This window comes from Melanaphis sacchari, unplaced genomic scaffold (genome assembly GCF_002803265.2).
Source record: "Melanaphis sacchari strain LSU unplaced genomic scaffold, SCAv2.0 Contig27_pilon_pilon, whole genome shotgun sequence".
Lineage (NCBI taxonomy): Eukaryota > Metazoa > Arthropoda > Insecta > Hemiptera > Aphididae > Melanaphis > Melanaphis sacchari.
The window spans coordinates 2,400,767-2,472,855 of NW_020271152.1; the positions used below are offsets into that span (position 1 = coordinate 2,400,767).

Here is a 72,089-nt window from a genome sequence, read left to right on the forward strand (position 1 = left end):
ATTAAAATATCATAATTATTATTAATTTAAACAGTTATATATTATTATTCACTGAAACGTAACAAAAAGAGGACTGTTTCAAACGTATTTTTCTCTTTTTGTTTCGTTTCGGACCATATTATATTATATTCATATAGCACATAATATTATCATTTATATGTATTTAAAATGTATACAAATACAAAAAAAAAAATGTATAGTTGTTGTCTTAGAATGTAATAGCAATAACATCAGTAGTCGTAATAGCATAGTTGTTATGTATAGTTGTACCTACCTAGTAATTTAGTGTTTGAGTAGACGCGTATTAACATTGATACGCGTAGGTAGGTCTCGTATACATCATATTATAGTACATTATATTATTATGTTGTATTCTCAAATGTAGCTTATAGGTTGTGCCATCATCTATTTAGTTTAATTCCATAATCAACCTACTATAATTATTATTAATATTTATTTATTTATTTATTTATTTATTTTTCAAACGTGTTGTATTTTATCATTATACTATACCTACCAATATATTTTATTATATATATTAACCCAAACGTTGTAGATAATTAGACTATTTATTATTATGATGTACCTCCGCAAATAATATATTATTATTATTATTATTGTCATAAAATCGTACTGTTGTTTAAAATATTATGCCAATGTGATGAGTTAATATCGTATGATGATTATGGTTAATAATAATATATTAATAAATGCAGTATTTGTCTGAAATTTTGACGTAAATTTATAATATATACCTTTTACCTATATATTGTACAAAATTATTTATCATTTTAGTTGTGTGTCACACATTGATATCATAACATAACGGCATTTGTTATTCATGTTTCTCCACTGCTCTCTTTTTAAATCAATTTCTGTATTTAAACACAAAGTTTTATACATATTTCTCGTTGAAAGCAAAATCATTTCCGGTTGTAACTAAACAAGGACATTAGAATTGCAACTGGCCCATCATACGTAAAAATCATGCTATGATGATAAACTAGCTAGTAGACTAGTAGGCCGAAAAGTAAATTAATTTAATCGTAAACAAGTTTTGAGAGTTAATTTGCATATTGGTTGCGTATTATACACAAAAGACATTTGTATAAACTTATTAGGTATATGATTTATAATGTCTATATATGTGTGTGTCGGAGGCTTTTTGCCGGAATTTCTCATTATAATTGTATAAAAAGTACGAATAAAATAACGGGAACATGTTAAATTAATATTTAAAAATACAAATACAACACGATAAATCAATATTCAACTCATACTCATTAATTAGTGAAGTATTTGTATTTCAACAGGTTTAAATTTTCATTTTACCGTTTTTCATTCAATATTATATTACCTGCGTACTCATTGCTGGCATATACACAAAAATACGAATGTTGATACATAATATTTGTCATGTACTCATGTGATTTTTTTCGTTTGGCAACAAACGATTTTCTTCTTCACCAAGTCAACGAAGCTCATTAGAATCACTATATACTCACAAAACTCAATCCTAGTATAATATTTCCATAATATAATGTCCATAATTTTTGTAAAGTATTGTCTAACTAAATAATTACAATATAATAGTATATGTTATAATTTATAACAAACCAAAAAACGCTGTAACTACTTAGTTCTTCAGTGAAATATTGTCATTTTTAATTTTAATATATTCCTAATAATACCACAATTTAAATTTTACACTATAAAATTTGGCTATGTTACCCATTAAATAGATGAGGACTGAATTTACAGGTTTACATAATCTTAATCTGAATCTAATAAACGAAACTTATTATTAACCACAGTAATAAATAATAAATACAGCTGTTTTAAATTTTAGAAATCTAATAATAATTAAAAAATAAAACATATTAATTCAATTTATTTTTAGAACTTATAAGAATGTCTTGAATTTAAATTCTTATAATAGAATCATGGTAGTAAAATTAAAATGTAGATATTGAATGTTTTGGAAAAATTTAAAATAATATAATTATTTTGAAAAATGTCGAAACAATTTTACTTTGGAATTTTTAAATTTAAATTCCCTACTATTGTAAGGATCTATTACTCCAAAACTTTCATACATAAATTTTAGTTTCAACATTATTTAGTAGTATATATATTATGCATTTTTTTACAACCAAAACAAAAAATATACAAACTGGTGTAAATTTTTCAATGCTCGATATGTGGTGGTAGCATTTGTTGTTATACAACACTGTGGCACTTTAATATTAGCAATAAATAACACATAATTAATAACCAATAAAATTCAAATCAATTTATTCTTTAATACCATTTTTACAATATAATGTTATACAAAATTTTACTTGTTTACTTCCATTTTTTTTAAATATATCTTAATAATGAAAATTTGATCATTACTTTTAAAAATTGTACTTATAAAGTTATATGTATGTTTAAAATTATAGGTTTGACTGTATTATTTTTATTTTTAAGCCTTTATACACTTTCCAGTAATAATTTAACTTATATAAACAGGTATAGAAATGCCTTTTATAGAACTTTTTGTCACTCTTGACCAATTTTTTTTTTACATGTCGTGAGAGTGTACAATATTATTTCATATTTTTACAAAATTGCACAATATGATAAGGTACAAAATATATTGCATGTACTATTCAAATTATTTTATCACGAACACAGGAAAATCGCTTTTATACGTGCTTATGAATTGTGAGTGTAGATACAAAATAGTATAAAACAAAGTTAAACTGTAATACTGGAATTAGTTAATAGTATAAGTAATGCTGAATAATTTTGGTATTCAAATTTGTGTATTTCTATACCTAACAAACTTCTCTTATAATATTATCAAAATAATTTGATTATGTCTAATATATATGTATATACATATATAGATATAGATACAACATCTATAAGTATACGACACTACGGCAGTATATTGAACAATTTTGATAATATAAGAATTAATAAACAATAACTGTTATTTAGTACACCAAAATATATATGCACCCGCCGAACTAGATATCTTGTTACAGTATAAATTATTCTAATTAGTAACACATTTACTTAATCCCCCGCAACCCACGATTCCCGGGGTCTCGGATTACTGCAGCAGAATGGTGTATATCGTAATGTACATAGTATTACTGTTTCATACAATAATATTGTCATAATAATGAACAACTGAGTGAATTAAAAAAAAAATTATGCAATAATTGTCTACGCGGATTAAGAAGATAATTCGTATTACACACATAAAGTAAATTTTTATCAAATATATTGCAAAATAAAAATATTCAAGTATATACTTAATAAATAAAATCGTACACATCAAAATATATATCGTTTATGACACGGTTTTGTTATAAATAAAGACAAGAAGTTACGATAACAGACAAGACAGTATATATTTTAGTCCAGACAGTGTACAAGATGAATGTGTGGGTATGGCCCCACTAACGTCTCAACATTATTACGATGTGTTATTTGTGTTAGATACTCAAACCGTGGCGTGAACTTCCGTAAAAAGGTCATCGTCGTAAGAAAATAAAAACACTCATAAAACAAAATAATCATTGAGGAAAACTTATTAAATATTAAACACGCGTTCTTAAAAGGTCACATAATATGAACTATATATACAACATCAGTGACGGGAGCCAACGACCTGTGACTCTTAACGCTTTTTCTCAAAAAATATGTATTTTTAATAACGAAAATATGGTCGATAGTTGTATTTTTACAAACCGTATTAACAATAACGATATTATAGCTACGACATTTGAGGTTTTTGTTATACATATAATTCCATAATCAAATCAATTTCAAAGAACCATTATAATTTTGCCACTTTAACTACTAAAGCCATAAATTGATAAATTAGTATATTAAGACTAAAAAAAAAAAAATAATGCTCTCGTATAAAAAAATACTAAAGAGCAGCAACTTATTTTAGAAAATAATTATAAATATTTTAGTACATTTTACTCCAACACGAGTTATACGTTTTTCATTTGAAACGATGGCGTTACGCGTTTATAGTTTACGCAAACAAATCCCCGAACCGAGATTTATGTGTAGTCATTTTAAACTAATGATTATTTTCCAATATGCGCAGCATTTTCATTGAAACCGAATTAATTAAAAACTACACGGCCAGTACTGCTACAGAATTTAAAACGCACATTTTAGATTAATTTAGTTGTTTTTTTTCCTTGCCTTAAATAAATTAGGACGTACCTATATAATATCATGTTCAATAATGATCTCAAACGTTCAGTGTAATCAAGGCATCATATATATGGTGTTTAACCGGCAGTATCAGCTAAACGTAAATAGAAAGCACCGTATTTTTATATTTTACCGCGATTTATATAATAATGTTTAAAATATTTGCGAATTTTTTTTTTTTTCTACAAAATATTAATTCCACAATATGTATAAGATTAGAGATGGTATAATACATGAATAGCATTCGAATAGGTATTTTTTGAACTGATATTTATTAGAATTATACAAATTAGGATCACACAAAACAACAAAATTAATTTCAGGTTTCAGATCTAATAGAAACAGTGTTAATTAAAGCATTATTACTCAGGTCTTTAAACTTTAAACTAATATAAAATAGGAGTATTAATTCACGGGATTGGTATTGATCAGGACAACTAATTGTGTTCTGAAAATTTATTTTACTGATTTATGTCATATCAGTTTTTACCACTCCTGTAATTATTAATATTATTAATACTATTCTTGCATGGTACCACCATTCCAAATAATTATAACATTCTTTAGAAATATTGTTCCTCTTTCGGATATCATCCCAAACAAATCTAATTATTTCCGTAATTTATATAACGTAGCCTATACGAATTAGGTCTTGAAAATAATACGATTTGTGTGAACTGCGCAAACACGAATATACTGCGTGAGGTCTAGCACCGCGCGATCAATTTAACGTAGAAAATTGAACCCATTGGATCCCTATTAGAATTAATGGTATTCCACGCGTTCGAATATAATTCTACAGAGCAAATCAAAATCCCGATATTGTTTCCTCATACACACACACACACACACATTCACACACGCGCGCGTACATGTACACGCATACATACATATACATACATAATATTATTATGAATTTATGATATTCTACGCACAAACGACCTTCGTCTGATTTTCGCCAAGAGATTATTCGACTGCAGATTGCATTTCGCACGATGGCCAGAGCGTATAATTTATCGAGCGTATATTTCTGGACGATGATCCAAACTTGTGAAAACCTTAACAAAACCCAATTAAACATTTCTATCGTAAAATTAAATTAATTTAAATATAGACTAAAAAAAATATTACATGCCGATTTTTCACCTTTTGTTTATTGTTTATTAACTATTAATTAGAAGTCATTAATATATTTTACGTTTTTAGATTCTAAGTTAAGCGATGAATATATATTTTTTTACGTTTTGTATACACGCATAAACGAATTATCGCAAAATAGGTACTATTATTTAATACTTTGAAAAATTTTCAATAATTTTGGAGGCTTTCGATTTTTTGGAGGGCTAAGCCCCCCAAACACTCTCCAATCTCCGCCTATGTATACACGATAATTAGTAAAAAAAATGTTAGTTCTCAACTTTGAGGATAGTTTCTAAAATATTTATAATCAAGTATGAGTGCTATGAGGTTTAAAAGAGGTTTTTAGTTTTAATCGGGTAAATAAACATACATGCGTAAATTTAATTATTTCAAAACCATCATAGTAATACTTAAAAAATTATTCTTAGCAAAAGTAGCGTAAAAGCGTATGTCTAAGAAAAATTTATTTATATTAATACTTAAAAAATTTGTTTTTCTATTATCATTCAGTAAGTTAACTAATTTTTGGTAAAATCATTAATATTCGCCAGTAAAATAACTATTTCTCTTCAAACAACTTTTGATATTTTATTGTAATTCTAAATCGAATAATCGTAGATACTTTCATAAAAAATTTAAATATGATTGTAATCTTAATCGTTTGTGGAGAAATAGATATTTTATGGCTGAATTTAATAAAAAAAAATTAAAACTGGTTAAATCAGTATATTCATCATTGCTCTCAGTATCAGTGGTGTAATGAGGAATTTGTCTTGAGGGGAAGGGATTACAATTTTTTTTAGTTAAAAACTAAATTTAAAATCACTTTCAAAAAAAAAAAAAACTCCTTTAACTTTATTTAGAACACAATTATTTATAATAGAAGGTGAGTACACTAAATATAAAATAAATATTTCACAAAACAACACAGTACACAATCACAGTATCACGGACTGTTCCAGTAAATTATGTTATACATCAAAATAACATTATTTTCTAGTAAATAACAATAGTCACCTAACAAACTAGAAATTATCGTTATATGTAATTTTAATGGTATTAGATAGTATTATAGCCTCAGTAAATACAACCACACAGTGGTGGATTTAAGGGGGGCAAGGGCTTCAGCCTCCCACCCCATAGGTATGAGTTAGGTTTTATTAATTCAATTGTGTTATTTTTTATTTTGTTATTTTTTCAATTGTTTTTACAATTTTATCTTTTATATTGTTTCGCTAAAACACATTATCTAAGAAATTCTCCCAAACACATTAAAGAGTATAAAGACAATTCGCCTTAACACACACCACCTATTTTTGCCGTGTAACTTTTTCACCAGCCATCGCTATTTTATCTTAATTTATTAGTTACACAATTATAATATATATATATATTTAATCCATATCTTATATTGGTATTATCATTTTAAAATGTTAGTAATTTCACGGTCGTCATTGTTATTCGTAGTGTTATCCATAGTTTTCATTTGTAGTTTCGTGTTCAATTGTTCTATTTTAAATGTTATAAAAGCGACAAAGTGAAATAAACTTTTTTTTTAAAGTTGAAAACAAGTGACGAAAAATATCCATCTCCAAGTGAAGGTATAGAAAATTTAAGCATGTTTTCACCAGAATCAAAGCCAGCTGCATTTTCTAATTCGTATGTAGTCAATTTTAATAGTAAATATGATATTGCATTATTTTTTATTGAAGAAAATACAAATCTAAAAATTCGAAACGAACCAAATATGCTTTACAAATTATTTAAAAGAAATGTAGTCACCTAGTAAAAATTATATTTTCTCTGTAAGTATGAATAAAAAAAGGTCATAAAAGAAACTTTCAAATTGAATGGCCAAATAAGCACAGCTGGTTAGCTTTTAGTCTAAATATAGAAGAAGCGTTTTGTAAAGTATGTATACTTTTTGGAATTGGAGGACATATACTTGGGATTTTAAAAGAAATTCTTATGATAAAATACAAAGATGCTTTACAAGATACATAGGGAAAGAGAATATCATATAACAGCAATTGTGCGGTCTTTAGAATTTATAATATTTTTTGAAGGCAAAAAAAAAACAATAGAAATTCAAATTGATGACCAACTAAATGAAACTGTCAAAGAAAATAAAAATAAGTTAATTCCTATCATTAAAACAATTATTTTCTCTGGCCATCATAATATTCTTTTAAAGAGGCATAGAGACGATATTAATTTATTAAATCTGATTTCAAATAACGAGTTGTTCGAAAATGAATTAAATGACCAAACAAAAAATAATTTTAATATTGAAATATTCAAAGAATTTTTGATGTTATGAATAGACACAAGTGATGTTGATCTTCGCGACCACTTAGAATCGGCTCCAAAAAAATTCAACACTTGTTAGTAAAACTATTCACATTTAATAATACACACATTTAAATTATTGTCTATTTGTATGTATTTGTTAGTTACGTACTAAAAAAATTTGAGATTTGCGTTTTTTACTATGGGCCTCCCTCCCGAAATTAAATCTTGGATCTGCCACTGCAACCACGGACTAAGTTATCTAATATTTTACCATAAGTTAGTTCTGTGTCTAATTACAACCTCTATAATTATGTTCATATGTATAAGCTTAGTGAGACTTACTACTTCATTGTAATCATTGTAGATAATATTGTTGTCAGTCTTTCATGGTGCGCATCAAATCAACATCATTATATTATAGTTTATGCAATTGAAAAACAAGTATAAAATGTAAAATATTGTAAATTAATATCAATAATGTAAGGCTTTGAGAAAAATCTACCCCTTCGTCACTCCTTTAATTACGCCCTTATTTAGTACCAAACACACAAAACAATATTGACTATTAATAAACGTAAAAACTGCTGCATGACCTCTTCATTAATATTTAAAACTGTCGACGGATATTTTTTACGTTTTTAAATTTTTACATTAAAAATTTTAATTATTCACAGCGTTGACCCAATATTCTAATCCAGAACATTATTTCAATAAAAGAATATTTTTTATTAACATTTTTACAGTTGTCTACTTATAGACTTATACATTTTAAATTAGTAGTTTATTAACTGAATTATATTTACTAAAAATATTTTTTTAAGAAATACAATGTTACTTACTTTCTCACAATATTAAAAAATTAAAAAATTTCAAAGTAGAATGGACAAAATTGTAGTTTTTAAAATCAAATATAGTAGTTTTATATACAGACAACAATTTGAATTTCCACTATTTCATCAGTATACCTAATGTTTTTGTTGTTTCAGTGTGCCAGTGTGTATAAAATTTGTTGTTTGCATAATATTGGTAAAGATTTTGAGTCATTACGCCAAAATAAGAAAGCCAAATTACACTTATCAATATTAAACGTAGATGTAACGTGTGCGAGCGATAAAATAATATATTATAGAGTAAGAATTATAACAGTAATAAATCGAGAAAGGACAAATATATAATGTTATTATAGTCCTATTAAATATGGAATGCAAGAATAGTCATACTACCTCTGTGGATATGTGTGTTGAAAGCTTAGAAAAAAATAAATAAATAAATTATAAAAATGTACTGACCATTACAAACCGCGTTTTTCGAAAATATTAAATAATATTTGATATTCCCTGGTATGTGTTAAATGAATTATACTATAATCGTGTTATCCTGAATATCATTTTGTGATAAAACATAAGATATCTGAAGATTCTGATACGGTATTACGGCAAGCACCTCTAATACATTATGGTACCAAAATTGTATATAATGATAATATTGTACACTTTAATAAGAATCATATCACTATAACAGCTTAAGGATGTCAAATTCGACGCATTTTTAATATGAAAACTTGTCTCGAAGGAAATTTTCTCGTTATTACTTTATAAAATAGTCAGATTTATTTGAAGATAAAAACTTTATACAAATCGTATTTGGATTCCGATAGTAAAAAAAAAAATGTACAGAAATTAAAATAAATGCCTGAGTAAAAATCATACATTTTTTTGAATATCTATTTTGAAATGTTTTTGTTATTTTCATCTTAAAAAAAAAAATGTGTTTATTTATATTACCAAAATTCAATTATACAACGTTTACCTATAGTCGGTTTTTCTATTAAGTTGTTTCAAACGGTTTAGTTTTATTGTTTCCATACACGAAATAATTTTATTGCCGTCACACAACGTAACCGTAGAAATCTCACCAATTTTTTGACTCCCAACAAATCAAAAAACTCCGAAACTCTTAACCTAAAACTTGATAATTTTATAAGGGAGACTACAAAGTACTTGACGAGTACCAATAAAAATTATGCACAGCTACTATAAAGTGGACAATATTTTTAGAAAATTGATACAATTTTATGTACAACCATTTAAAATATTATATTATTTAATTTTTATTAAATATTATCCTTTAGATGTAGTTTTTTGAGGTCAAACTGTTTTTATAAGAATTTATGAATTGTATGATGTTCAAAAAGTCACCAAATTTATTTAAAAACTTATTATAACCTAATCGCTTTATTTTACCTGGTATAGTTTTGAATAAGTCGCGAAATATTATCTTATTTATTAAATGTATATAATAATAATAATACATTCAATATCTAAAAAATGAAATTTGAATTAAAATCAAAAATTAAATAATAGTGTAAGTACTACATAATAGGTATATACAGTATAATAATTTATACTTAATTTTTGATTTTAAAACATATATTTCATTTTTTGAATATCAAAAGCCCTATCCCTCCACCCAAGATTAAGATGAATAAATAAATAAATTAAAAATAAAATAAATAATAAATAATAAATTAATTAATGAAATAGCGAATTACTTATTGTCTGCATAAATTATATTTCTTGAATTGATTGTCTACTGAACTTCAAAATATATTTTAATACAAGAAAATGTTTACTCCAAAAGTTGTTCACATCATTAGCAGTAGTTGTATGACCATCACACGTTCCAAAAACTAAAAATCAAAAATTAAACGTTTTATTTTTCATGTTTTACATTATATTTTAAATTAAGGTTTGATTGCTTCAAATCCTGTAAGCCACTAATAGCTCATTTAGACTACTCTAATCATACTTTGAGAATACTGTTAAAATTATATCATTAAAAATCACATAGGTAAACTATTTTCTAAGTATTCGAATATCTCTATTATTTTTAAATTGTATTTTACTCGAGTATATTTTATTTAATACTATGATATATGTAACGGATAAAAAAAGTACAAACAAAATTTCTTCAATATTTTTTTTAATTTTTAAAAATTACTCAAATTACCAACTGATATTAAGTCTATTATTCACTCGAAGTATCTCCCACACTAGAGTGGTAATTAACCTTTTAGAACTTAGTACTACAATTATCTTCGATGAATGGTCGTTGTAAATTGCGTGATTGCGTCACATTTTAAATGTTATAAGTAAATTGCGGCTCAAATACTCGTATATTTTATATATAATATTTTATCAATTGCGGTTCGAGTATATTTTGAATATATTATATAAATTGCGGTCCAGATATTTTATATTCATACGTAAATTACGTTTAAGAATATTTTTGAAAAATCGATATTTTACTTTCCACATTTCATACTTAAGACTTGTAATATAATTGTGTTAATATTTAAATAGTTAAAATATTAGATCTGTTGCTTATTATAAAAAAAAATGTAACACTACTCGTTAATAATATTAAATCAGTAAATATATTATTTATATCGTAGATTACAATTTATATTCAAATTATTTGGCCAATTGGAAATAAACAGGATATCCCAAAATACAATTTATAAACGTTTCAAAATTACAATGAACACCAATATTTTCGTAGTATATAACTTTACCTATATAGAGAACGTCACTTAAAAAATCGGCAATCAATATAATAAATCAATAATTTGAATACAATTTTGCCGAAAATATTGATTTCATAATCTATTAAAACTCATGAGTCATGACCTACATATTTTAAATTTAATTATTATATTTAGAAACTTAGGTTGTACAATTATATTATGATTTAAATTTTAACTCAAAAGCAAATTTATTAAACAGTACATCAACTGAAAATGTTTTTTTTGTACTCATTCATCATTTAATGTCATTTACATTTTGCTAGATTTTTATAAAAACCAAATTAAATTTGTTGATACCAATTATATTAATCTAATCTTCAGCAATGTTAATTGGTGATCAATTTACTTTACGATGTAGGTATAGAAATAAAAATAATATTTTTTAAACATATTACAAAGTTAGTATAATGAGACTCTTAATAATGATATGTACAACATAAAAAGCAATTTAAGTAAAATATCACCTACCTAGAATTAATGGTAATTAAAGGGGGCACCATACATTAAATAGCTATTTAAGAGTTTTAGACCTTCAATTTCTTCATCGCGTTTCAAGTGATTGGTTAATTTTGCTAGATAACCAGCATGCATGCTGCAGATTTTTTAAGTACATCCCAGTAACAAATTTAAAGAAAAACAATAAAACAGCAAAAATCAGAAATACTAAAGCCAAATCTTTCAGTTTATTAAATTTAGATTTTAACGTTACAAGTTGGGTACTTATAATGAAATCGACTGGACTAGAGAAAGTGTATGGGTATAGCCGGGCAGCGGGGTCCCATATCATTATACACTGTAATAAATGTTTATGGTGATGTCCCATTTTTAATATCTTTTATATTTTTATTCCATTATCATGAAACAGTACCCTTTTTGTATAAAACATATCCTAACTTATAGTTATGATTAATCCCTTTATTTAATGAAAAAAAGTTAATTCAATTAATGAAATAATTATGTTCTAAAGTTAATTGTTTTCCGTTTTGTCATAAAACATAAATTTATTCAATTCATAAGTAAGTAACAAACTTACATGTAAAAAATAAAACATTTACAATTAAGTATAACACTATAATGCTTATAATACGAAAAATTAATTATAATTTTTTTTAGTCAATTGGCAAGTAGAAAATAAATATTTATGATATGTATATAGGGTTGTAAAATTACAAAATCTTTTCTTAGAATATTTAAGAAAAAATTAAAATACAAAATCAATTCCTCGTTAAAACATCGATGTAAATTGCATTTTTTCACATTATTTCTACAGTTTTCTTTATTACTAGCACCTAAATATTATATTTCATAAACATAGATTTAAAATTAATATATATATATTATATATATACGGTAGATTTAAATACTTAATTTAAATATCATGCTTAATATTTACGATACGACTTTGCCTATTAAAAACTGTTACTTACAATAATCATAAATCATGATACTCGATTTATACTCAAAATAGTATTATTTATCAATAGCGATGCCAGACATTTTTTTTACCAAAGATGTAATATTTTATTTATTTGTTTATTGGCGAAGAGGGTGTAGTTACGATATAAAATAATTTTGCTGTTCTTCCACTTAATTTTGATAAACCTATTTTGTCATACAAAAAAAAAAAACGTAAAAAATATCAATTACAGTATATTAATAAAAATTAATTACCTTCTAAATACCTTAATTATATACCTCAATTTAAGGAAATAAAAAACATTATATTTAGTCATACTTTGTTTAATCCACGATATTATATTAGCCTAAGTTTGGTTTATTAACGTAACAGTAAATATAGGTAAGTAATTGAGTGTTTGAAAAATTTATATTTCTATCTGGTAACCGTAGGTAATTTCTCAAAACCAGATTTTATAGTTTATCAGAAAAGAGCAACAATATTCTTATTGTGTAAATAATTTTGTTTCAATAAAGATTTATTTTGTCATGGATTAAACTCAGATTTATTTTCAAATTTCTGAGAATAAGTATTAATTTGACTAAAGTTCTGATGACCACAAATGTCTTTTGTTTTTATGTAAGTATTAAACTGCCACCGAAATATGTCAAGACAATATTTATTGATACGAGTATTTTCCATACATTTATACATAATATAAATGTATTTGTTATTTTTCTAGTTTATGTAAGAATTGAAAATGAACTAGTAATTTTCCGAGTTTTCATTAATATTATCACAGGTGTAACATAAACCTTTAGTATTTTCAATTTACATTATAATTTTCAATCGATTAAATTAATCTAATAAAATTGAAAAAATTATAAAAACAAATTTATATTTTTCGTCAACTTCAGATTGATTTTCACGTTATTATATATTTGATATTTCCAAAATTGTATTCAAAAAATTGTTGTATATTTATATTATTATTATTATTATTTTTTTTTTTTTGTTATCCAAAATATATAACTTAGTAACATAATACACAAGATTATATTCATAGTAGTTACCTACTATGAATATAATCTCCACGAATTACCACGTAAACACAACGAATTAATCAATTAAATTAAATAAACATTTAGTTAGCTATAGAACTTTATAGAGAAGACACTAGTTATTATTTTCTTGTTCACTGTTAATAGTTTATATTACCTATAGATAATATGACGTCTCTAATTAATAAGTCGAAGAGGTTTCCGAGGATTCGGGATCGCTGCGAGAACGCAGAAAACAATTTACGAATAGAATCACCGTTGCTTGTTAATTCCAAGTAATTACCTAGTATAAAATATATTATTTTGTATGGTAATAAAGAGTAATATAGTTGAAAAATAATTTAAATATTCACCACATAATATGATATTCATAACCTGGCCAGAATTTTTGAATGAAAAGGAAGTTTAAGGTGGTTTCGGTATATACCAGGGATTATTCAAAATATACATTTTAATTAGAATTATTTTGTTTATAATGTAAAAATATTTGAACTTCATGACATTAACTATAGTCTTCTAGTTTTGATCACTAATTTACTGAATAATTAAATAAAAATCAATGGAGGAGGTTACAACACCCAAAACCCCTCTTGACTACGCTACTGCTTGCAATCCATTCACATTGACACTGTCGTTGAAAATGACATATTTTGCTCGAATAACCATGCAATAACACTTTACAAGATCGAGTTTTGGAAAATAACTGCTTGTAATATTCCATTTTATAGATGTAGTCACAAGCTACTAAAATGTCCATCTATTTTTGATATGTTTAAAAATGCTCTGAAATGTCAAGTGTGTCATCGTTTTCGATTTAAGATCACGAGAAAATGTTTGGGTATACACCAGTTAAATGTATATATATATTAGAGGATTAAATAACAATATTGGTTTCGTCTTTAACAGATTGCAACATCATGGTGCATAAAACATGTCGGCCAGCCATTACAGCTGAAAAGCCGTTCTTGTCATCAGTGTCCAAGGAGAATAGCCTTTCTCCGAGGTGTTCCTCTGAAAATGAGACCATCGCCATAGCAAACGATGTTGCAATACCGGACGTAAGTGTATTTTTTAACTTTTTTAACGTAATATATTATTGTCAACACACATACCTTACATGTTCTAATACCGAATTTCAGAGTAACGAAGTTGTACAACCGGATAAAACAGCAAACTCCAAATCAATCTCATCAAACTCCGTTACACTCCTAACTTTTTTTAGTTATTATTGAGCATAATTCATTTTTCTATTATCTTATTATCTAACTAGTGATAACACGTACAAACATTGGGAAACAAGAATGAATCTATTTTATTAGGTTTAACGACGGAATCCTTTTGGACAAGGGTAAAATAAAATTAATATATAATTACAATCACGTATTTTTGCTATATATATATGTTCATAATAATTGTAATAATTGTATATTTGTATGTAATATTTTTTGTAGAACGTTTTTCCTCGATTTGCCCAGAAATTATAAATAAACCAATGTGTAGGAATGAAGGTGATTATAGACCCATTTTGTGGAGCTGGTGAAATTATAATTCAGCTTGCCAGAATTTGCGATTCGGGTACCTACTATAAAAATATATTATTTTCTTAGTGTTAATTTCATTATATTCTTTCTTTTCGAAATACAATATTACACTTTTTTCTGAAAAAGTAATAATTTTATTATAATTATTAAAATCTTTTTAAAATTTAGTTATAGCAATCGATATCGACCCAACGAAAATTCAGTTAGCGAAGAACAACGCCGAAAGTGTATAATGTGTATAATAAAATAACGTTCATTGTTGGTGATTTTTTCGAAATTGCCCATTTGTTACTACCCGTAGATTGCATTGTTACATCACTGCCTTGGTGTGATCACACCTATAATCAACAATAATTACTTAGTCCTAAAAATATTTTAGTCGATACAATTTTAGAATTGGGAATAAAGGTGGCACCGAAGATTTTATTACACACACACCGAAAAACCTAAACACAAACGAAGTATATAGTTAGGCTTCGATATAAAATATGGTTTATAAAATAATGATCTTATATAAATTGCTTGGCATTAATTTATTTGTATAGTGCATTTTGATTGGAAAATAAATCAAAATAAGGACTTATAAAGAAGAAACGATAATAATTGACTGTAATCAGAATTCTAAATTGTTGTATTTCAATTCATTCAAATTAAGTCATACCTAGGTGTATTATATTTTGGTATTTGATGACAAAAAAATAATCTATAATATTAATTAATTTAATATTAAATAAAAACTACATACCTGTATATAATATATATTTGATATATTATAAATATAAATTATGTATAAAAACTATATTTATATTACATAATATTATTAGAACATATTATTCATCATACCTGTTTAAATTTGTTAGGATAATAGAAAAAAGCTTACAAATTATTCCACCATAAATTTTGATCAATGTAAGTTGAAATAGATACATACCAAAAAATTATTATACAACTATGTGTAAATTTATCTTGTAAATTATTTGTCTTTAAGGCTCTACTTTGATATAAATAACTCTGAAGAAGAGTACCGAAATTGCCTTAAAAAAGTTCGGCACTTTTTGAATCGTTTCCACAAAAACCAACGTGAATCAATGTGGAATGGCAGCTATTTTGCATAAGGAGAATGAAATAGCCAATTCAAAAACCTGCATCTGATCCTGCCTACTCTTTGCTCCTACCACCACCACTACCATCTCTACCCACTACCCTTCTCTTCCTTGTCACCACCCACTACCCTCCTCAATCCTCTCCCATGCCGTCGTCGCCGCTCATAGACCTTATACTCTGAATATAATCATGATGACGAAACTGGTCAATTATCACATTTGAAAGTACTTCACTTTTTACTTTGTCTGGATAAATAATATAATTAATATGTTAAATTTATTATTTAATATACAAATAAAAGACAATATTTACCAGCAATTGTTTCTTGGACTTTCTTAAGAATTGGAAGATTTTTACTTCGTTGAAATGCCCTCTATGTGTCTTACAATATTTGATTTCTACATTCCCACATTCTACTATAATATTATATGTATGTACAAAGAACAGAATTTATCTAAAATTATTATTAAAGGACCATAACATTCAAGAAAATGAGTTATTCATAAAAATATTGTATCAAATAAAATAAAAACAAAGATACAGTTAAAAAATATTTATAACAATTAATTCATAATTTTGCCGCCGTCGACTACTCTGTATACGCTTTTACGTAAGTATTACACCCCTCGCTATTTAAACGATTATAACTTGGCTAATACTCAATAAATTTATATAGACCTTTTAAACAATTTAAAATTTAAAAGTATATCTTTTATTGCGTGCATTTTACAATATGTTCATAAAATAATTCCATTAAAAATTAATCATGAACATTTATTTGTACGTCTGTAGGCTATTTTAAAACTGTTGTCCACTGTGTTATTAATCGTGTAATTTTATTTATAGACGTGTGTGTATAATATTTACACTATAGTGCTTAACTATTGTATACCATAGTGTTATTACACTATTTTTTCAATTTATGCCTGAAACAGCAGTAAAAATACAAATTTAAATTTAAAATGTTATAAATAATTATTTTATAAGTATACGCGGCGGATTGGTACAAGCTAATATTATGTGTTATGCTGAAGCCAATAACCATAAGACGCCAGTGGCGCCGATCACATACTTTTATGGGCACGCTTCGCCACTAGCTGTATTTAAAATCGTGGTGGTTGGTTGGTGTCGTATGGTTCGATAAGTTGACACTCCTCTAGTTTGTAAATATTTGGAGTTAGGAATGTACAAATTCTGCAACAGCCGATCAGTAGCATTCATTTTATAATATATTCAGTATAGCAGTATATTCTAAAATCAATGTAAATAGACAGTAGGATACTGTTAGATATAATAAGTATAGTTAAATATCATAAAGCAATAAAGCTTCTTTTAAGAATAATATATATATGATAATAATTATTTCTGTTTTTATTCTTTGTTAGTGTCTAAAAAAAAAAACACTAGTAATACTACTAATGACAGGTTGTATTTCTGAATACCTACCTACTCTGGCTCTTAATGAAAAACACTTATTGACAAAAATAGAGAAAAAAGAAACAAAAATGAAGTGTTAGAAATACTAAAAATGTAGGTTTAATAATAATACTTGTGGCCTATAGCATTGATATTTTATATACATCAGTGTGTTAAGAGTTGAGGTATGAATGTATTATAAAGTGATAAATTAAAAATATATAATCTGATAATCATAAGAGAGTAAGAGACAGTTACTTGTGAATGGATAAAAATATACTGATGGGGAATGGGGATATGTAAGAAATAATAACTAATTACTAATTAGTATTCAATGGTTAATATTGATAAGAGTGATAAATTACGAGCGAAGCGAGCGGCTTTGTGATGGTTATATTTTCAATATAATAATGTGGTTGGTAATTATTTTACTCTAAGTTAGTGGGTCGTGGATGTAATAAATTTTTATACTTTGCCCCACTAAATTAAATACAAGTCGGCGCCACTGTAAGGCGCCTGAGTATGATGAAACTTATCGAAATCGAGGCTTATCTATCAAGATTTGTAATAATCTTTATAGCTGGGTTATGGCGGGATATATGCCCACTGGAAGTTTTAAGTTGGTTGAATCCAAGTTCGATGGGCGTAACGACTTAAATGATAACTCACCCATCGGACGGATATGTAAGGTAGACGTGACATACCTGGCAGAACTGCACGATCAACATAACGATCAACCAATTTTGTCTCAAAATAGAATACCAAAAGGTTCGAAAGTAAAAAAAACTGATGGCGACTTTCGAGCCAAAAGAAAATATCATACATTACCGCAATCTCCAACAAACTATTAAATACGGGTTGATAGTTGAAAAAGAATACTTTTTTTCCTTTTCTTTTCTTTTTAATATACGTTTAACATTTAAACTTGAATAATATTATTCTAAATGCATAAAGTCCTGCAATTTATTTTGGCTTGCCGAATTTATTAATTTAAACACAGATATGAGGAAAAAACTTTTAACGACTTAGAAAAAGATTTCTATTTAAACTTATGAACTCTGCGATTTTTGGTTTTTATATTTATTATTTTTGGGTTAAATTGATTGTATACCAGCTTGCTTAAAATTATTTAGGCAAGACTATGGAACAAGTTAGACGGCGAATACAGAATATAGAGCTTGTTTCGAACGATGGACGATGGTATATAGTGAAAAAATTTATCAAATTTTCAAAATTTAAATACGCTACCTATATCATAAAGTGAAAACCTAAGTGCAATAATATTGTCGAATAAAATTACGAAATTCAATAAACCTATTATTTATTTTATTTAGCTGCTAGTACTAACTATGATAGCTCAACAATAATTACAATTTTAACAAAGAATTTTAATTAAATTATATTATAATATAATAAAGCCAGCATTCGATATAAAATAAATTACAATTTTAATAGCATTTGTAAATTTTGTATTGAGTATGGAGTAGATATTAAAAGGAATATTGAAAGTTTTAAGTACGTTAATTAAAATTAGGTGTTTGGCCCGTAGGGCAGGGCACTCAAATAAAATATGGGAAGATCACAGACACATTCATCTATTGGCTATTCTGTGATCATACTTGGGTCATCAGTTACCATATACCACGACTATGGCCCGTACGCATACAGATAACAATCGATGTTATCAAGATACCGTTATCAATATCAATACGTAATACAAACACTTTTGAATTCACTATAATATTTTTCATGTTAAAATATGAAATAAGCAATATATAATATATGTGTCATCCGTACGTTAAATCTACATTGCCCTGTTTTACATAAATCATTTCGACTGTAATTAATTTTGTCGTTGGTTTGATTTGTTATTCAAACAACGAGCTTATTAGTTTTACCGCGTAATGTTTTAACGTGTAATATCGCGCGCCCCACACACATGACGACGACACGTCGATATTGTTTTTACTGCATTCGTTGTTTTTGCTGTTGACGTTATCTGTACAATTGAATAAGAGAGCCGGCTGGTCGTCGTTGACATCATGTCATCACCTGACGCAATCAATGAGACAAAATCTGATGTCCAAGTCCCGGATCATGATGTAAGTTTGCCTGTAACCTAAACTGGCAGCCAGCAACAGAGTTTTTCTTGGTCTATATAAATTCGCCTCTATCGTTCTGCCATTTTTCATCGCAGGCATATTATACGTATACATTACCAATATCTAAACAGCGACTATTAAATAATAATTATGCGTCAGACGTTAATCTTTTGGGGATATGCCATTTGTCTTCAGAGGCCACCAAATTTATTTTACAAAACTGTAAACTTATAATTACTTTTTACATTTTAGTTAAATCAAGGTTCAGGTCAAATTTTAAAAATAATTATACTGTAACTTCTCCTCGCTGATCTATGTTCAAATTCATATTTATGTTTATTGTTTTTATATTAAAGTTTGAACATTCTCCTTTTATGGACTTACACGAACAGTTCATGCAGACTTTGGATAATCTAGAAAATAACCAATTAAACACCCAGCTAACGTCCCATGCCCTGCCTTTGGGTTCCAAGACGTTTTGTGATATTCTGGCATCGTTACAAGTAAGTTTTTAGAGATGTGTTAATTTCCTATTTTATGAGTTATTATTTAACAATTTGTATTGTTGTGGTAGACTCTGGTGTTAACTCAAAACAAGAAAGAAAATGGAGAGAACTATGAAGAAAGCACTCTTCCTGTTCTTCAAGATTTGGACAAATTCAGTTTGACATCATATTCTCTTAGCTATTACATAAGTCACTGTCTGCCCAATGAACAGACTGTGCCTGTTTTGTCTTTGGTCAATAAATCTACAACTATGTGGATATCAAGATTATTTCAGTCAGTATAAATTTATACTTATACATTTTTTAAACTGTTTATAAATTATAATATATTGTAATTATTGTTTCATTTAGATTTTCAAACTGCGGGGCATTTTATACAGAGAACATGATATTAAGCTATGAAAGAGTGATACTGCTTGCTCTGCACCGCATGTTTGGTCCAGAATACCTTAATTTATCCGAATTTCCAATAGTTTATTGTACCCCAGATCCAGTATTAGTTGGTACAATAAAGAGAGCTGCCTTACAAGTAATTAAAATGAATTGATAACTAGATTTTTTTTTTTTATTACAATAATTAATAATAAAATTATAATAGATTGGAATGAATGAAAAATCTGTACAAATCATACCATGCCTATCTAATGTGCTATGCCCATACAAAGCAGACTTAGGAGCATTAGAAACTATCATCAAAACTGATATTGAAAACCATAAAAAACCTCTTATTGTTTTTGCAAGAGCAGGTAATAAAATAGATATTATATTTGTCTTACGTTAATGCTTATGTTCTTATATCAGGTGCGCACGTTACTGGTCAGATGGATGATATTGTAAACCTTAAAGAATTATGCAACAAACACAATATTTGGTTACACTTATCGGGTGATAATTTATCAGGACTAGCCTTGAAAACATTTAAAATAAAAGTATTTTAAATAATTATAGTCATGATGATACTAAGAGTTATTATTAACTGATTATTTTTTCATTTTTAGAGTTCTAATCTAGCTGATAGTATGACACTAACTCCAAGCATTTGGTTGAATATTTCTGCGTTGCCCGTTATTGTATCCTTTTAAAAATGGAAATTATCATATTTATTTAATATAGTCATTCAATATTTTTGCAATTGTAAATAACTGTTAATATGATTATAATATATCATCAATTAAAAAATTCTCTATTTTTCTTAAATGTATTAAGTTAAAAAATACTGTACAATTACTTTTTCTAATACATAGATATATTCAATAAGATTTTTCTTAAAAATAGTTTTTAGACTTTGTTTGATAAACAATATACCAGTACAGAAATATTGAATATTTATAAGAGTAAATGTTTACCTATTTGGACGTGTTTTCAAGTTAGTACCTAACAATAACTTAATACTTCTTTATAAAATACTAAGATAAGTATATTTTTCAGGCTTTAGGACATGATGCATTAGTGCTAAGGATACAACAAAAATTTGAAATTTGTCAGCGTATACATAGTTTGGTTAAACGTTATGACTGTCTAAGGATTTTGGTATTAAAAGCAAATTTTGTTTAATAATACTAAATAAACTTATATTTTTTTTATCATTATTATTATTCAGTGTGAAACAAATGACCATAACAGTGAGTCTAATGAAGAAACAATTGCTGATATTATTGCTAACCAAGAGAATATTCCAGTTAAGTTGATATTAATATTACTTGTGCTTATTTGAACATAATTTGTTAATATTAATTATTTTTTCCAATCAGGATCTATTGCACAACTTATCAAGTTGTCTTGTTATCCAATTTGTACCTAAAGACTGTAACCAAAGAGTTTCTCCTTATTATGATAAACTAAATTCTTGGGTAAGAAATATTTCTACATACTCAGAATTTGTTTTGATTTATTGATTTATTGTTTTAGTTAGGTCAAGTGTTGGAACGAGAAATTCCAGAAGCCCCTTTAGAATTGTGTGAAATTGAATCCCTTGGTGTTGTAGTAACGTTTTCACCTTTTACTGTTTTAAATTCACTAGTTACTGAAGATGATTGGGAAACGTTTAGCATTTGTTTGGATCAACATATTGTTAGTATAATATGATAATATTTATAAGCAACTTAACAATTAAAACACTAGTAACTTTTTTCATATATTTTTGATAGGAAATTTTGCTAGCTACAGTTGATTATAAAGAAAAACTAACGGGACTAATAGCCAATTTGCCATCACTTGAATATGTTGAAATCGATGACTGGGCAGGACTTGGTGCTGTAAGGTATGTGCCACAACTGTGGCAATCTTCTGACCAACAATTGGCTACTGATCAGGCTAAACAAGATTTAAATCGACTAAATGTACGTATCGTCCAGCAGCTCCGTTCGATTGATGCTGCATTTTCATTAGGTAAGCCAATTAGTATAAATAAATGCTTTGCAATTGTGATACTTTAAACCGATTTGTCTGTGCGTTCAGGGGAAGGAAGTGATGGATTGGCTTGTGTTCGTTTTGGTATGGTCACATCTGACACAGATGTAGCTGAATTGTTGTCTCTGGTCCAAAGTACTGGGCGTAAAGAAGAAGAGTCAACCAAATACATTGACTCAATGGCTGAACTTGTGAAAAAAGGTATGAAAAAATCAAGTATTAATTAATCACTTAATCATTTGTATCATTTTTTTTTTCAGGCATAGAGACTGCGACCGTAGACTTACAAAAAGAAACCGAAGAAAAGATATGGCAAGAAGGTATTTTAAGACATGTACCAGTTTTTGGGAACATAGTTAACTGGTGGTCTCCACCAGCCAAAAATGCAGTGAAAGGTCGATGGTTAGATCTGGAGGCAGGTGTAGTTCGATCTACTGAAGTTATATATGAAAAGAAGGCACAAATAGAAGAGTCTGATGACAATGAAAATGTATCTGTTATGGCTGATGATGTGCCAATAGAGTAAAAGCAACTTCTTATATTATTAAGTTTACTGCTATATTATATTTTTATTTTATTTTTTTCAATATTTATTTTCACTAATTGAGTTCTTGGTCATAAGAATTTTATAGTTACTAAAAAACATTTATTTCAATATGAACTTTAAAATTATTATTTATTCGTATTTTGGTAAAATTTTTAGTTTGTTAGACATTTTCAACTGTTTTTTTTTTTTAATATGTATATTATTATATATTTATTTTACTAAAACTGTTTAATCATAATAAAGTACAATGGTATTTATTATAGTATTTTATACTTAACTAATGATTCAAATTTTAAACGCTTCACATTACTTTTTATGACAAAATTATTGAGGGCTAAAATGTTACCATACGAGTTCTTCCGCCAAAATAATATAACAAAATCATATAGTATTCTACCAACTGCAAACTTAAAATTAATTTATGAATCCACAATATTATTTAACTAAATTAATTCTCATTTGTATATAAGTGTAAATTATATTACTTGTGATATTTAAAAATATTCAGACACAAAATATAATATTTCCATAATTTTACTAAGTCTTAACATACCATTATTGCTGCTATTAATATCAACAAAAGTGAAAAACGAATTGTTTTAGTGTTGACCAAGTAGTTGATATCCTATTTTTGTACATCATATTTATTTCACAAATGTTGACTCTTGTTTTCTTAAAGAATTGTTCACATCAGTGTTATATTCTTTATAATTTTATAATTATAATACAGTAACAAATCATTAATTCGTATATAATTTATTGTCGGTATTTTATTTGAAAAAAATTGAATAAAATTCTCTTAGTAACATTTTCAAAAAAATGTTAACAATATTCGATGGGTAAAGCTTATGTTGCTTGACAATAAGTTTCATTACGACACATTTAAAATTAACAATTTATACATCTGATATCGCTGGAATTTTTTTAAACTTTGATCTTTCCCAGAAAAAAATTATTTATAGGAATACTTGAACATTTTATTGGCACGTAAAAATCTTGTAAGACTGATTACAGAATATTGCCACAAAAAAAGTTTGCCACCTACATTTTATATCAGAGGTTCCCAAACTGTGGATTGCCAAAATTGGTTGTGCCATAAAAAGTTTGGGAACTTCTGTTCTGACTGTTCTATATCATTACATCAATATCAAGTATCTATTAGTTTTAAAATCTATTAATATAAATAAATGTAATGATTGACAGTATGACATAGATGTTTAATGTTAAAAATTGTTAATAGCAACAAATTAAACTTTTACATGACAATAAAACACAAGTTATTTATTTCAGACTGATGTTAATTATTTGAATATCATCATGTGGCTTATCGGTTTTAGGATGAGTTTTTGCATTGCAAATAGTTTGTACTACTTCCATTCCTTTAGTAACACGTCCAAATACAGTGTGTTTATTGTCCAGCCAAGGCTAAAAACAAAACAATAATTAAAATATAACAAATATAATACTATTTAACTGAATGTAAAAGAAAATTTAACTTACTGTGGGTATAAGCGTGATAAAAAATTGACTACCATTAGTATTTGGACCTGCATTAGCCATGCTTAATGTATAAGGTCGGTCATGTTTCAAATGGGAACGTATTTCATCTTCAAATTCACCACCCCATATGCTTTCACCGCCTAATCCAGTACCTAAAATTATTTTAAAAATATTAACATTGCCATAATGAAATGTCAAATTTAATATCAATTGCATACCTGTAGGATCTCCAGTTTGTATCATAAATCCTTTGATAACTCTATGAAATATGTTGCCATTGTAATAGCCATTTTTGCTATGAACACAGAAATTCTCAACTGTTTTTTGGCATTCTTTAAACAATGCTACTTGAATATCACCAAAGACAGTATGCAAAGTAGCTGTATCATATAATCGTTGGATACCTAACAAATGTATACAAACAAATTTATGTAATTATGTTTTAGTTTTACAGTTAAAAATTTTAAGTTAAATGACCCTTCATAAACATTTAAGATATACTAAATGTTATATTGGCGATATTAAATTTTTCTTGTAATTATATTTTACAAAGAAAAAATGTTTTGATATAATTTTAGTAAGTAAACCAGTGAATTTGTTAAATTTTTTGATAAAACTTGAATTACTTAACAGTTTTTATGTAACAACAAATACATTTAAAACTTTGATTTCACATTCTTTAAATTAATTTTTTTAGTTTGATATTATATTCTTAAGATTTATAAAAGCTTTTTTTTTAATTTTACAGTGCATTAAGTTTATATCCATAGCCATATTAGATTAATAATAAATGTTTCATAATATATATACAACTGTTAATAAAACTTTGAATTAAACTTACAAGCAGCTTCAGTAGAAGATATAATATCTTCTTTTGAAGGTCTCTCATTAAATACATCACGATCAGCATCAATACTTTTAATATCTTCAGGTTCTCGCCTACAAAACAAAAAAATTATAGTTAATTACAATCATAAATAATAAAGTATTATGAGTACTAAAACAATGTGTATCTATTTTTTGAACACTTTTTTTCTAATACCTATATTTTTTATTACATTGAAAGTATTGAGATTTATACAAACAAGTGTTTGTAGAATGATTTATAAAAACTTACTTGGTAAACATATAAAATCTATTCTTTTTGTATGCTGTGCAAAACAGTGTAGGATCACTTACAGAAGCTTCCAATGCAGGATTTGTTGCTGCTTCCATTTCTAATGTTACTGCTGCTTTTAGTTTTTTAGCCTTACCCTACGTACATGAATGGAATTAAAATTTATAAAATTATATTTTTTGAATAAAATGCACATCTCGTGCTGTGTACTGACTTGAAATAAGGCGACTTTCAATGCTCTTAAGTTTTCAGGTTTTCCAATAATTTTGACCAATGTGTTATTAAATATGTTAACAACTTTCACACCTAACATGGTTGGATAAAATAAATAATGTCCACTTTCATCAAAACATAAATTAGCTGTGTGAGAGATTTCTGTTTTTTCTAACTCTCGTTCAATTGCCATTCTGAAATATAGTAATACATAATATTGATAACTAAAATAAAAAAAACAATAAATTAATTTTCAAAGAGTTTACCTTCGAATGAATTCAATGTTAGGTATTTGTTGCTTTTTTTGCTGAAGTTCACTAAAACGTGTCAAAGATTCATCAAAAACCCTACTTAGTTTACCTGTTAAAAAGTTAAAAACTCTGACCTACAAAATAAGAATAATTATTAAATAACTAATTTTACATTCAATGTATAAATATATAATATACATATTTATTAATTTAAAAACAAGTAGACTTGGTCAGTATATTTTTAATCAGATCAATATTACAGTACATCTAACATAGAAGGTATACACTAAGGTATAGTAAAGGATAGCCAGACCATAGGGTGGTTATTATCTCATTAGAAGCCTTGTTTCAAGCTCGCAACAATAATTTCCATTTCAACTAATTTACATGCATTTTATTAAGTTCATAAATATATAAATAGTATCCACAGTAAAATGGCTTTTAACAAATTTAATGATATAATTAACATAAATGAAGTATAATATACATTAAATAGATTCTAATGTTTAAAATGAAAAAAATTGTGTGCATTAATTGTATTTAAAAATAAGATCAAATTTATTAGTATAAAAAATATAATATAATGTATTTATATATTTATTAATGTTATACCTTTCTGTCTGGTGACATAGTAGCAAATTTTAAACCATCATTTGAAAAACATAAGCTGGTAGCATGTGTTTTATGTCTAACAAACTCAAAGAGATCAGTATCGAGCTTAGAATCAAACTGTACACACTTTGGAAATGTATAATCTGTTTTAGCTCCAGACCAATATTCAATTATGCCACTTTTATCTGCTGATATTGCTACATCAAAAATTGAATTAAACTGAAACCATTCAAATTTTAAATTTTACTCAAATGTTTAAAAATATAATTACTTGTTAAATCAAGTCGCAAGCTAATTAAAATAGTCATACTTCAGTTTTCAAATTATAGGTTTACCTTAATAAATATAATTGGTTGTGTGTGCATTTTGTCTATTACATGAAGCGGTTTATTTACTCCTTTTCCATCATAAATAAATATTTGAGGTTGAGTTGTACTGCTTCTATATTATAAACATTTGTATTGTCAAAACATTAATTTAAGCATTTTAATAAAATAAAATATTAAATGCAAAACAAATTAAAAAAATTTGTTTCCAAATTTGAACAATTAATAAATATTTAAAACAAACCTATTTAAAAAATAACAAATTTTAATTTTCAAAAAAAAAAATTACAAAAATTACTTAACACTCACACAGCAACAGTATGAATTGGATCTCCTTTTGAATGCACCCAACATACACTAAGTGGTGTGAAATCTAATTTTATCATATTGATCATATCTGTAAAAATAAAATCAATTATAATACTAACATAATCAAGTACTTGGAGTAAACAAATTTACAAAAGAACATAATAGTTTCATTGTTTTTTTTAGAATTGAACAGTCATAAACAATTACAAATATGTATTGGATAGGTAAGCAAATAACTTTAAAGTACCAAAATTAATAACATCAAAAACTTTGACTGTCTGATCTGATGATATTGTACACATTAGAGTTCCATTATAATTATCTGTCATATCAGTAATTGGAGTAAGATGACTACGAAAATGTTTTACAAATTCAATTAACTCTTCAGTTTTTTTCCAGAACTTCACATGTCCGTCGCAGCTTGCTGTTATTAAAAAGTCAGTTCTGAAATAAAAATAATAAATTAAATTTTATATTACAATTTTAAATAACAATATTAAAGTGTTAAAGTATTACTTAGTGATTATTATATGGGTGATAACATCCCGATGCATGTAGCTTTTTTCATAAGTATCACATGTTGGTAAGTTTTCCAAGTACAACCGCTCATATTTTAGAACTAAATTTAAAAAAAAATAATAATTAAAATATCGATATGATTTATTTTAAATCATCTAGAGGATTTGGTAACAAACATAACTTAGATATACCTATAGAATATTAAATAGTCATAAATCATATTACATTTATTTTCATAAGATACAGTGGTATTAAATTCATAAATAGAAAATTATTTCAATTATACACAGTACTTTAAAAATCACAACAGGCAATTTTATTATTTTAGAAAGTTTAGGAATGTAGAAGAAACGTTTTAAAATAAATAAATTACTATAAACTGCAACTAAAATGTTAAAAATTAATAATTTATATTTTAGTTAAATATTTAACATCTTTTAAATAGGTATTAATTTTTCCCTACCTATCTATTCTCATTTTAAAAAAGATTTAGTTTGTTTTTTTAAATAATAAAATATTAATTATAGAGTATAAATCAATCATAATTTAATTAAAAATAATAATTTACTTTTTCTTTTCTTTTTCTCAACGGGGCTTGTCAATTCGGACAAACTTGGACCTACGCACTCATCGTCGTCTTCGTCAGAGGCATTGCTCTTTTCGTCGTCTTCGCGTTCTCTTTTCTCCGACATGTTTTCGATCTTATATATAAGATAAAATTTTAAAAATAATATACAAACAACAAGTGTAAAAAAATACTATTTCGACGTTATTTCAACTATCGGCGCCAATAGCGTGTTGAAAACTTTAACCAAAAACAAACCGTCACTGGCGATTTGCGTTTAAAAATGATAACGGTTACAATAATATGATAATTTAAGCACAGAATAAAATTCTGTGATTCAAGTGCGATTTGTAAACAACTATGAACTTTTCATGTTTACAAATTTGACTATTAGGACGGGACAGGTATTATCAGATATAATTATTGTATCAGGTTTGTTTATTATTCTTATCTTAGATTTTGAACCACGTAAACAAAGTTAGCAACGGTTTTGTTTGTTTTGAAAGTTACGAAACGAAAAAACCGCTCAATCATTTTATCTTTATTCAACAGCAATAGCAATAGTAGCAATACAATAATACACACTTTTCTAATTGAAATTTTATAGCTAAACCTGAATAAATCATATAAAATTCAATCACCGTTTTTGTAGAGCAAATTAAAATTAATAATTATTTACCGACTGCTACAAAATGGAAACCGTTATTGGGATAAAGTTCAATGATTTTGTACTCATCGCCACGGACATGACTGCTGCTCACAGTATTATGGTCATGAAAGATGGTAAGACATTTATAAAACTAGTATTTTACCCTTCTTATTTTTCACCTTTGTACTTAAACGGAATTCTTCTTTTTTGTAGATGAAGATAAAACGTACAACATCACCAACAATGTAATAATGGGTGTTACTGGTGAAGCAGGTGACGTACCTAGATTTGCAGAATACATCACTCAAAATGTCAAACTTTACCGCATGCGTAATGGATACGATTTATCCATTCCAGCTATTGCGACTTTCACTCGTAAAACTGTTGCCGAACACCTTAGAAGCCAAGTAATTGATTAAGCAATTATAATTATTATGCTTTTACTTGTTTATTTGTTATAGAGAAAATTTACAAGCTCTCAGATAAAATTATATCTTATATTCTTCAATTTCTTTACTTAAAAATTATTTGAATATTATTAATTTAATAATTCAATATTTGTTTTTGTGTATAGAGTCCTTATCAAGTTAACTTCATGCTTGGAGGATATAATCCAATTGAGAAAAAATCTTATTTATACTTCATTGATTACTTGGGAGCTCAAGTAGATGTTCCTTATGGTGCTCATGGATATGGTGGTATGATGACAATTACAGTTATGGACCGTTACTACAAACCAGGTAAATCCAATAAATTTAAAACATTTTCTTTTTAGAAAAAATTTTAAATATTAGATTTTTAATTTAATTTTTATATGTTTTTATAAAACTATATTGTAAACATTAACCTTTTACTATAAAACTGTTCTGGTGTCACAAGAAAAAACACCTACATTAACATTTTAATCACTTTTGAAATGATATCGTAAATACTTGGAAAAGACTTGTGTTGTATACAATAAGTTTAATTCATATAATAAGTCAGAAAAAAAATATTATGAATTTATTTTTAATAAATTTATTGCTTTTAAATAACGTTTATATTTTTAAAAATCATAACTATATCATACATCAAATAATCAAACAGTATAAAGTATAGAAAATAGTGAATTTTTAAATAAAAAAACAATATGCTATGTAATAATTTATATTTTGTTATAGATATACATAATAGTGTATAATAGTTACTAATTATTAATACAATTAGAGCAAATAGTTTTAAGTACAATAAATGATTTCTTGAATTGAAATAATTACTATTGGTTTTATTTTTAGATGCAAATTATCAAGAAGCATACGATCTCCTAAAAAAATGCATATTAGAAGTACAAAAACGTTGTATTATCAACATGCCCAAGTTTAAAGTTAAAATTTCTTATGCTGGAGGTGTACAGGAATTGCCAACTATTACCAAGGATAATATTGAACAAAATATCATTGTTAATGTAAAAGAGTAAAGTTTATATTTCTGATGTGTATTTATTTTTACAATTTTTTTTTTTTAAAAACATACGTTATAAATTTAATTAATGGAAATATAAACAATATTAAATGCTACTGATGTTTAGTTGATTTTTTTCTTAAATATTTATTTAAAGCTGTCATTAAATAAATTATTTAACTTCACAATGATGGCATCAAACAAACAGTGAAATAAAACATTTTCTAGTATGAAATAATTTAAATTTGAAAATGTAACTTTATAATTTTTTAAAAGATGTTATTCTTGCAGCATTTACAGTCCAGACATTACTATTAATTTGAACATAAGCAATATCTAGATAAAGAGTATAAATAACTGTGGTATCTTATGTCTTTATGCTGCAGGGAAATATACTTTAACTTTTAATTTTTTTCTTTTCATATAAGTACCTAAAATTTATATAGTTTTAAGTTTTTTGTTAAGTTTTAGACCCATATCAAAATCAATGGAAAAAATAAATATTAAAATATGTATATTTAAACTAATTCAATCTATTAAATCTGACTACAACTCAATCTTAAAATTTGTCTAAAAATACTACTAAATATCTTAAATCATGAATTCTTCAATATTGTTTCAAAAAATTATACCAAATTAATTTATTTGAAAAACCAGTAATAAAATCATAAATCTAATAATATAATTGTTAACTATATGCATTTTTTAAATATCCATGTTTTATTTTCTTTATTATCACTTCACTAATAACTAATAATATCATATAAAGTATATTATTTTTTATCAAGTGTAAACAATAAAAATTAGTAAAAATGGCTAAAAGAGGATGTTTAATATTATACTTGTAATAAACAATATTAGTTTTTTAATCCTCATTCAATAAAAACATTTAACTTGGTGTAATTTGATTTTCTCATATAGTAAACAACAAAATAATTTTTTCTTACAATTTTGTTTTTTTTTTTTTTTATTTGGTTTACTTAAAATCACCAATAAAAAATGTATATACTCTACAATCAGCTAAAAAATGTCAATATTGGTTTTTTAAACATATTGAATGTTTAAAAATTATGATAATTTTTTGTTATGCTAAATAAGACTATTGCTTCATTTTATGTATATAATGTTAGCACATAATTTTTAAAGTTTTTATTTGGTAGAAAAAAATGAATACCTAATTTCTGTGCATATATCATGATTCGCGTAACTAACGTTAACAATGTAATATTTGATTGCTATTAATTCTATATATATATATATATATATATGTAAACCATTTGTATTTGTGTATTCAGTATTGTGTCGATATAATATTACACAGAACAATAAACATAATAATAATAACATGATGTTTAAAACGCATATAGGTAGCTACAGCTTATTGATGTATTATATTAACGATTATCAAATTTGTATCTCGCACTGAAACCTTAAACGAATTAAACATAATCCTATTTATCTCTATATTTTAATAGAAAACAAAATCGTTTTAATCAATCAACTATCACATTAATTTCAAACTGTATGACTATATGGTCCATTATTGATTGACGAGTAAAATTTAATGCGTTTTTTATGTTTTATATTTATAGCCAAATTCAAATAAAATGTATTTGATGTACCATTATAAAGGGTCCCGTTAATCTGGACACGAGCTAATAGGAAAGACGCAGAGTCCTAGCGGGTTTAAGAATTATTATTTTTTTAATTCATTAGTAATCCGAATGACCCTCTTCCCAATCTCGTTCGGATTAACGATACCCCACTGTACCTTCATATTATAGTATAGGCATGTCTAGGGACAATAAACTGCATGAGCAATGTATTATTGTAAGACTAAAGCTCCATTCTCTACGAATTAAATCAGCCTATGCTAAACGCTGATGAGTATATCGTCTGATTTGTTACGAGTAACTAACATTGAATTAGGGTAAAATTATTATAAATAAATTTTAATGTTCCTTTAAAATAATTGAACCTATATAATTTCACTCGTGAGTGTTAGAGTACACTACAACATTGCCCAAGAGTTGGGAAGGAATTATATTATTTTTATTTATACGTAGGTATATGTGTGTAGGTACAAAATTTATAAAAATATATTTTTTTTTTTTCATAGTTAAAAAAAGCAAGTGGGTTTAATACTCTCTCTCCACCCGTCTATACGTCCTTAATGCGTATACACACATAGCCAACACATCGATAATAATTTAGTATAATAATTATATAAATTTTAAAATGTACTATAAGCGAACAGTAAAAATAAAAATATTTTATCGTCAATAGGCACAAATTACGGTAATAAAAAAAAAAAAATAATATACCTACCAAATTATTTGTCATAACTCATAACTGCCATTTATATATTTTACTCAATATCCTTGAACACTTCTTAAATCGGATCATAAATGTAGTGTTTTACGAATCATAATAATTTGAATTTAATGGTGAAATTTTTTTTTTGTATATAACTGCATAGTACATATATATAATGGTTATTGCATATTCTTACAAAATTCTAAATATATTGCATATTAAAGCGAAATTTTTTCATTAATAGTATTTAAGTAATTAATTGTTATAAGTTGTTTAATTTGTGAATTTTAAATAAATAAAAAAAAATTCTTACGTATTTGTAACATATTTTCATGATTTTTACTGCTTATTATAATATGACATATTTCGTTACTTTTTAATGCATAAAAATCTGTGCTCTATATATAGATCATATCATGAATGTTTAATATTATGGTGGAACTAGAAAAAGTTGGAGATTTAATGTCCTCTTTAATCTGAAAATAAGTTCTATTATATACAGTGTCATCTTACATTCATTAAGTATGTATTATCATGGAATTCCACCATATAATGGTAATTTTAATAATATAATCCTTTTGCTTGATATATATTCGTTTTATCGAAGCAGTCTCGTTTTATTGCTTGCTCCGTGTATTGCTACCAGATTATCGGTAAAATAAAATATATTATAGGTACTAACGTACGTTAAATTTTACTCGATAAAACAAAGCGTCTTGTCTGAATATTATTTGTTCTAAATATTATTCTAAATCCTCTATTATTCTCCCCATTTGGTATTAATCTATCTCGTATCACCATACACCGTGCATATCAGGGATAGGCAACGTTTTAATTGTAACCACGTAGGACAAACATTATATATTTTACAATAAAAAGAAAAAAACTGAAAGCAGAATTCTAAAGTCATAGTAAAAATTGGACTACACTAAAACAATGATTAACAGAAACAATTAAAATTCAAAGAGAAGAAAGTAATATTGATTATGATCCAAAAGACAATAGTACAATAATTAATGAAAGTACTATAAATAAATTATAGTGTAAATTGTGAAAAAGTTGTATAATATGCTATAACAATATTCTTATAAAATATAATTTATATTGATTTAAATTATTGTTTGTTCAAAGCTCATTAATACTTATTAACATTATCGTGTACTCAAAAGTATGTGTATAATTTGTATAGTTTATTTATTTATTTTTTTTTTTTTATCGTATCCAGAATAATAAAAACTTCAATATTAATATTTGTTCAGATAGCACGAGAAAGATCTTTCTTATCTTTAAAAATAATCGAAAATCGACAAAGAAATTCATTAGAGAAGGAAAAGTTGGATGCATTAATTTTAATGAAAATCGAAAAAAAGTTGTTATACAGTATTGATAATAACGAAACGATATAATTAAATTATTATTTATTAAAAAAAAAAAACAATTTATTAAAATTTAAAAGACAAACTTTCATATTAAAAAATCCAGTTTATATCAGAGATTTTTTTTTAAACTATGTATACTGTTCATTTAAAAATATAAATATAAATGAATCTCTCTTGACTCTTAATACAATGTTTAAATCCACCTATTTTACATTGTTTATAGATTGGTTTTAGTTTTAATTTTATCAATATCATGATTTAAAAATTAGAATGTCTAATTTTAAAAACAAAATACAATATAATGGAGAATTTTAAGTAAAAAAATTTAATATTAAATTAAGGGTATCACACTCTATGACTATAATTAAATTTGGGCTACTTGAGCTACAATTTTCCTGGATCGATTTTTTTTCTCCCAGTCCGCCGCTGCGATGGTAATAAGTACTCGTAATAACGTATTAACGTACATTATGCGCAATGCTTATAGTAATATAGTGCAATGTAGAGATGTAGACGTGAATATGTTTCAGAAGTCCCGTATTACCAATTAAGTATATTATCTTCGTGATAAATCAATATATTTAAATGTTACACTTAATTGGATACTAAAATAATTAGTAAAAAAATTTCAATTGAATAAATATTATAAATTTCTTGAAAATTGTATGCAATTAAATTTTTTAAATTTTCAAAATAGTCATTATATTTATCATATGTTTTAAAACAATTTGAATAAAAAAAAATGTTAAAATAGAATGATACAACTTATTAACACATATTGACATATCGCATGCTTTAATCAATCTCTATTAGAACTAGGTTTTATTTTTAAAATAGATTCATCAATAAAAATTAATTTATTTCCAAATTTTAGATCCTGATTTATGCTATACAGTATATTTACTTTCTAATCACAAAATTGTAAATGTCTTTCTACATCAACTACATAAAACTATTAAAAAAATTTATTTTGCTTTTGTTTAATTTAATTTTTTTTTTTTTTTTAACATTTTGTCGTTTTATAAGCGAACGATTCTTGTGTTCCAACAGTCAAATTTCTATGCAGTATGCACAAATAACATATGGATAATTTTGAAGATACAATTATATTTTTAGGAATGTTAACGGTGTAGTTGACATTTGTTACGCTCTTTGATCTATCTGCAGACCATTGACCAATTTTATTTCTCTTATTAATATACATAAGAGTTAAAATAGAGTTTTTAATAAAATTAGAAAATTAATGAAATAACTCAAAACTTTAAGTTAAAAATCATACGTTACTTAATTTTAGCACGATTTGGTTGATTTTCATTAAATTTTAATATATATGTATTTTAAATTTTAAGAAATTTGAAACTTGTGTTTATTCAATTAGAAGTATTTTTTTACTTATTACTGTAAAAAATAAATTTAAATGTATTGTTTACTACAAAAACACTAAGTGTAATACGAGACTTCTGGGACAATTTGTATAATAATGTATAAAAAATTACAAATAGACAATTGTTTTGTTTCCTACAATATTATTTTTTATAGTTATCAAAAAATTATAAATGTTTAATTAATTTTATTATTTTTAATACACATTTGATATTTTTTATAGGTTTCTTTATACGTATATTTTAAAGAGCACATAAATCTAACCCTAAAAGTAGGTGACTAATAGGTCACTTATAACGTCCCGCATCACAATGAATACTTATTAGCTATCATCTAGTTTCTACCTAAGTATTAAACATATCACAATAACAGATTTAGGATCAACATAAAAGGTATAAATGAAGTATATACATATATATTATGTATTATCATCACTCATTCACTTCTTTCCAACTATATCAGCCCCTATAATTTATAGTTTAATAAAGGTCAATTGTTAAAAAAATTAAATATTTTTTTAATAGATACGGTTAAAATTTTACAATTTAATTCTTTAATACATACCTACTTTGATAAATAGGGTACTAATTATCAGGAATCACTCATCATTATTCGAACTCCATTATAGCTTTTTTTACAACTAGGTATAAATAATACAAATATCTAACTATTCTATATTTTTGTAAACTATGTTTAACGACTTTAAATCTATAAATTATAAATATAACCATTAGGTACACTCCACATAACTCATTTAAAACATTCAAAAAAACACTCGTTTAAATTTAAAGTCGATCAGTCTAAGTAAATACACTAAAATTATTTGTTAACAATTTATAGTTAAACAAAGTTGGTCAAAGAAAAAAATTTGAAAAAAATATTGTTGTTTGTACTTCTACAGAACATTCCTTATAAATGGTATATAAATCCGACAAGTGTAAAAGTATAATCGTATAGATAATTGAAAGTTTCGAAAACATAAATTGGATTGAATTCATTATTAAAATGAAACTTATTAATTCTAGCAAGAAAAGAAGGTCAAAAGTAAAAAATTACTAATACATTTCTTAAAAATTCAGAATTACAAAAAAAAAAAAATTACGAAATTTTTACGTAAAACTATTATTGACAAAATTAAAGTTCTTATTTTTGTTCAAAAATTAATAACCAGGAATCCTTAAATTTACACCAAATATTTATATAATCAGTTTTTATAAATGGTATAATTAAAAATAATTTTAATATTTTTCAGACATCAAGACATTATTGTCATTCAATTGTTTTTTAGTTCTTTTTCTATAAATTTCGATAGAAAAATGTGAAAAGATTAAAAATTTATTACAAAAAGTTTCTCATGAATTTTTATTATAGTCATTTAAAAATATTAAAAATACATAAGCATCTTTTTTTATCTATTACGTACTGTATTCTTGTATTAAACATATAGATTTATGTTATCCTATTTATACCATATATGAATATTAAAATTATTAAATTAATAGACCGCTGCAGCACTGCACCATCGACGCCGTTCTACGTTAAGTCAGTATTGACTTAAAAGTTAAGAACAATAACAATACATGATATGAATACAAAATAACAAATACTATTATTATAATTAAATATCAATAGTAGGTATAATAAATGCAATGTTTATGGCAAAAAGCCTAGACAGACAAAGTAAGCTCCATTCAAAATTGTTTTTCATATGCAATTATTATGATCATTGAATTGAAATTGAACACTTGCGTATACATGCAGTGACTTAGGTACCCAATAACGAGTTAACACTTGTCACCTATACAGTACAGCAGAATGGCGCTTACTTAGATTCACTTTCCAACCAAAATAGATACGAAAGTTGTAAATCAAAGCATTTTTTTTTACTATAACATATATAGATACACATAAAAAAAACCACACATGTCGTTGTATAATTAATAGGTTAGTTCAACATCATTCGTTTTAGAATCTAAAATGGTAGTGTGCACTGTACATGCTTGTTAAATTAAATTATACATAATTCTAGCTTTGGTATAACTTATAAGTAGATTTTAGACTTCGTTACAAATGCTTTTTTAGAGAGGATTATGATAGAAAGAACATTTTCACATTGAAATGTAGTTCGTATCATTCTGAAATCAATGAATTTGACTTATCCTTGCTTTTCCTCAAAATGCTGTTTTCCATCAACAAATACCATTATTTGCTAATTTTTCACTAAAATTTCACCTAATTCTATAATTTTATGGCATTTGATTTCTGTATTACAACCAGAAATAACTAATAGATACTTAACTGCTTAAGTGACATCGTTTATGAATGACAATTGATAAAATAATTATCGGAATATCGAAATTTATAGGTTTATCACAGTGATATCTATAATAAAATATAACGATAACATTAATAATGGCATTCCGTTGAGCATTAAATAGATATCTATGCAATGAATAACCTTTACTAAAATGAATTTAGAAAAGTTATGCCTGAGAAAAAATCATATTATATGCTTGCTTAATGATAATTAAGGCCTGGATTTAAATGCCCTAAAAAATTACATACATTTTTTGTTTAACGCAGCAACCAAGAAAAAAATAATGGTTTAACTTTTGTTATTCAGAATTTTTAACATATTTTCTTTATCTTAACTAAGCTAACAATAATACAAAAATAAATTATCTAACTTGGCACGCATAATATAATTTAATTTAAAATATCCATTACAATATTTTCTTAATTTTTATACTGAGGTTTTTTTTCTTGGTATGGAGAATTTTTTCTAATTACTACTACAATACTGGAATACTATCAATGTATATAGTACAAATAATTTAATTTACCTGGAGTATGGAGCATATAGCATCAGTTGATTTTGAAAGATTATTTCAATGTATACAAGGTATAAATGGTATAAGGTATATAAATATACCTATTATAAAACATTAGTACGAATTATATGCTATGATAAGTTTCAATGAAAATAATTAATTATACAAGTACAAAACTATATAAGGTACCTATCATACCTATAAATTTGTTTTTAATACAATTGTAATTTTTAAATAGGTACTTTTTGTTCCTACCTTTCTTATTATACTTTTTAAGCTTAAATTTCTTCAATGTTACTTTTTTTTTTTTTTTTTTGGTAAGCACGGTATCTACCAAAACATTTTTTTAACCATTTATTTCGTTACATAATGCTAGCCCTCTACTTATAAGTAGGTATCAAAGTTCAACAAGTACATACACACGATTAGAGCGAAGTGTGTGGTAAGATATGGACTATGTAAAATTGTGAATAATATCATGATTTTCAGATTTCGTCACGATCAAAGTATCCGAAATCCGTTTCAGTTGTCGACAAATTAACGCGAAACGCACTCATTTTCGGCTGGCGGGTATCGCATGACCGTTTAACCACCATCGCTACCGCCACCACCGACGCTCTATGCCCATTATCCGTCTCGATCCGTGTTGGCGGCGGCAATCACCGGCGGTGGTGGATAAGTGCCTCGACGATTCCACGTCCACTATGTGTCGACACTGTCGACCGTCTAGCCAATGAGAACGCCGGAAAATGACGTATTTCACTACTTTCCGAAAATAACGCGATGACTCATCGCCAACCACATCGGGGGGGCCCGAACGGCCTGTCGTCCGACGTTCATTCATTCGCGTTCCGTGTGCCATTCCGTCGTGTTGTGCGTGTTCAGTTTACCGCCGTGATTAATCACTTGATCGTTTGTTTTTTATACGCACCGTGTTATCACACCGCACACATTTATTACAACATTGTCGTTAAGTTTTTTTTTTTTTTATATATACATTAATATATAACCTCGGGTTGATTTTTATATCTAGTTTATAAAAATAATAAGAGTACATCACACAGTCTTCAATAAACCGTGTGTGGAATAAGTGAAAAGGTCTGTAAGCGCGGGCGCTTGTATCATACTAACTAAAATGGTAAATAACTCGTCCAGCTGCATGATGTTGGACGAAGCGTTCTACGACGATCCTCTTATACCCAAAGTTGAAACCCACACCAATGAAGTGAACTTCCTAAAAAGACCGATGACATTGGATTTGAACTCTTGCAATAACGAAAACTCAGCTAAAAAACTGAAAGTCCTGCCACCTTTGTTGACGTCACCCGATCTACGCATGCTCAAGTTCAGCTCTCCCGAGTTGGAAAGGTTCTATATATCCCAACAGACCGCTCTTGGCCATATCAGCACACCTACACCATCTCTATTTCCTAAGTCTGTGACTGAGGAGCAAGAAATGTATGCCCAACCATTTGTCGAAGCGCTCAAATGCCTACACCACAACAATGATTCTAACAGTGCCACTCAAGTAGAAATACCAATGACCAGCAGTGGTAGTAATTCTTCAGAATACCAATCTGAACCCCAGTACTCTGTGTTAATGACTTCAAATGACTTTTCCAATATTATTCCTCAACATGTTATCAAAGAAGAACCTCAAACCGTACCCAGTGTCACCTCATCATCACCACCCATGTCACCTATCAACATGGAATCCCAAGAAAAAATCAAACTTGAAAGGAAAAGACAAAGGAATCGAGTGGCTGCATCCAAATGCCGTCGAAGAAAATTAGAGCGTATTGCCAAGCTAGAAGATAAAGTTAAAATACTGAAAAATGAAAATTCTGAACTTACCACAGTATTGAATAGACTCTTGGAACAGATATGTCAATTAAAACAAACGGTTGTCGAACACATGCATAATGGATGTGAATTTGCAGTCAACTGCCTGTGACCTGTAAGTTCATAAACATTTATACTTCATTATTTTAGCTTTTTACTCGAATACTTAAATTATTTGTTTTTAATATTGTACATTATTAACCATTACATTGAATTTACTGGTTTTTGCTTGAAATAAACATTTTAATTAATTCAGTAATATTTTTAAAATCATTTATAGTTTATACATATTGTATATTATTATATAATTACATTTGGGGAATCTTTACTAAGCTTTAATAATTATAATATGAATTGAATACATACATTATAATAATAGTTTATTGACTATGTTTAATGAAGTGGGTATTTAATTGACTGTTAGTATAGTAGGTATCTAAAATTATTTTTTTAAACATCATATGAAATTATAAGTCATTTTGATAATATGATTAGTATACTCTGTAATACGTTTACTTAAATTAATTTAAAAGTAAACATCAAACTTAACTTATATTTTTATTGATTTATCTAATGCAGAAGAAATATTGGTAATAATAGGTATAAAATGAATATGTACTTATTTGAAATAAAGTTCCTTTCTAATACCAATTAAATGTTATTGAACATATTTTGTCGTTTAAGTATAGTTTATTATAATTAAGTATTAATAATGTATATTATTTTTTTTTTTTTTTACAGTTAATAATGAACACGGATGAATTTATCAAAAACATCCTAAATTTGGGTGTTACTTCCTGCCTGTCTGTGAGTTTTTCATATTTTTCTACAAAATTTTTAATGAACCGATATTATTGCTTCAAAAGTTGCTCAATTTCTTTGTAGCCTATTTTAATATGTTTCTTTTTATATGTTTAAAATGTATGTAATAGTGTATACTATTGTAGAACATAATAATTTATTCATTGAATTGTAATTTTAAAAAAACAAAATCAAATCAATTACCTATTTATTTATTTATGTATTATAAACGTGCAATTACTAGGTTATCATACTTTTTTATTGTACTTGTCTACTATTTTGTATTTACTCTTTACCATGGTATTATTCGTTCTGAATAAAAATGTGCTTATATACTGCTGCAGTAGACTAGCATAGTATCAATAATATTGTGCTCAAAGTTTTTTTGGTACCATATCTACTGCAAAAGTATGTAATATAACCTTAATTTTATTAATTAATTATTAACTTTGAAAATAAATTAGTAGCAATAGAATAATTTTACACCTGATGCCTTTTAATTGTACGTAAGCCATAAATTACTGTAAATGTTATGCTCAAAATGTTTTTGAGTACTAAAAATATTCCAAAAATGTTTAATAAAATGTTTGAAATGCACAAAATATTTTTATATTATAATATATTTTTTTTTATGTTCTTGACGAAATTCTATAATGAAATTGTTATAAGAAAAAAACCAGTGTTGCCTTTTTATATGTATATTTCAAGTTTACCTCCTTCACCATTATAGATTTTATTAATTTATGTATCCAATAAAGGGTACATATTTAAAATGCAATAACTTAACTGATATTTTAAGCTTTTTACCAGACAATAAATAGGCCAAAGTTAATGATTAGATGTAATTTTTTTTGTAAAGTTATATTTATAAAATACTATTTTATTGTATATCTATTAATATTCATTTGTATTGACTGGACTTAAACTTATGTCTTGTGATTTGTCAATCCCTCCGCTCTTTTTGCAGACAACTTGAAGTGTATCAGTCATGTTCCTAGGTGCTCTTGAGTGTAACAAAGCAATTTTTTTTATTCTTATGTTTATAAAATATCGAAAAATCAATAATATATTTTTGATTACATGAATTTATATAACGATATCTAATGTTAGACATTTTAATTTATTATCGTATAAGTGTAATTTATGAGAAAATTTATTGTGTGCAAATGATTATTGTGATTTTAAGATTATTTTTATCGTTAAGGCTTTTGTGTGATTTTTTTTTTTTTGACTAAGTGATGTTTTATTAATGAAAAAATTTTATTAAAATTATTTTCTAGAAAAAACAACATTCACAGTGTTTTTTATTTCTCTTTCTTTACCTATCATCGGCACACGCCCCGATCGTCGTCATGACTTCGGAGTTGTGTTTACATCGTCTTCACACGAGTGGGTGGCACACGGAGGATAATAGTGTAGCAAATTCGTGACAATCGAAATTGCCGAAAACTGAAAATAGAGTAGTTGAACAGTTATGGCAGTTACGTAAACGATTTGTTGTTGTCGTCGTACGAAATGAAAAAAAAAAAATCGTAAGAATAAAAAACGAGCTCGCGATAAACGGCATGAGATTATAATATAGCATTAAGCATTACACGGTTTTCGTCGGGCGTAATCTCGTGTTATAACGGCGACGTCGTCGTCAGCTCTCTACGCTATGACGTCAAGGTGAACCGGTTATAATGTCGTCGTGTTTGCGCGCGATGCCGGTGTGTGTGTGTGTGTCGGTGTGCGCTGATACTCGGAATAGGTGTGCGTTTATATTATTATTATTATTATTATTTGTATATCGGATACACGTTTTTCGAGTGTGTGCGGTTTGGCGAAAAACGTCGACGACTGCGACGAGATCTTTTAATAATAATTATTATCGTGTGCGACGGAAAGTCGCGCGGATTTGTCCGTCCGTCCGTCTCGGTCTCTCTCGGCGCCGCCGCCGCCGCCGCTCCTCTCCGCCGTCCACAACGCGGTTCTTCGTCTCTCGCCGCGCCACACGACCTTGATGGTCGATTTCGTTTTGGCAAACCGTCAACGCGCAAACCGCTCTCCTCCGCGCTCGCGGATCTCGTGCGCGTTCGTTACTCGCTCTTTGTGCGGTCTGAGGTTCGGGTTTATAAATGCCGTGAAAAGTAGTAAACGAATATCTGTTCAACGTAAAATAAAGCCCTTAACAGAATGACCGACGTTGTTTCGCTGTACGCGCGCAATTAGACGAGCGACGGTAAAACAAACGACGGTTCGACTTTCGAAATTTTCAATACTTTTTTTTTATCTCGACTACTCACCCAACGACTATAAAGACAATAACTTAATTGGTACTAAACTTGTAGGCGCGCGACAAACAGATTTTTTAAGGTGAATAACGCGCATTAGCGAAGTATCTTGGACTGTCTTCGGTCGAGTCTCGCGGTCAGGTTAGACACTAGTAGTACACTACGACCGAAAACCGCCAGCGGCAGATAAAGACGTTATCGCATTCATATTTAACACGAATGGTATTTGGTGCGCGGACGAAAAATAGGTACATAAAAACTTTTACAGAAACAGGAGCTAACATTATGATTTATGAACACCACAATATTTCTTGATACAATATTTTGATTTTCCTAATTTACGCTATAAGCACGTACAATGTTTCAACGTATGCACCAAGAATCAGTGAAACGACCTGAAAATGCGTGAAACGAATTATTTTGTGCTTGGAATTCTTTGTTCTAAAACAACCGAAACAACAATGTATTTCGCATTGAAATCCTGGCCCTAAATTTAATACGTTTACGCGTGCGACGCGTGAATAAGAGATAAAACGTTTCCTGTACACGATAAAAAAACTGGACGTCAAGCGTCGCGCGATACAAAAATATGACGTATAGTTCCGAATTTATTCGCGATCCCTTTCCGGTCGACAAAGACTTTCGGGTGGGGGACATCTACAGCGGTTAACCCCAAGCGTGACGCGTTCTCGCGACCGGACAGTCGTTTGTGCATTATCATCTCACGTAATGCGCGCACATGGCGTGATGAAAATATTATTATCAATCGTTATTATTATTATTATTAATACTAAATTACTTACGCTCGTCGGAGACCGTTGCTTTAAAACACCCACGACAACAAGCCGTGTATAGGTTTACCTATCACGATAAAACATTCAATAGAACGATATTCCGATCGTCGTTTTACAGAGCGGTGTGTGTGCGGTGTACTCTCTTTCCCCGTCTGTTCCGCGTTGACCCCATTTATATATTTTGCAGTTGTCTACGCACAGTAGGGCGAGGGTGGCCGTCGCCGGCGATCGAACGGGATTGTGTTTATATTTTATTTTCGTCAGTTTCAAGGTCGACGCGATGTTTTGAATTCTCATCCCATCGTTTCGGATGCCGCGCTCGCGTGTTTACGGCATATTTCGAGCACCCCAACGCCGATTTCGAGTTTTTTTTTTTACTTTCCTCTTGCCACCGACTCGCACTACGTTGGACTTGCACCGAAACGATGAGTCCGTGACCCATGACGGCAAAAAGTGTAGATATGTCTACCGTCATTAAACATATGCCTTTGTACGATCGATTGTGTATTGCTATGCATAATGAATAATGATTAATATTAATCGGTTATGTATTCGGCACATGTAGTTCTATAGATGTAGAGGTCGATTTAGGGTGTAAAATTGGGTTTCAAAAGTGGTATTTTTATTCTACCTTCAAAACGAAATTTACTATCGACGAATTCAGCAGCTTTTAAGTAAAAAAATTAAAAAAGTTTTCATATTTTAGTATAGTATAACCACTATAACCTATAAGCCAGGAAGTATCTCTGGGTTTTGAATTTTAATTTTGCTCGAAATTTTTCCATTTCCAATAAGTCATAAAAATATAAAATTAGAATTTTTTATATAATAATTTAAAAAAAATAATGACATGGTTATGATTTTATGATCATATTTAGGTGTAAACTGGAGATTTTAATTTACAAAAATCTTAATTTGATAAAAGCTACTAAGCTGAAACATTGGTAATTAAAAAGTTCAAAGACGTTATGAGAGTGGACACCTTTAAATATATTTTAGTTTATTATGTGTATCAATAAAAAGTTGTATATTCGTGTCGACGTGTTATGGTAAATAATGTAAAGTTTATGTTTAAATGCAACAAAAAATTATTCGGTTATTACTTAATATATGTTCTTCTAAATTACTCAATACTGACATCACAGAATAAAACACGTACCTAGAGGTCCGCCATTCCCGTTAAATAGTTCTAGGTATCCTCTAGTTTCTACGGGATTCAATACAATATCCGATTATACTTTGTATAATAACATTTTATGTACAATTGAATGCGTCAATGAGCCTATACTTGAATACGAGTGTACGAAATTCAGTTGTAGGAGCTAAGTATCGCACGATATCGTTATAGAATGTGGGTAATTGTTCGATGTTTTTTCTTGTCACATTTCATTCGCTCGACGAATCTGTATAAACATGTCGGTACTTGCCCGTTTCTGGTGTTTAATGACGTGCCAACGAATAAACGCTACACAATCGGATCACCATTAACTAATTTCACCATAACATATAGTAATTCGAGACGAAAAACCACCCGTCGTCCGAGTGTAACGAGCACCGGAAAATAAATTAATTCTTCCTCCATACACTATATATAATGTTATATTATATACCACCGGTACCGTAGGAAAGTCCATAGTCCATACCCATAAAATTATGTTACATGTAAGATAATGCGTATACAATACCGCACATCGCACGTGTCCCTCTTGTAAATATTTCTAATAATATTGTATTTTTTTTATTTTATTTTTTTTTTAATAGTTTATTAAGGCTTCAACAACACAGGTTAATATTGTATTATAATACATATTTTTTATTAATTTTACGACAACGAACGGAATTGGTGATTTTTAAAAAAAGGGTGGTTCGTCCGAATTAAAAAGATGAATTTTGCAATAAAAAAAAAAAATAATAAAAAAATATACAGGTAGATATTATTGACAATTATATCATGGATATGCAGTGATTCATCAATCATGTTCAACCCCTTTTTTGTCTATAATAAAAGTAAACATTAATCTGATTTTTGGAATTTTTAAATAAACTTAGACCATGTATTTTAAAATTTTAAAGTTTTTTTGCCGCACTATTTAAGAAATGTCATGTTGAGATATAAACTTCTATTATTCAAAAAAGAACCCTCGTTATTCACTCTAAATTATTATTTATTAAGCAGATAATTTTTTTTAAGATGTCGACGTTTCACAATTTTGAACGAATAGAATTTTTAATTATCTAACTTTGTATGTTAAGGATAATAGTAAATAGAAGCACAATAATGGATTTAGAAGATATGAAGGCTATGGTGATTTGAAAATATTAATTAAAATTAATACTAATCAGATTAATTTATTAATATTTATAATTTTTAATAAAAGTTAAAACCATTTTTAAGTATAATCATCTGGTGTAAATATTTTATTAATTAAAAAACTTTTTTAAATATTGAAATAGGTACATCAAAATTTTCAAAAAAATATCTAATTCTTAATTTACAGTAAAAAAGAAGGGGGAAAATTCTTATTTGAAAATAGAAATTTATATCGTCACTAAAGTACAATATACTCCTTAAAAATAGAATCAAAATATCTCAAAAATTTAAATGTATGTTTTTTAAGTATATTTGAATATTCCAAAAATCAGAATTTGAATAAATTCATTATTAAATGAAACGAAGGAGACTAACACGCTTAGTGAATCGCCTACGGTCGTGTAAAAAATAATTTTACATTTTTATGAAATGGTACTGTAGTACACAATACTATAATATGTGCAATGTTAATATAATTTTATGTAAGTTTGTCACAAAAACGATTTACGAATAACAAATGCTACAGCGGCGGATGGGTCGTAAAAATGGCAAATTTTCAGACGCCTTAAAAACGTGTTGTCCGGACTGAGAGAAAATAATTTTTTTGTCTTGTATAAATATATCGAGCAAGGTTGACGACTCGGGACAATTATTGTTATACACATATCATTATGAGCACGCGCGCATACCACAGATATCTCTGAGGTTTCGTCGATTGGTGTTAAGTGCAAACGGAATGTTGATATTCCGAGTGTTTGTTTATATATATATATATATATATATATTGTATAAATAATAATATAATAGTGTAATACAATGTAGTTATATATTATTATTATTAATCTCTGTTAAAAATCTAATAAATTTTTAGGGTCACTAAAAGTATTATGTATATAGTATATACTAAACGCGGATAAAGAGACCAAAAATACTCGGCGACAACGATTACGTTATTGCAGGAGACGTGTTTATCATTTGACATTAATGGAATCTTAAAAAAACATATTAACCGAAAAGTAAAATGTATTATACAATAATTTATAACATAAGAAAAGTATTTCGGGAATGTTGGTCGTAATACATAATAGTATTTTATAATTTTATATATAGTACCTATATAGGTATTAATATACTAATTATATATAGTATAATTTATAAATATCTCCACGCCTTTAAATCGGATCACCTATTATAAATAATATTACTCGATCGTTGAGATCCCGTTTTTTTTTTATGTAGTATTACGCACGAATGTTTTTAATTTGATTATTTTTTTTTTTGTTAAATTTTTAACTCTTCTTTTATGTGCCTATTTAACTTATGATTATCTTCTAGTTTTCCATTTGTTTGGAAAAACGAGTTGTTTTACCTCTATTTTTAAAAGGTAATATAGGTAACAATTTACCGATCTATTTCATTAACTTCAATAAGACCTAAGATTTTTAAGCCAACTGACAAGAACATTTTCAACAACACTATTAATTAGCTATGATTTATTTGGCTTTATTTAAGTTCTATCAACGGCTTTAATCGGCCACTATAATCAATATTAGTTTTTCAGAAATGTATATTAGACACTTTTTTTCGGCCAATCATCAAGTCGACGTAATATATACAATTTTCTCAAAAGTTTTTGAAGAAGTTAATCATTCTATATTTATTTTTGAATTTCATGGCATTTTAAATAAAGTCAATTTTATGTATTGGATCTTATCATACATTTCAAATTTTCAAATAGTAAAAACATTGTTAAGTATATAATTTTTGAATCTATTCTATTCGCACACTACAGGAAATTTTTCCGTTTTATAAAAAATCATAATGATATATCTCCATAACAAGAAGATTTAAATATTTTAGCTAATTGATGCAAAAGTAATAGATTACCCCATTCAATTTTAAAATTTACAAAGCTATGAAATTTTCATGGTCTTGTGACACAATAAACTACAATTAACTATACAATATTGGCGATCACACGTTAATTCCGCATATACAATTTCTGTAATTTTCGAATATAATTTTTTTTTTTTAATAAATATTTCCTAAATATGATAAAAATATCTTCATTAGTATTTCGATAATAATATTATCATAGATATTGAAAGAACTTTACAAATTATAATGCATTAAAAAATCTATTAGTATTATTAGTTAGACCGAAGGTTAAGTATTCAGTTTCAGTTGTTTGGTGTCCATATTTAAACTCACATATTCAATGTTTAGGGAATGTTCAAAACTGTTTTCTTTGTTTAATAGTTTATAAATGTATCATTATACGTATACCCTACTCATCTTATAAATCATTGTTGAATATATTAAACATTCAGAGTAAATTTTATAAAATAAATGATCTAAAATTTTTGTTTAAACTTCAAAATGGATTTGTAATCTGTCCTGAACTGTAAGTTATTTTTAATTTCTTTATCCAACAGTTTAGAACTAGGTCATCAAATACATTCTATATAGACAGACATAAATCTAATTATGCATTATAGCTGTTTCTTACAGAATAATGCACATACTAATGATGTACCGATTGATGATTTTTTTTAATTTTAAATTTAATTCTAATATTCCAATATTTATAAAATGGACATTTTTTAAACCGTCTTTATTCAATTTTTTTATTTAAGATTGTTTATACTCTTCAGTTAATCATACTAATAGCAAAATGGTTCTGTATTCACATTTTATATGCATACAATTATAATAATTTCCATTCCTCTCTAAATCTGCTATAAAAATCTTAGTTACTTTTATTTTGAAAGCGGGCTTTATTATATAATATATCTGTTATTTTTATCATAATTATTATTATTACGATATAATTGTAAAGCTATCATAGTATACTAGTAGCTTAAAAAAAAACCGTAAATAAATATGTATATAAAAATAGATGCCAACTTTTAAATATTATATTCTTGCAGATTTTATTAGCAGCGAAATATGGTTTGTACATTTGTTATACATGTTATAAGTTATTAGTTAACGGTTAACCTAATTTTTTAAAATACAATATGGTATACGATTTCGTGGAGATAATTAAATATTTTCAAAATAAACGAGTATAGATAACCTACAGGTACACTGGTACATCGTATTATATTATAATAAATAATAAATTAAATTAAACCGTATCTAAAATGTGTATTTTAACGTTTACGCGCTCACGTGTACTCGTAAATATTTTTAGACGTTTTTATAGAGTTTATACCTATTGATTCTAAAAGTCAGTGATCCTACACTCCTAAACATTTTTAAGTGATCAATTTATTTGTAAATAAAATAAATAAATGTATATCTATCGGCATTAATATACGTAAAAGAAAAATTGATAGTCTCGATAGGGAGTGGGTGAACCATGTGTTCGCATAACTATTATAGAAACCCCACCCGAAAGCGTGTTGTACATGCTATACGCCACTGGTCTGTAGTCAGTACCTACACTATGATACTATGATAGGTACCAAATATATTTTTACTATAGCTATAGCCTATAGGTTTATAGGTACCTATTATATCCACGTGTATATCTCTATACAATGCAATTTCTTCTCGGCTTGACGGATTTTTAAGTAGGTACCTATAATATCGTAGTGGGTGGTACGCTCGAAAAGCTTATGGGTACGAAGTGTTCCCTTCACAATCTCCCTTCAAAAAAAAAAAAAAATAAAAAAATACGGACATCAATCCATGTTATATTAGGTGTATACGATGATTAATGAGTCTTACAATCAAAAGAAACGAAAATTGGTCGTATAACTTATGCTATATAAAACATGTATTAAGCTACTACCTATATTGCAGCATTAGCATTAAGACGCAACATGCAAATTACACGTTACAACAATAAATATGTATAATATATAATGCAAATGAAAAAAAAATAATAATAACATTAATCAATAATATTTAATATGTTTTTATGAGTTTTCCTCTTCACGCGTTCTGTCGTACTTATGCATAAAATTATAAATATTTCATAATAGTTTCCATGCACAATACAGTTATATATATATTTGCGCCTATATTGCAACAATGTTTACCTAAATTAAGTCGTTTAAATTTACGTATTCATACGAGGTAATCATATAGGTAGATTCATCGAGTTTGCGCTCATCCTTATTTTTTCCATAGTAGATAATGAATTCAAATTATAATTTTTGAAATTTTTAAGTGCACCCGAGGACTATAATTTCAATTATTTAGATTTTGTTTACCATTTAAAGAGATACAACTCTGTGGCGATATTTCTTTTTTTCAAATAAGAATCAATTTTAGCTCTTGAGTCTTTCAAATTTATTAATATGGGGATTTATAAGTAACTTTAGGCTTTAGTACATAAATTTGAATGCTATTAAGAAACTACACATTTAAGTTTTAATTTAGATACATAACAATTTCAAAAAAGTCGTCTTCTTAACAATTTATAGGAAAAAAAGTAGTTTTCATTAAAAAAAAATAAATTAGTATCGCTACAGGACACACCTTAAATGATATGCAAATTTAAGCATTTGAAAATTTAATTAAAATTGAAAAATATATTTGATAAATAATAAAAATAAAAATTAATATAACATAAACATTAATTAAATAAATATAGTACTTAAATTAAGTACAAAATATGAATTTACAAATTTTAACAATCTTCAAACATTTTTGCCATTCTAAGAACTTATAAGTATTGATACTGTCAACTGAACCACTCATACTTGGATCTAAAATCCTGAATTCTATACCAATATATTGAATAAAATGATAACATTATTAAATTTATATAAATATAAAACAAAATATATACCTGCCTACCTAGCACCTACTATAGTATTATAAAACTATTCACCTTGAAATTATTAAACTTGTCTTTTAAATAATTACAGTGAATGAATGTTGTAAACAAATTATTGTTTTGTATTTTTTTTTCTTTAATGTTGGGTCCTCATAAAAGTATGAAACGATTTTTAAATATTTATATTTTAGATCAATTATTGAATAACTATGATCATGTATCATAGTATATATACTTATTATTATAACCTTTCTATACAAACGTGCTTTTGTTCTTATAAAAATATATTGGATAAAGTTCAAGCTAAGTGCTATCTATAGATATGCACTCAGTTTTTTCATTTAATTAAACATTTTTTTATCAAAGAAATCATAATTTTTGCAATTTTTAAGGATACTCATAGACAATATTTTCAAATACTTAAAATTTTTAGTAGTTTTATAAATGTTGTCACAATATAAACTCTTTTTTTTTTCAAATAAGAACTGTCCATGTTTACTTTAAATTATAGAAGAAATGTAATACTCTGTCTCACAATATGCAAATTGACGTTCAACAAAATCCATTTAGTGTAGTTAATTTTAATGTAACAGTAAATTGACCTATGATTGAATTTAAAGGCCAAAATTGTATTTATGCTATATTGATGGTTTATTTTATATTCAAATTTTTAAATAGGCTATTAGTAAATAAAATATTAAAAATGCTCATTATTTGTTTTAAAATTAAGCAACGAAAAACCCGACTAGAAAACATAATATTCTAGTTATTCAATTTGATAATAGGTAAATTTACTATTATAATATAAAACTAACAACACAAAATGGATTTTGCTGAACGCTGAATTTTATAAATTGTAAAAATTGAGTACCATAGTAAGTATTAGATTAAATAGTTAATTTATTTTTATATTGTATATAAAACCTGATTAAAAACTATTATCCTCAATTATTAATAATTAATAACAAAAATTAAATAGTTTAATTTGAATTTTGGTTTATAAACATTTATCAACAAGAAATAATCATATGTTTAATAATATTTACAGAAAAAAATACATAGTTTTAATTTGAATAAAATATATTTATCGCTATAGGGAACTCTTTAAACGGCAAAGATTTAAGTATTATTCCAGTATTCATCTACGAGTATACATAAAAATATCAAAAATCTGGATTTAAATAAACACATTATTTAAGGAAAAATTTTATGGTAAACATGCTCCGAGGATCGCTCTGTATAGTATTTAGTGTATTGTGTACAAGAATATTACTGTGCGTTGCAGTCAATTGAAGGGACTTTGAAATCAGTTTATAAGTTGTTGCATGCAGTGATAAACCGACAATCGCATTTAAATATTGTATAGAATGAATAAAGTAATATTTTTTAGTAAGCTTTCGAATTCTGGGTTCCCAATTATTGCTTATATGTTTTAAATGTGTGTTAAGGCCACTCTCTAGTTATGCATACAAATTCAGTATATCGGATATGCGTGTGTACATTATGCACGAATATAATATCTAAAAGCTCTATGCATTCAGTGCATTTAATATAGGTAGGTACTTACGTCGTATATTGTACAAAGATGCACTTCTATACCGCACCAGACTGCAAGTATCTTACGCATATATGCGTATAATATCATACATATTATGTCTTTTTATTATATTATATTTACAAAAGAATAAATAACACATTTTTTGTTAAACAATAACGAAAAATAAATAACGATTACAATTTGTAGAAATATAGGTCATATAATATTATATAGTCAAATAGCAACAAAGTCGTTATTATTTTGTTATATATATATATACTACAAATATTTACTTTTTATTAAGTCATTTATATACCTCTGTATAATGTAATAATAAAAAAAAAAATGTAAACAATATTGGTGATATAATGTACTTAACAACAACAATTTATGTTATATACGCGTATCTACATTTCGAAATTCCGTCATAAATACATAGTGCACCAAAAACAATTATTACTTATTACTTATTAGTAATAACTAAAATATAATAACATCAAAATTAAAATGGTGCAAGGCGGTGTAAGTCAAACACTATACTAATACTTAACGTAGATTGTAGAGCTTGTTGTTTGCGATTCCGAATTGTTTTTATTTTTTACAAAAAATAACAATAATTATCATAATAACTAAATTTTTTCATGTGATGTTAACATCGTACATAGTATACACATTGTGTATGTGTGTGTGTGTGTGTATGTGTAGGTATGGAAACATTCAATTCGAATAGTTTTAAAAATATAGAATAAAACGGATTATGCGATGAATAATGATTGACTTTATTCATATCGATAGGGTATTTTGTTAATTATTATAAATTTTCAATAATTATGCATATTCATGCTATAAGTGGAAATACATTAAAATATCAGGGGAGAAAAATATTTTTAACATACGTCATACATGTAAAACATGCGAGCCTGTACCCCATAGACCATAGGCCCTTTGCTTCTACTAAAACTAACAAAGTTTTATATCATATTCATTTTTTTTTTCGTTTAATCGTAATAGATAAATTATTGTTTCATTAAATAACCGTAAATAAATATTTAATATAACAATAAATAAAAATGTATTTATTTAAAAGTATTATATTTTTTAATTGTTTGTTTTAGTATCTATTTAATATCCTAAAACAAATAAATACCTACTATAAGATTTGTAAATTGCCTCGCTATTTTCAGTAAATTTTCAAACAATGTCTTCATATCAATACTTTTTAACAAATTTTTATCAATATTGAGAATAAAAAGAGAATTAAAACAATTATGTCTATTGAAGTCCTCGTCCGTATTTAGATATACCTTAACTCTTTTATAAGTTATACATCACAACTCACAAGTAAAGTATATAACTATTAGCTATTTTTACTCAATACCTAATAAATAATAACCATAAAAAAGTATTACTACAGTAAGTTGTGGAAATGTAATAATGTAATTAATTAATAATATTTACATAAAAAGTATTAATATAATTAATATACTATAGTATTGTTTTATAATAATGTTAAACTAACATAATTCATGCATTTATAATAATGTAGACGCATAAGTGTAATATACATATTTTAAAATTACGTGTTTGTTTCTAATTTAGATTTAAATAAAGTTAAAGAAATTATACAATTTGTATGCATATATAATTTCGAGTGCAAAACTTAATTATAATATAATAATAATTTTGATTATAATAACTATACAAAATATAAGCAATAAGGTGTTTATAAATACTGATATACCTACTATATATTGTATACTGTACAATGTATATTTTATAAAAATTTCTTTTTAAAAAGATTAAGTAGTTAAAAAAAAAATTAATTTTAAATTATTTGTACTTAAATGTAGATGTTTTTCAAACACTGATAATTTCCAAGTGTGATAATTAAAAAAAAAAAAATCTTTAAAATATTATTACTATTTCATTGATAAATCAATAAACTAATGACTATAATCTATAAGAATTACACAAGTTCGACACCTATTTAAGTTTTTAACTATGGCGTAATAATAAATTATTAAAATTAAAACTAGATTAAACATTATGTGGTAAAAAAACTCTAATATATAAAAAGTTAGAAAAAAAGTCAAACAAACATAACAAATATTATGATAACCGGACAATTTACAAAAAAAAAAAAAATAATATTAAAATGTACTGAGTAGCAATAATAGTGCCTATTAAATAAAATAATATACGATCGTAATGTGCAAAGGGAACATTTTATTTTTTAATAATTTATCAATACACAATTCTTTAGTACCACAAATAGAGCAATATTGAACCTAATTAAAGTGTATAATATTATTTATAATAGTGGAAAACATTTGATGTATATTGAAATGCACGTGCCTATGTACATTTAAAACTCATAATTATTGATTAATGGTTCCAAAGCAAAAAATATGAGCCACCTAATGATTTTTTACCTACATAATTCTTTAGTTCTAGTTAAACAGTTTACAACTATTTAGTATTTATCACTATAATACGTATATTACATAAATATAAAAGAAAAGTTGGCTACGGTATTGTCGGTATTACTTACGACAGTATAGAACTAATTAATATAAGAATGACGAATGTTTTTATTTTACTTATATTTTTTCTCGTTAAAATATTTTTTCAGTTCATTGATAGTATTTGATATAATATCGTCATTCGTTATACATACAATTACACTACTATAAACTCTACTCAAATTAATTGGTACTTAATCAAATTATAACTATTTTGTTGTTTCGAAAAATAACAAAAAATTACCGATTGGTTGTTGTTCCAAGTAGTATACATCACTTATATACGCTTCGGTTGACCTAGTGGACTTGTCTTATCGTGGAAAAAACCAATTTAATACGATAAAAACATACAATTAACAAGTTATATGTTATTATACTAAATACTTGTATTATATTATATTTACAGCATTGTTAATGTTATCGTTGGATACATTGAATGCGATTTTAAGCACATTTAATAAACGTTAAATTTGACCGGCACAATAATATCGTGTACATCGTGCGTGCGCATACACTCGTAATATACGGATGTACTTATAATAATATGTTTTTAGGCAATAAATCAGACACACAGACCCGCTCGTGCTTCGTGTTATGTCGACATGTCGTAATAAATTATTATTTTATTAAGTATTATATTATTATTATACATATTTTTTATAATATACTAATCAAACAACCTTTTCAAATAATTAAATGTGTATTTCTGTGTATACTCGTATTAAAAAATCGTTTAAGCCCGGCCTGACAATAATATTATTGCCACGGCCCAGGCGTGTAATCGTTTATTACAATAAAATGCAGTACAATTATCACAATAATTTGTTGTAAGTATAACACTAAAATACACAATCGTATGAATTTTCGAGATATTCATACAAAATGTTAGATAAATCTTATTGTGATATATACTTGAACGGGAGAAAAAATAATTTTCGTGATTTTTGTTTTGCACAATATGTTTGAATTAAAATAAAAGAATCGCTTATATCGTTCTGCTATATAGTAGGTTTTTAGTGTACCTTTAATATACATTGAACAGGCTACCGTAGGTTAGGTTAAGCCATTGCATATTTGCATATAAACAATTATTGTGCGCAAAGGAATTATGAATGGATCCAAAATGTATTTCTAAGAATGTTTTATTATATTGACATTATTATTAGTAGATATTTTATCGGTTTAGTTGGTTGCAAACTATAATTTTGCAAACATATCACGTGTAACTTTTTTAAGTCTGTACCATCGTATTGTAAACACACATACCATGACGTGAATAATATCATGGCAAAAAAATAGCTTGCAAATAGTTCTTATAAACATTTTGAAAATTGCATTATGTATAGAATATAATAAATAATAATATATTTAATAGCGTAATTTAGTAGTCCTTATTTTTGATTTTTTTAAATTATAAAAAATTAAAATATCGTTCCAAAAAAATATTATTTTGCATTTAAATATTAAATTTTATAAAAATTTGAGTATATTATCTTATAAAAAAAAATCATGATATATATATATTTTCAATATATGAAGCTGTTGTTAAAATAGCTAATTAGAAACTTTGTATTAAATTTTAATATTTTTTGTCAATGAAATAAAATGGTTACTTATTAACATAATTTAAAAAAAATGTAAAATACATAAGTAAACAGTTTAAAAAGTCTGTATAGTAGTTTTTATAAGAAATAAAATAACTTTAAAATTATATCATATGCATAAATAATGGTGAAATAAATGTTTTGAGAAAATGTAGTCTCTATATGGTTACTCCTTTATAAATTACGTCAAATGATTGATTTAGTAGTAAACTAATGTAAATATTGAAAAACTTGTGTAAATATAAGTTGGAACCCGTTTTCTCTGCAGCACATATTGTTTGTTAGTTTTTTCAATTATTAAACAAAATACTGGCATCTTCCTACTTTTGACTTTCCAAGGTATCAAGTAAATTAAATTTGTTCCTAGAAAATCTTACTATTCCAAAACATCATAAAATATATGAAAAAAAAATATAATCAGAAATATATCATTGTCAAATAAATAGACATATAGCTTTTAGAATCTAAAACTGTAAAAAATTATCGTTTTATTATCATTATTATTATTATTATTATTATTTTTGTGTATTGTTATAAAAATTAATAATTACTTCGAACTATATAAAAACCTTTTTTTTTATATATCAAACGAAAATCGATTGACAATGAGTAATTAGCATTAAAAAAAATAATAACCCTCCCCAAACGTATTGATAATATTATCTATAAAAAATATTTTATTTATACATCAATATTAAATACTAATTAGTAATTACTATGTAATATTATATTATATTAAATTGTATTACTTAAATATTATATAAAAAATACAATATGTTTTTTTAAATGTCGACCAATAATAATACAATTTTTATATCTATCGTACCTTGTATGTACCTCATGTACCTTTTCTATATTTTTATTATAGAAAGTAAATATTGTAGGTACAGTTTCGACGTTATCACCGATTGTTTATTTTTTAATTATTAGAGATCGGTCGGCCTTCAAACATAAACAGAGAGTATTGCGCGTTTTATATGTTCTCTATATAGCAAAGTTGATACCTACAATATATTTTATAGATTATTATTATATAGTGAACAATCTACTCTATGAAATATTTCCTTACAAGTTGGTGTTTAAAAAATATGCTATCTAACACTACGATTAGTATACTGTAATCGTTATTATAGTTAATTAGAAATTCGTATTATATAAAGAGTGTCTTAATAGTTTAGTGTATTTACATAGATTTAGTATGTATTATTTAGTCTACATATTTCAATCTGCACAAGGCACCTAATTGTTTTATGCATACTATGATGTGCGAACTACAATATTAAAATATATAGTATATATTATAATTATTATATTATATTATATTAAAGTATTTTATGTAAAAAAATAATATTTTTAGGAAAATTATTAAAATATGTGCTTTTTACTAGTTTCTTGCCAAATTGTTTGACAGGTTGTTTTAACATTGTTCTTATTTATATTTTTATAATAACTTCCATGGACCAATAAAAAATTAAAAAATATTTGAGTTTTTTTTATGAAAAAATATAAAGTACCTATACATTTATTTTACACTTGCCGAAAATGTATATTATCTACTTATGTGTTAAACAAGTTATACAGAGCTCAAGATAAAATACTGTTCACATTGACATTTTATGAGAATTATTAAAAACATAATATATTTATTTATTTATATTGTTTACACATTTATATTATACTAGTAGTTATAAGTTATAATGGAGAGTACTAGAGCCAATATCAGGATATTAATATAGGCAAGTCAATATCGCACTATTTACAATTTAGGTTAGTATTAGATACCTATAATACTGTATATTATACTGTGTAGAGTTTACACCAAATCGCTAACGCATAATATTTTAATATTTATACACTTCAAGAATCACTGTGGCTTAGATATTTTATATACGAGTAATAATAATATTTTGAGTTTAATTTAAATACTTCTTAGAAAATTTAACATCAAATTGTAAAATTGCTGCTGAAAAATAAAATAAACTGTTGCAGAGATTAGAAAGTAGAATTTAGAATATTTATAAGAAAAATATTTATGTTTTTAAGAAAAAAATATGGGTACATCAAATTTTAAACACCCGTTGAGAGTTTTATAATTGTATATATGTACTAAATTCCTTAAAATAATAATCATATAATTATATTATCGTTTGCTATCTCATCAATGAGTATCTGTACAGTGTACCGACCTACAATATTTTTGTTTTGCGTAAAAACTTTTTATAAGACATAATATAACAGAACACAATATTTAAATATAGGTACCTATAACGAATTTATGCTAATAATATTAGAATCAATAAATGTTTATTTCATTCAAATTCAAAATTGAGTGCAATCGATATAATTGCGTTGAGTAGTGATTACTAATTAGCGAATAAAGATAATACGAGCATATTGTTAATCTTATAACTATAATAATTTTTTGTCATTATTAATGTTTGAATTGAAATACAACACAATACTCAATGTGTGATGTGTTTAATATAATATTATATTAAATTATGTATACCTACTTAACACTAAAATACCAAAAAAAAAAAAAATAACATCTTACAGTTAATTTAATATGCAAAGTTGTCATACTGTTATCGAGCTTATTATGATAAATATGATATATAAAATAGTAACGAATGTATTTATAATAGCGGAATGTTATCGATAAGAAGTTCAATTTAATTAAGTCGAATAGCTTTGCTCTTTTTGTATTCCTTAAAGTCAACAAAAATAAACACAAAAATATAATATGTTCTTAGGATACTATATGATGGGGGTAGTTATAAATAAATTAAAAACTACTTATCTAATTGAATTGACCTTGGCCTATAATCGAGAACACTGAACTATCCGAACTCATCATTGAAAACCCTCTCACGTTTATGGTTAATACAGTTGATGTGTTTTTTTAAATACATACAATGGACATGTATTTAATTATTAATAAAGCTTTTTTTTTATCATTCTAAAATCTCGAGCATATATTATATTTATATAACCCTAAAAAAATTATACTCGAGTGTTTAACCATAAAAAATTTACCGCGAAACAAATAAATATATTTCTCTGTTTGAATTTAAATTTGTTAAAGGATAATTTTTTTACCCATATGATGTACAAATTATTATTAATAATTGTTTTTAGTTAAAATCCTTAAAAAAAAACCTCAAGTTCCTAAATATAATGTTTAGTGGTTATGTTATAAGTAAGGCCCAGAATTATATTCACTAAAAACATACTAAATATGCATGCATTTATGCACTGATTATCATTCAAAAATGCACTTGAAACATGCAAAAATATGCGAAAATATGAAAAAAAAATTGATTAAAAAAATTCTTTTATTTTCATTAAGTATAAATAAATAAAATCGAATAAAAGTTATGCACACACGAATCACGACAGACACCACGGATGTATGGTTCACTAAAATCTACTCAATAACAGATTACTACTTATCCTGATAGATCTCAGATAAGATAAGAAAACTACTTTGTCAAATTACATGGACTATAAATACGTTATTTTAATTAAAATAAGCAAAATATTACATATTATGCATTTAAAAATTGTATATATATAATGAAAAAAACGTAAAATATAGAAATATGCAATACGTGTCAAAAAATGACAAAATATGCAAAATAAAACTTTATATTTAGGATCTATTGACTAAAAATCAAATTTGTAGCTTACTTAGATATTTTTTGGACTATTCAAAAAAAAAAAAAACATGATAATGTACATAAATCCGGGCCCTAGTTATAAGGTAAAAATTTCAAAATATTTTAATTCTTTGGGTAAAATTTAAATCTAATATCTAATCCAATGAAAATATTAGAAATTTCAAAAAAAAATAAAATAAATTTAAGATTCAACAATTTAGCTTTGAGAGTTTGCAATATGTATAAAAATCCATTACTGGTATTTTTCCCGTATTAAAATTTTCAAACAGACTTCTACTTCTATATGGTATTTTTAACTCATAAAATATTTTACCCAAAAAAATTGTATTAATATCCATTATAGTTATTAAATAAATATTATTACTTACTAACATTATTTCACAAGCATAATAAATTTTATAAAATAAAATTGAATACAACATAAAATGTATAGTTTTCAAAAGTACCTAATATTAAAAGCCATTAACTGCGCGAAGTTCATATTGATAGCGGCTTTATGCAACTTTAAAAATCTACATATTTTCTTTTTGACTGGATTTTTTGCCCTTGGTTTGGTAAAATTAATATTTTATCTGGATTTTACATTTTATATCGATCATTTCATAGTAATGACTATTATTATACCTATATGAATATTATTAATATATGATATATTGATATCTACAATAATAATCGTGATCATAAAGATTAGGTACGGATAATTCTTTACGTATAGGTACAATATAGATACTTAATTGTCGTATTTTTATTTCATAATCATCACTTCAGTTTAAATATAATATCATAGGTACCAATATGTCAAATATAATTTAATGTAACACTGTTGTTATAAATAATAATAATAATAAACAAAAAGTTGATGTTTGAAATTAAAAAAATAATTATTTTCAGAAAAATACAATTCGGGTTATTGGGTCCAGAATAGGGAATTTCGGGAATAATATACTTTTTAGGAAATATTTAATCGGAGAAAAAAGTTAGACAATTTTATTTCGGAAAAAATACCAATAAATGATTTTCTATTCAGTTGGATGTGGTAAAGAACATAATAAAAATATTTTACACCCAAACAGTTTTTATAATTCATACCATTTTTGAATTGCACACATGGACTTTAATTTTTTTTTTTTAATTGGACACCTATTTTTAATTATAGATTACTTTTTTTGTATTCCTAAAAATACATTTTAAAAATTTCAATGATTACCCATATTTTCCTGATAAAGTTTTCCATCAAAATCTTTACAGTTCATATAACGTCTTACAGTGCAGAAAAATTAAACCGTAACTAAAAAGGCGTGTCAAAATAAGGAAAAAATTGAACTATGTACGTGCGGTTCAAAATTGTTGCAATAATAAAAACTATTTGGATGTAAAGAATTTTTATATTTATTATACAGAATGGAAATGGACTTAGAACTTAAGGAGTAGTAACTCTTAAAAGGTTTTTTTTTTTTTTTTTAATTATTGTTACTGTTGAATGTTGATAATTTTTATTTATAAGCTTTGAATGGTGGTGATGAACGACTATTAACTCATTAGATCGTATAATTTTTAAATATTAAACATTTTATGACATGATTTAAATATCTAATAAGTCTGATTATATATACATTTATACATCATCTCTATCCCGTTCTAGTTGCTTGTTATGGTGAAAATGCACAATAATATGAATATGAAAACGAATAGGACATGGGTTCCTTATTAAAAATAGTATTATATAGGTGGTGTACAATGTACATGTATAAAAATCATACAATAATATCATAATATAATAATTTTGGATATGTCCTCCCACAGTCCCACGGCCCATAGCCAATTCGGTCGAGAGCATATTACGATTTCGTATTGTACAAAGATGAAGGCTACAGTAATAAATATGCCTTTCCGGTTTTCCTGTTGTTCGTGGTAATATCGTGCGTTATGTTTCACACGAATCGTATAATATTATTATTGTGCAATTCAATGTCATAAACAATAATATTAACATCGGTTGAACGGTTTTCTTACACGATTCTCCGCTGCCATCTCCCATTATCTACTCTATAAGATATTAGTATAGTCTTTACATATAATAATAATACATTAATACCTATAATATTATTATAATATTCTTAATAGCACCGACAATAATCCTCCATTCCGAGCGATATAAAAGTCCGGAGGAATTGAATGCCACGGACTTCATGGGTGACCTTCAGTGCGCCGTAATTACACATTGTTTGTACCTATTTATTTCGCTGTGACAACACGGCACAGACACACTACTACTAATGTATATTTTTTAAATGCAGGTAATGTTTAAAAAAAAAAAAAAACAATAGATAACAAACCATGAATACAATTAAATCCGCGTAACTCTTACAAGTGCGCAAATTTATAGACAAGTCGTCATCATAGCAAAATAAATATATAATATAACCCATGTAGGTGTGTATATTATTGTATAGTAATAGTCAATAGGAGCAACTAATATTTGGGTCACTAACATTGCATGTATTTGCGTATTATTTATATTTATTGTTTACAGTATTAGTATATGAATTACAGTTGCTTATAGATGTAGGTATGTATATATTTATATAAAATAGCATATCTTATAATTTATTTATGTATTCAAAAATTGTCGAAAAGATATATTATTGAAGGCCAAGGCAAACTGAAAAAGTATGAAAATTATAAGATAAATATAGCCAATATAGAAATGTACCTATTTAATGTTTTCATTAAAACATAATTTATAAAATAAACAAATAGCTTTAAATATCTGCAAAGTAAATAAGAAGTAAACAAAATATATAAATATAATTATTTCATTAGAAATATAGATTATTAATAAATACAAGCTCCTCAATATAAATATTTAAAAACACTATACACTAAATAGTAAGAACTTTCAAAATTAATGAACATATTTACATATAATAATATACATTATTTTAATTTACGTTTTATTTTATTCTACATCATAACATATGATAATATCATAATTTATTGTTGAAGCATGTTCTTTAAATAAAAAATTACAAAATATGTTCAATTATCCTTATATGCTCTTAAATATTTAAACGTTTATTTTATAGTATTTTAAAATTAATTTAGCTAAAAAAAAATATATACAAATGCAATTAATTCTTAGCCTTAATTATAAATAATAAGTTTTTACCTTTTATATTGTTTCTATGTGTTCTTCGCTCCTTTCCTCTAGATTACGCGTAGCTAGTAATTATACATGCTCATTGGCGTAATTTGCTTCAAAGTTCGAAAAAGGCGTCGACGATTTTATCATCTAATTTTGTGAAACATACAACATTGGCGTTTTGTAACATACGCTTGATCGTACTAAGTGATGACTATTATTAAATCAGTCCAGGAGAAGTTAGTTTAATTAGGTACGGATGATGGTGAAAGACTGAATGTTGTGAGTCGACATGATATTATCCAAGATGCTGGAATAAGGATCAATTATTGGCAGATTGATCAGTTATTATTTTTGTTTTTATAAAATAATGATTATGAGTTGAACTTTAGACAAAAAACTCAAAAATAACTTTTATTTCAACAAATTGTACGAATTCTATTTATTTCTACGATAAACATGTGTATTATTCATTTCAATGTAAATTAAATATTATCTCTCGTAATTTTGAACATTTAATGATGAAAATGAGGAAATACTTAATTTTCAACTAATAAGATCAATCATAACAACCTTGATAGTTGATATGTAAAATAAATTTATAATATTAATTTTATTGACGATTCGTCGACCTAATTTTATTTATCTTCCAAGTTATAAAAAAAAATGTTTCCCACATATCAAAATAAATAGCAACACATCATAGATATGTAATACCTTGACAAATTGATTATATAATATGTATGATATATTAAGTTATAACTTATATAACATACAATCATAACTGATTCAACTACAAATTGGTTGTTTTACATGTTAAAGCAATTTAAAATGACTTAAATATTACATATAGTTATGCATGAACAATATTCTATAAAAATTGAAAATAATGTTTATCAATTATATATGTAAAAATGTAATAACTAAAGGGTAAATTTTTCACGGGTACTATCAAAAAACAAATCAAAATTTAATTAATGTTACACGTATTACATGATATAATAATATATATATCCGCAATATAATAACATATGTAACAGTTATTGATATTGGTCATTGGATCTCTTAGTAGCTATTAGTATCTGCTGAAAACTGTGAAATAAATTCAAGGTCTCTTTTTATAGTAATTTGTAGAATAAATGTCAAGCCCTGTTTAAAACCGTATCACTGCAACAACGATTTAACTATGCAGCTAAACTACACATGCATCAAAATTAAGGTGTATATGTCGAGAGAGTTACAAATACTTTTACAAATAAAACCAAAGTTCAAAAAAACACATTTGCGATTTGCTTCATAACCTAAAATATTTTTATAGTTCAATTTTATTGTACATTAACATAAAGTTATTATTAATTAATAATTTACCTGTCAACACTCACTGTTCAAAGTTCCTCATGAATACCTGACACGTTATGAGCACCCAATGGATTTTTGAAAACTGGCTGCTAGCATATATGTACTAATATCATATTGATACACTGTACATAATATAGTAACATACTAGCGTATTTATAGTATTTTTTTAGATCGGTTAGAATCGTGTAAAGGCCAAATTTATTAACTAAACTTACCTATATACACACACTACACACACACATGTTTATATATACTATTCGACACACAATATATTATTCTATTATCATATAGTGGATAATAGAATTATATATTGCATGTAGAATAGTATTTGAGTCCCGGACGACGTGTTTGGCACGAGCAATATGGGGGAAGGAGGGCTAAATTTCAACCGAGACTGAAATTGCCTTACCGCATGAGCCACAAATATTATTTTTTTGTCACGCCTTTGCTGCCTCCTCCAAAATCAATCGCCTCCACTGAAATTATAACACTATTAATCCATAGTGAACAGCTGTTCTCGTGGTTTTAAAAATCAACCCAGATTCGCTGAAATATTTCACAGAACTGCATAGAAGTTCCATCAATTCCGGTTGATATTTGATATACTGGTATTATAGACAAAACGTATCGATACGTTTGTGTATTGGTATATCTATCTATCCATATAAATATATATTAAGCTGATAATACTATCTTTGTATAGTAACATTTTCGACTGTCTGCCGCAGAGTGTGGAAAAATCATAACTGTCGTCTAAATGAAAAAAATTAATTTTCCAATGCTTGAACAGATATAGAAAATTAGATTTTCGGCGCAGACGGGATAAAAGAATATTTTACGCGTATAAGACAAACTTACACAAATTTAGTGAATGAAAAAATATTTTCAACACGAGATCAGTAATTAAAAACGATGTGGCAATGTAAACATCATTATATTGATTTGAACAAACCGCTGAAAACCACTGATAATTTTGTCACGAAAAAATATATAAGTTCTTAATTCCCACATTTTAATATTTTCATCAAGACTCGAGAAAGTTTCGATACTAGGTACATTAATAAAACTGTGTACTTTAATATTATTATTGGTAAAGGTAAGTCATATTATACTAGAGTTGAATGAATTCGAATCGTACGCGTTTCTTTTTACAACTATAAATATAAATAGTGAATAATAGACAAAAAAATGTTGTCACTGAGATAAATTATATTGAACTATTAAGAATTTCTAACTTCTTAGTAAATAATACAATTGTAAATAACAGACAACAGTCAAGCTTAAAAAATTAATTTTTCTAGACAACACCTCATAGGAGTACTGTGTATATAAATATACTAAATGGCGTTGATTAGGTTATACATAAAGATTAATTAGGTTATTATTATTCATTATCTATATATAGTTCAATTATTTTGCAATGTTTTAATAAATTGCCACTAATCAAATATTTCGAGTGTAATTTAAAATTTCCAGAACGAAAGCAATGTATGTATAATATATACCAATTTTTTTTTTCGCATGTATATAAAAGAATACCTATGTATCCTAAATACTTTATTTTAAACATATTTTTAGAATTTTTTTTGAGTTCAATATTGTTATTAAAACTAATTTCTTTTTTTTGAAATTTCGCTGAATACAAATTTTTTTAATAAACATTATTTTTTTCGATCCCTATACCATCTCAGAACTACAGTTTTCTACGAAATTTTTCTATAAAACACAATTAATACAAATGTGCGTAAAATCGTTCAAAGAAACAATGAATTTATTGCTATACTAATCGGTTTTAATGTTTAGAATTTTTATTTTTTTGCTAGCCATCGCGAAATAATTTGTTTGCATATTTTCGAGTTAATCAAAAATTAGTATTAAGTCTTTCCGGCCAATAATTTTTCTAATCACAATTTTCAATTCAATAGTTAATTGTTTAATAAAAACATTTTGATATTTCTTTCAAGACGGGTTAAAATTTTGATATGCAGTGTCGGAAAATTTAAATACTATTAAAAATCAAAATATGTACCTTTTATATTTATCTATAAGATATTCATTTTAAATAAAACTTACCTCGAATTCATAAATAATATTTTAATTAACCTCGTTGGTTAAAATAAATAAGAAATAATTAAAACTAAAATTAAAATTAAATTAAAAATTCTTATCTCATATTAAAAATGTATTTTATCATAAAAAAATGTATTAATTATTTTTTTTAAATATATCATTAAAAAAAAAAATTAAAAAATAGCTTAAGCTAAAACCAAGTTCAAATAAAACAGTGTTGATTAAATATTTTTAATTTATTTAATAAAATGTATATTATTGATTAATAGACATAATAATATATTATACCATATATAATATTGAAATGCGCATATTAACATTGATGCAATTATTTATGAATGTCACGTGAACACTTTGATATCAATATCACATAAATAATGCACTAAATAATAATATACTTAATATAATATTATTACCTATATAGTAAATTATATTCAATGAAAATTTCAAAAAATGTTTTCATATGATCCCTATATATCTCACGTTTTGTATATGAAAACAAATTAAACAGGAGTTAAAATATAAAATATAAAACCATTTAGTCTTATATATCTGGTATATTTTATTGTTTTTGTTTTTGAATTAAAATAATATGTGCACAAAAAAAATGTATTTCAAGATAAAACATAAACTCGTTATTATTTATTAGACATTATATTAACAGTGTCCTATAATATTAATGTGAAACAGTGCGCCTAATATAGAGTAGACAGTTTTCTATAGTTTTGTTATGTATTGCTTATGCGTATATAGTAAATATAATACATATATCACATAATATGTATGTAACTGAATTATTATTAGCTTTATTTAATATACAAACAAGGTTTTACAAACTTAGCTTAACGTAGATGCATAATAATATATATCATTAAATAAAAATATATATAGGTACTCATTACTACGGATCGACGTCAGTATACTGCAGATGATACACTATATTATTAATTATATTATATACATATTATAATATTAAATTTAGTATCATAATACTATCGCTATTTTATTGTTGTTAGACATAATATGTGAAAATATAAAACATAATATATATGTATGTATGTATATAAAAATTAACCCAACGTCTGAGTTGTCAGACTGCCGAGAGACAACTGCGCTATACTGCAGTGGCGCCATAGCTTTTTAAATAATTATAAGAAAAAAATAAATATTTTTTAATCATCTAGAAAAGCTTAAACTTATATTGCTGCAGTAGAGATTTTTGTTGTTGTTGTCGTTGTTTCAACAAACAAACCACCAATAAATTGTACATTATCTTTTGACGTATTGAAATAATATTACATATACATCTCAAATAGAAATTTAATAGAACTTGATTTGTTGGTAAGTATCGAAGATTTATCATCGTGTTTGTGATGGGAATCAAAGTATTCTCGTTTTAAGTAAAAGATATCAACAGACCTAAATCTATACTTAATATAATATTATCTACACTACAAAAAATATAGGTACATTACAGTGGCCATATTCATAAGTAATATACATAATATAACTGTATGTTTATTGTGAGTATACCTACGCATTTAATGAACCCATAATATACTTGAAGTTTAAAACGACATTGGTACTACTGACTCAATTGTGATTTAGCACCTAAAGTAGGTCTCACAATGACAAAATCATGCAGTAAAATACTACAAGGTCACGCATAACTCTTATTATTGCCATTATACATACCATTAACGGCTTCTGGAGATTAATATGAAAAAAATTAACCGTGGTTAATCGACTTTTTAAACTAAATTTAATTCTAAAACCAATCACAAAATACATTAGATATATTACTATGTTGCTTTATCATTTGGTTTGTGACGAATTCGCTATCGGAGTCTATTAAACGTATCACAGTTCATCGCTACTGATTTTCCGTAGATTTATAGAATGTTTATATTTATGAATGTAGTTCCGCGTATATTAATTTACATACATATATAATATTATACATAAAGTATAGGTGTCAATAATAAATAATTAAGACAATATTAAGTACGCGAGGAAAAAAATAATGAAGACTTTATACAAATATAGCATTCCGACGTGTTCAATAATAATTATTATCGCACTCAATTATCACGCAAATTAAATGTTTCATAGAAATAGCAAAATAGATTTCTAATAGTTATATTTTTTATTTTTGACTTCTTTTTGTACATAAAAATATATTGGAATAAGGTGTATAAAAATGTAGAAATATTAAATATATAGATAATATTATATATATATATATATATATATATTTAATACACAATGTTATTCCGAATCTTTGAACATCTAATATTTATCTATGATTTGTAATATGATCATGTCTATTGTAAATAATAATACTCGCACAAAAATGATAATATTTATTAAAAATTTAATATCAAATCATACATAATAGATGGTTTATACAATATTTCGTTCGATTTTATTGTGCACTTGCCACTTGTAGCACGTGTATCAAGTGAACTACTAAGATAATAAATGTTGAGTCATTTTAAACAATTGTTTGAATAAAATATATTTCATTTATATATATACTTTTAATACTTATTATTTTAAAGACACTTTTTATACTTTTGTAAAAATTATGATGTATAGTTTATATACGGACAATGTAATAATAATATAAAACAATACATAGATACTCGATTTAACGAAACGAAAAATAAAATCATTCGAGCCATTTATTTGAATAGTGTTTGTAAATTATACTTAATAATGGAAAAAAAAAAAAAACGTTATCTGTTGTTATTTCTATTCTATAGATAACCAAGTAAGTATATAGGTAGTTTCCGTTCTCAACACATTGTTCGAGTACGTGCTCAAAATGTAAAATGAGTAATAAGTTATATGTGTACCTATATAGTATACCTAACGCTGACAATGTTAAAGACCATTTTGTTTACGAGCACTTGAAGTAATTAGAGGACACTATACATATTGGCACATAAAGAATTGTATTTAATAGTTATGGACAATAATATATTATATATAAAATAAATAAAGTATGCGAACTAAAAGTACCTAAAACGAAAGCATAACTTCTATTTTTTTTTTATTATTATTTTTTTTTTTTAATCTATTTAATTTATATTTTAAGTTTAAACTGATAATTTATTTAATAAACGAGTAAATTTATCTGAGAAAACAGCAAAACTTACTACTTATAGTAAACCCAAAGCACTCATTTAAATTGGATAAATATTTATTATTTAAAAAAAATAAATATTTTATGAAGATAAAAAAAACTATGAACATTTAATTTAAATTTAAATAATTATTCTAATAACAAGAAATAACAATATTGTTTTTCCACCTCTGGTTGAAATATTACGATTTAAAATTGGGTTAGTATCAACTATCAAATGTTGTAGGTTGACTTTTTGGGCATGGGCCCACTCGGACAGTCAAACATAATAGACATTAGACATAGGTATAAATAATATGTTTTAGTTATATTAACACGCGAGTTATAGATCGACAAAAACAATTTTATATTGACTACCTCTGCAGAGCGGTAAAATATGTTTGAAACAAAACCAGGAGGTGTAGGCCGAGTGCAGAATCAACGATTTGCATGTCGCTGCAGTGATTTTTCGTAACACTTGTAGCAAAAAACGACCAAAATAGTTTACATTACAATGGATTTTTTTTATGCGTCTCAAACATATAATTTCAATATGGTTTTAAAATGTGTTAAGACAAATTAAAAAAAAAAAAACCATAACAATTCTCACGCAGAAAGCGTATAGATATATTATACTGCTGTGTATGTTATAAATTATGTTATGTTCTGTGTGATTTTATTATTGAGTTATTGAGATATAAGAAACTTAACTTATATCTAATGTATTTTACTTAACTGATTGATATATCATTCTTAAATTTACATTGTTTAACGGTCGTGTCAATGAGTTCAGCACCGCAAACTGAAAATGAAAATATCAGTGCGGGTAAAACTGCGCTTTGCAGACGAAAATAATATTTTGTTATACCTACTTGATAAAAAATATATTGCCTTGGAGGCAGTATAGACGTGCAACAAAAGCTGTACACACTGTAGTATTTTACAGCACAATAATAATTATTCTGTACACAGTCGAATATTGTAGACAAAAATACCGCATAGGTTACCAATAAAAACAATAATTTAAATGTCAATGATATTAATATATAACTATAATAATATAAGCTAATTGAGTGTTGAAAATACCCTCGGAATTGGCTTCGTTTAAACCTGGACACGAAATGCGGGTTTCTAGTGTCCAATGTAATAGAAATATTGTATAAATATATATATATATATAGTACACATCTGTGTGTGTGTGCGAGCGTGTGTGTGTGTTTTAACTGTTTCTAAACTTTTTTTTTTTAAATTTTTAATGCGCTTATTAAAACATTTTGGTTGCCCGTCACATGACAATAGCCAACGTACCTACAATTTCATTTATGCATGGTATGATACAACTATAATATTAGCTATAAGAATAAAAGTTAGATAAAAGTTTAATATGAACGAATATAAACAAATAAAAGTATTAAAATAATATGATACCCAAGTAATAATAAAGTAATACCTAAGTAAGTATAATTTCAATACGTAGTTATATCAGTTTAATACA

General features: G+C 26.1%; 4 protein-coding genes and 1 pseudogene across 4 annotated transcripts; 4 read left to right on the top strand and 1 right to left on the bottom strand.

Annotated features, from left to right (window-relative positions):
* The first annotated feature begins 19,505 nt into the window (after positions 1 to 19,505).
* On the top strand, positions 19,506 to 23,392 carry LOC112595393 (pyridoxal-dependent decarboxylase domain-containing protein 1). The gene is made up of 15 exons (XM_025340561.1): positions 19,506 to 19,868; positions 20,225 to 20,371; positions 20,443 to 20,648; positions 20,726 to 20,903; positions 20,973 to 21,120; positions 21,176 to 21,303; positions 21,373 to 21,444; positions 21,657 to 21,740; positions 21,803 to 21,904; positions 21,975 to 22,052; positions 22,126 to 22,224; positions 22,283 to 22,444; positions 22,522 to 22,762; positions 22,832 to 22,984; positions 23,044 to 23,392. Exons 1-15 carry the CDS (start codon positions 19,809 to 19,811, stop codon positions 23,307 to 23,309), a joined length of 2,124 nt encoding a protein of 707 aa, XP_025196346.1. The 5' UTR covers positions 19,506 to 19,808; the 3' UTR covers positions 23,310 to 23,392.
* A 1,175-nt stretch (positions 23,393 to 24,567) lies between these two features.
* Positions 24,568 to 29,153, bottom strand: LOC112595394 (peptidylprolyl isomerase domain and WD repeat-containing protein 1). The gene is made up of 13 exons (XM_025340562.1): positions 28,746 to 29,153; positions 28,175 to 28,277; positions 27,906 to 28,102; positions 27,659 to 27,746; positions 27,359 to 27,464; positions 27,024 to 27,242; positions 26,427 to 26,545; positions 26,162 to 26,354; positions 25,948 to 26,084; positions 25,672 to 25,769; positions 25,049 to 25,234; positions 24,831 to 24,982; positions 24,568 to 24,755 (listed from the first exon to the last, which is right to left on the bottom strand). The coding sequence occupies exons 1-13, from the start codon at positions 28,867 to 28,869 to the stop codon at positions 24,612 to 24,614; spliced, it is 1,866 nt and encodes a 621-aa protein (XP_025196347.1). The 5' UTR covers positions 28,870 to 29,153; the 3' UTR covers positions 24,568 to 24,611.
* Positions 29,154 to 29,323: 170 nt separating this feature from the next.
* On the top strand, positions 29,324 to 30,868 carry LOC112595395 (proteasome subunit beta type-2-like). The gene is made up of 4 exons (XM_025340563.1): positions 29,324 to 29,525; positions 29,605 to 29,798; positions 29,966 to 30,131; positions 30,666 to 30,868. Exons 1-4 carry the CDS (start codon positions 29,435 to 29,437, stop codon positions 30,845 to 30,847), a joined length of 633 nt encoding a protein of 210 aa, XP_025196348.1. The 5' UTR covers positions 29,324 to 29,434; the 3' UTR covers positions 30,848 to 30,868.
* Positions 30,869 to 39,566: 8,698 nt separating this feature from the next.
* Positions 39,567 to 41,524, top strand: LOC112595509 (transcription factor AP-1). Its single transcript, XM_025340759.1, has 2 exons — positions 39,567 to 40,697; positions 41,324 to 41,524. The coding sequence occupies exon 1, from the start codon at positions 39,876 to 39,878 to the stop codon at positions 40,692 to 40,694; it is 819 nt and encodes a 272-aa protein (XP_025196544.1). The 5' UTR covers positions 39,567 to 39,875; the 3' UTR covers positions 40,695 to 40,697; positions 41,324 to 41,524.
* A 1,516-nt stretch (positions 41,525 to 43,040) lies between these two features.
* On the top strand, positions 43,041 to 49,259 carry LOC112595526 (annotated as a pseudogene).
* Positions 49,260 to 72,089: the final 22,830 nt, after the last annotated feature.

Excerpts from the sequence above, each read along its gene's own strand:
- LOC112595393 (XM_025340561.1), top strand. The coding sequence starts at position 19,809 with ATGTCATCACCTGACGCAATCAATGAGACAAAATCTGATGTCCAAGTC. Across the intron at positions 22,445-22,521 it reads TTTGTTTGGATCAACATATT|GAAATTTTGCTAGCTACAGT; the intron begins GTTAGTATAATA and ends TATTTTTGATAG. Across the intron at positions 22,985-23,043 it reads GGCTGAACTTGTGAAAAAAG|GCATAGAGACTGCGACCGTA; the intron begins GTATGAAAAAAT and ends TTTTTTTTTCAG.
- LOC112595394 (XM_025340562.1), bottom strand. The coding sequence starts at position 28,869 with ATGTCGGAGAAAAGAGAACGCGAAGACGACGAAAAGAGCAATGCCTCT. Across the intron at positions 28,278-28,745 it reads TGAGAAAAAGAAAAGAAAAA|TTCTAAAATATGAGCGGTTG; the intron begins GTAAATTATTAT and ends TTTTAAATTTAG. Across the intron at positions 25,770-25,947 it reads AGATTTTATATGTTTACCAA|GCGAGAACCTGAAGATATTA; the intron begins GTAAGTTTTTAT and ends TTTGTTTTGTAG.
- LOC112595395 (XM_025340563.1), top strand. The coding sequence starts at position 29,435 with ATGGAAACCGTTATTGGGATAAAGTTCAATGATTTTGTACTCATCGCC. Across the intron at positions 29,526-29,604 it reads TATTATGGTCATGAAAGATG|ATGAAGATAAAACGTACAAC; the intron begins GTAAGACATTTA and ends TCTTTTTTGTAG. Across the intron at positions 29,799-29,965 it reads CCGAACACCTTAGAAGCCAA|AGTCCTTATCAAGTTAACTT; the intron begins GTAATTGATTAA and ends TTTTGTGTATAG.
- LOC112595509 (XM_025340759.1), top strand. The coding sequence starts at position 39,876 with ATGGTAAATAACTCGTCCAGCTGCATGATGTTGGACGAAGCGTTCTAC.